This window comes from Falco peregrinus, chromosome 7, assembly GCF_023634155.1.
Source record: "Falco peregrinus isolate bFalPer1 chromosome 7, bFalPer1.pri, whole genome shotgun sequence".
Lineage (NCBI taxonomy): Eukaryota > Metazoa > Chordata > Aves > Falconiformes > Falconidae > Falco > Falco peregrinus.
In genome coordinates, this window is record NC_073727.1 from 40,167,388 (window position 1) to 40,238,973 (window position 71,586).

Consider the following 71,586-nt stretch of genomic DNA (forward strand, 5'->3'; position numbering starts at 1 on the left):
TTGCAAAACAGAAGTCCTGTTCACTTTGTTGACATTGGAAATGCTCCTTCTGTAGCGTAGCATGTCCTGCAGGAGCCGTTTTGGGAATGCCTGTGTCCTGCGCCGGCCGTTGCCAGTGGGGATGAACGGGAGGATGGAGTGCTGAATCCTTGCTTCTGGTTGAGTCTGTTGATGGAACTGTGCCCTCTGGTGCCTGAGAAATACCAGAAGGGCTTCTGCATGGAAGAATGCAATGTTGGTAGCACTAGACAAAAAGGTTTCCCATGTTATGACTGAACACTTTATCTCTGAAACCCCGTTGCAAGGGAGGGAGCCTCAAATCCTTACTTCCTGTGTAAGGTTTTCAGCAGTCCGACTAATCATCTAATCATGCATTTTAGCAAACACTGCTCCATATGCCTACAGCATAATTTTTCAGCCTTTGCATATTACCACAGAGAAGTTCAGGAGGAGTGTAAGTGATTAAGGTGGTCCAGACTTACAAAAGGTAAACCAAATCCTGCCGCGGGGGAAGGAGGGCTGTGGCTCAAGAGAGATGAGGTGTGATTTGGAGATTGGAAGCACTCTAAAGAGCCAGCCATAGCTGTTTGTGTTTAATTTTGCAAGCAGATACTGCGGCTGGTTTGAATAACCTTGAGGATGAAAACCTGTGTGTCAGTTGTGAAAAGCACTCTGGATAGCTGCCTCTTAAAATAGGAAAATCTGTTTATGAGGTGTAAATGTAAATAAGCTACTGTCGGGTAATGGCAAGTGAATGCCGTGATTCCATACCGGTATTTTGCTGAAGGGATCTTAGGTCATGGTTTAAGCCCTAAGCCTGTGTGGAAAAGCTAAAGGAGAAGTAGTATTTCGGGGAGAGCATTCCCCTGGCTTAATTACTGCAGTCTTTAACGCTTTTGGTACTGAGCAGTAAACTGCAGAACTTCAGTATTGATCTGCTGCAGTAATTACTATGCTGCTAAAAGAAACTGAATAGCATCATGAGAATGTGGAAGAAAGAAAAAGTTACTGAAAAAAAGCTTTTCAAGCTGTTACATGATAAAGTATGTAGTTAAAATAGGGGTGGCACAGGCAGATTGGGTTAGGAGCATGCCTGGGCTCATGTTCCTGCTGGAGGCATTTCTAATGGTATCAGAGGGAATGAACTATTCAGGCTGCATATGTGTGTGGGTGTGTGCACCTAAAAATACATGTCCAGGTTTCACACAGCTATATTAATATTTTTGTGACGGTATTCTGTGAAACAACTTCTGTTCATTCTGATGCTAGTAAAACCTGGCCATATAAAACAAAACCTGCTTTCCTGTTGAGGCTGCAGCTGCTGTGCTTTGTCATTGATTTGGTACATTAGTGGTTTTTTGGCCCTAAATATGTGTATTAGTCACTAGGTTTCCTGCACATTCACTTTTCATTCAGTGATGTCCAACCAACATCAATGGGACATGCAGAGAAACTACAGCGGCTGTTATAGCTCCTTAACCCACAGATGGCTGGATGCGATGCTCAACGTGGACAAAGCTTGCAGGGCTGAACCAGCCACGGTGGCATCCAGGAGTATGTCTCATGCCATGTTCCAAGAAAAAATTTGCTCCTTTCTGCCATGAAGAAAAATGTTTCCTTTTTGTAATGCACCTGCCTGGAGTGCTGTATATTCAAGAATTTACATCTGACTCCATTATATAATGTAACCCTGAAGCTACTCCCTTTTGTTAAACATGCACTGCACTTGTTTTCTTGTGAGAAAAACGTGTGCGGATCACATCCATCTTACTGCTTCTGTGTCCCATTTTCCTGGCTACATACTCATTTAACGAGCAGTTGAAAAAAATAAAAAGCTCCGGCAGGATCTTTTCAAAATAAAAATCTCCCTGGTTATCCAGATAAGAGTTACAGAATAACAAGTCAATGCTGCCTTTGTGTGATGCCTGCATGACTCTTACTGATACAAGAGTCATAACTGTGGAATGGAGTCTTTGGAGATAGAAGGTAATCTGGCCATAAAATCAAGGAGACTTAAATAATACAAATTGCCAATTGCCAGATACTTCTGACTTTTTTTTTTTTTTTTTTTTTTTTTTTTTCCCCCTTCTTTTGAGGTTTGGGGTTTTGGGTTTTTTTCAGTGCCTGAGCTTTTAAATGGGTTTGGCTCCAACCTAAATAATACCTTGTGTTTGGAATGTGATTAATAATAGGCTCAGTTTAATTGCTTGGGACTTGTTCTAAGGAACATCCCTGCTAGCGGATTACTTGTATAATGTTCAAAAACCTCCCAAACCCCACATGCCAAACTTTTCTTTTTGTATTTGTATGTTTAGGAAGCATCATTCTATTGCCACAAGACACAAATACTAGTTGAGGATACTCGGCATCTCTGAGCCGTGTTCTTCCTTTTCTGTGTCTTCTCTAAAACCTGGAGGCAGACAGCACCTCTGAGGTCAGAGACTAGAGGAAGGTCAAGAAACTGAATCAGAATCAAGGATCAACATTTTAATAATGAGGGAATATTTTCTTTAAAGCTTTGTTTAAATGATTGCTATGGTTACAAGCTCTGTAACCAGGATACTCCAGTTACACAAATAGTAACTGAGTTTAGCCTGCTTTTTAATCTTAATTTTCTGCCAAGGAATATATTGAACTGCATGGGAGGACATGGGAACTAAATGATTGGTAGCAAAATCCTGTGTAAGCTGTAATTCACTGCTGAAGGTGGTGCAGCAGCCAGGTTGGTTGGTGTACAAGTCAAGTGCAGAGTAAGGGGTGTTTCCTCTCAAAAGTTTTATGGCAGTTTTCCCTGATGTTTTTATAAGCAGTCCTCACTTGGAAATTGGCAGTGCTTGTACCTTGTTGGATTTAACTTCCCCTAGCTCTGGCTGGAAGAGTCCCTGTTCTTCTTCATCTCTTCCTTCCCACTTGTGCTGGGGCTGAAGGGCTGCTCACGCGGGGGGGGGGGGCGGGGGGGCATAATGTGGACCTGGCTTCTTCCAGACCCACCTCCTGGCTGCGCACCTCAGTGCTTGCAGGTACAAGATGCAACACAGAGAGGCTGAAGTCAGCCCTGGAGAGGGCCAGCGTGGGTAGGACTGAGCTGAGTTATCTTGCCTCCGTGTTCTGCCTCCCTCATCTGTAATACGCTTCTGACCTACTTCTGAGGACTATTTATCATAAAGGCTTGCACGGAAAAGGAAGGCAAAAAGGAACGACACTTAACTGCTCCTCCTGCTGCGTGTCAGTGGCACAATACCTGTTGCCCAGGGGAACATCAATCGTGGCAAACTTGCTCATGTTCCCTGCAGCACACAGATGTCTTGTGAGGGTCCTTGTTTCATTACTTGTGTGCTGGAAGAAGATTCATAGGGGCATACTGGTACTTCTGTGATGTGACTGTGTAGTGTGAGGCATCGTGCCTGTGGAGGTGGAGCAGCTACGCAACGGGAGAAGCGGGATCACCCAGCCATCTTTCTGCTCTTTGGGAAGATCCTAATACAAGTAGCTTCCAGGAGGTGGCTGGCTGTGGCTGGAACAAATGAGAAAAGAGTAGCTTACAGCAGAGCTGGGAAGCCAAGCCAGGATTTTGGCAATGTAGCTGTCCTCTGTCTCTTGAAGTCCGTAGAAATGGTGGTGTGCCTGTTTATGCCAGAAGGGGATTTGTCCTAGTGCTTCAGATAATTGCTAGACATCAGAAATTCAGAGTACAGGTATTGCTGTGAACAAGCACTGTATAAATTGGGCTAGTCATGTGTTTGGCAGATCTCTCATTAACAAGGATTTCTTAATAAGTATTATAATATTCTTATTAATGAGGAATTACCTTCTAAATCCCTTTCACAGGAAGAAGTCTGACTCATGCAGTGAGGTGAGGATATAAGGCTGAAGGCATGAAGGAGGTGATGGGAGAATTAACATTTCACTTCCCCTCTGGAGAGCGTGCGGCAGAGCATGGGTGGAGGGAGTCCTGAAACTACAGACTGGGGAAAAGGCAGAATTAGCATTTTGGTGAAGATGGGGGCACCTTCAATCAAGGTGTTTGATGACTAGTTTAGTTTACCTGCAATATAAAATTTGGCTTGGGAGAAATGGTTCTCAAGTACGAATGGCTTCATTTGGTTTCTCTTTCTTGTCATTGCCGTCACTGGAGCTGGTAGGAGTTAATACCTGTAGCAGTGGACACAGCCCAGTGTAAGAAAGCCTTGAGAGGGGAGTCTGTGGGTTGCGCTCGGCTTTTGCTGAGGATTGTGCCTGCAGAGGTGGCAGTGTTGTCCTGGCCTCAGTGGAGGTTTATTTGTGTGGATTTTGGCATGCTCCGTGTCTGATCTTCTCTGATGAAAATGTGCTGGCAGCAGAGGAGCGCTGGAGAGCCCAGCCCTGTTCTGCTTCTGGGCTGAGGGGACGGCTGCCTTGTTGTCCCGTCACTGATCAGCTGCCACCTCTGTCCAAACACACACCTACACCTAACGCAGCTGGATGTCCCAGGCCATATTGTTATTGAATCCTCTCTCCCCGCTGTGCTCAGCTGCTGATTAGTGGAAACACAGTTTTGTGAGCCAAGCCTGACAGAGCGGGCCAAATTTTAAAGTGGGTATGCATAATCTTTAGAAACTGTGTAACTGTGAACTCTCATTTTCTTCTGATTGTTTTGGTGGAGGTGAGGGCATGATAAACGGGCATGTGAGAACTCGCACTGGATTTTAACTGCATGAATTTGAAAATGGACAGACACGAACAAGACCCAGAAACTTCTGTATTGCACTTTTGAAAACCTGTAGTATGGTACTGAGGACCCCAAAATAAGCCTGACTTTCCCTCCATAGTACTGTTGTTCCCTGTGACTGCTGTGTGTGTGCACTGCAGCGGCACAGTGGAAGGTATTTCAGACAGGCTTTTGAGTCCTGGGGTCAATAGTGCAAGGGCACAAACCATATGAACTTCATCAGAGTGTCTTAACCTTGCCCCTGGCTTTTGAGACCAAATAGCAGACACCTCACAAGTCTTGGCAGTTAAGTAGTTAAAAGTAGTTAACTGCTGACAGTGACTCTTAGCTAAGTTGTTTCTGCAGAATTTTTATTTAAAACATATCCAATGGACTTCAAAATGGTTGTCACACATTTATTGTTCAGACTTTGCTGCTTGGAGTACACCTGGGAGATGTCCTGTAGGGTACATTTCTGTTCAATATTTGTCGGTGATCTGAATGCAGGAGTTGAATGCACCATTAGCAGGTTTACTGATGATACCAAACTGGGACATGCTATTGATTCTTCTGAGACAAGGGGCCTTGAAGAGGGACCTAGATAGACTGGAGCACTGGGCAATGATTAATGGGATGAAATTTAACAAGTCCAAACACTGGATCCTGCATGTGGGACAGAATAACACAGGGCACAAGTATAAATTGGGAGAGGAGAGGCTGGAGAGCAGCCCTGCAGAAATAGGGTACTGGTGGGCAGCAGGCTCAGTGTGAGTCACCAGTGTGCCCTGGCAGCCAAGAGGGCAACCCGCATCCTGGGGTGCATCAAACACAGAACAACCAGCCAGTTAAAAGGTTCTTATCTTGCTGTATTCAGCTTTGGTGTGCCTCACGTGGTGAGTGCTGCGTGCAGTTCTGGGCCCCACAATTTAAGAAGGATGTGAAGGTCCTTGAATGCATCCAGAGGGCTAAAAAGCTGGTGAAGGGGCTGCGAGGAATGCCCTGCGAGGAGCGGCTAAGGAGTTGGGGCTTGTCTATCTTGGAGAAAAGGAGGCTGAGGGGTGACCTTATTGCTCTCTACAGCTTCCTGAGGAGGGGACATGGAGAAGGAGGTCCTGAGCTCTTCTACCTGGGATCTGGTGCTAGGACATGTGGGAATGGTTCAAAGCTGCACCAGGGGAAGTTTAGACTGGGCATTAGGAAGCATTTCTTTACTGAGAGGTAAAATGACTTTACTGAGAGTGGTCAGACACTGGAACAGCCTTCCTAGAGAAGTGGTTGATGCCCCAGGCCTGTCAGTGGTTAAGAGGCATTTGGTTAATACCCTTAATAACGGTCTTTAAGATTTGGTCAGCCCTGAAGTGGTCAGGCAATTAGAGCAGATGGCTGTTGTAGGTCCCTTCCAACTGAAATAGTGTAGTCTATTCTATTCTAGAGCGGTGGTGGTAGGTTGGTATGACAAGACAAAATGTCTTTACAAGACTGACTTCAGCTTCTTAACCTTTAAGGATTATAAAAGACGTTTGCTTGTTTTATTTTCTCTGGTTCAATGTAACATGCATGGCTGTGCTTTAACCAAGTTCTTGTGGTACTGCATTTTTCTTCTTACTAATCCTTGTAACATTTTGCCTGCCGAGTAGGAACAGTACATGCAGAAAGTTCATACACCTGTGTAAATGTTACTGTTAACAATTACTACTCTGCTGAGGACTCAGAAAGATTTGCCAAAGGCTCAGAAGAACTTCATCAAGCATAGGAAGCTGAGCTTGTGGGAGGTAGGGCCCCAGTAGCTGGTGCTGTGTCACATAGCCCATTGGAGCTGCAGCTGCAGGGGGGTGAGGATTTTCCATTCCCAGCGGACCTGGATGAACCCACCTGTTTGCCAGCAGTTGCTCCCCTACTCAGCTGGCACAGCTTGCTACATAGTCATTCCCTGAGCAAAGCCAGGTCAAAATGGTTTGTTTGAGCGTTTTCCTAACTAAATCTAAAGCTGCCTGATGCGTTTTCACCAGGCTGAGTTGGGAAATCATCACGCGAGCTGGTAATCTGGCCAAATTGGTGAGGGGTTAAGCTGTGTTGGAGTTCATGGTGAGGTACTGGGAAGGCTGGGGGATGAATGGGGAGTTGGTGACTGCTTTGCTTGGATAGCAGCAGTTTGAACATGCAGGGAACTCATTGCTGCAGTTAAACATGTATATGGGCTCTTTTGTCATGAAATGTGGGTGTCCCATGTCATTTCAGCAGCAGAAGAGTTGCATTTGTTCAGCCTGGAGAAGGCTCGGGGGAAAAGAAATGCTGTCTTCAGCTAATGATGGGAGGCTATGGAAAAGACGGTGGTGCCCAGTGGCAATCTGAGAGATCACAGGCATGCGCTGCATCAAGGAAGATTAGATAGAAGGAAAAAAAATCCACTGTGAAGGTAATCACACATGGGACCAAGTACCCAGACATGTGCAATCTCTATGCCTGGAAAGATCCAAAACTGACAGGACCTCAGCAATCTCATGTGACTTCAAAATTGGTTCTGTTTCCCTTGGGAAGGGGAAGTGGCCTCAAGAGATCCCTCCAACAACAAGTATTCTATGATTATAATTTTTTGTGGCATTTTAAATTAGATGAAAGCAATTAATCTTATTGAGAGTGTGATGAGGTAACCTTGGCTGGACGCTAGCTGCCCACCGAGCTGCTCTATCACTCCCCTCCTCAGCTGAGTGGGGAGGGGAGAAAAGAAGATGAAAAAAACCTTGTGAGTCAAGATAACGGCAGTTTAATGAAAGCAAAAGTTGCACATGTGGAAGTGAAGGAATACAAGAAATGTTATTCTCTACTTCCCATCAGCAGGTGATGTTCGGCCACTTCCTGGGAAATTTGGCTTCAGTGTGTGTAGTTGCTCCGGAAGACAAACGTAAATAATGAATGACCCCCCTTCCTCCTCCTCCCTCTTAGCTTTTATATCTGAGCATATGGTATGGAATATCCCTTTGGTCACTTTGGGTCAGCTGTCCTGGCTATGTCCCCTCCCAAGACCTTGCCCATCCCCAGCCTACTGGAGATGCAGGGGATGTGGTGGGGAATGTTGGAGAGACAGCCCTGATGCGGTGCCAGCGCTGCTCAGCAGAAGCCAAAACACTGGTGTGTTATCCCCACCTTTCTAGCTGCCAATACAAGGACAGCACTATGGGGGCTGCTGGGGGGCTCAGCCTGACCCAATACAGCCGCTCTGTCACTCCCCTCCTCAGCTGGACAGGAGAGAGAAAATATAACAAAAAAGCTCATGGGTCAAGATAAGGGCAGGGAGAGATCACTCAGCAATCACTGTCATGGGCAAAACAGGTTTGACTTGGGGAAATTAGTTTAACTGATTACCATCCAAATCAGAGTAGAATAATGAGAACTAAAACATCAAAACACCTTCCCTCCACCCTGCGCTTCTTCCCAGGCTTAACTTCACTCCCCATTTTCTCTCCCCCCTCCCCACCAGCGTTGCAGGGGGACGGGGAATGGGGCTGCGGTCAGTCCATCACACGCTGTCTCTGGGGCAGGAGGCTCCTCACACTCTGCCCTGCTCCAGCCTGGGGTCCCTCCCACAGGGGACAGTCCCCCACGAACTCCTCCAACGTGAGCCCTTCCCGTGGGCTGCAGTTCTTCATGAACTGCTCCAGCGTGGGGTCCCCCCGATGGGGTGCCGTCCTTCAGGCACAGACTGCTCCAGGGTGGGTCCCCCACGGGGTCACAAGCCCTGCCAGGACCCTGCTCCAGCTGGGCTCCTCTCTCCACGGGTCCAGAGGTCCTGCCAGGACCCTGCTCCAGTGTGGGCTTCCCATGGGTCACAGCCTCCTTTGGGCATCCCCCTGCTCCAGCGTGGGGTCCCCCATGGGCTGCAGGTGGCTATCTGCTCCACCGTTAACCTCCATGGGCTGCAGGGGCACAGCCTGGCCCACCATGGCCTTCACCAGGGGCTGCAGGGGAACCCCTGCTCCAGCGCCTGGAGCACCTCCTGCCCCTCCTGCCCCGGCCTGGCTGGCTGCAGCGCTGTTGCTGTCGCCTGTTCTCACTCCTCTTCTCTGGCTGCAATTGCCATTGCACAGGTTTTGCCCCATCTTAAATATGTTATCGCAGAGGCGCTACCACCATTGCTGATGGGCTCAGCCTTGGCCAGTAGTGGGTCCATCTTGGAGCTGGCCAGTATTGCCTTCATCGGACATAAGGGAAGTTTCTAGCAGCTTCTGACAGAAGCCGCTCCTGTAGCCCTCCCCGCTACCAAAACCTTGCCCTTTGAACCCAATACAGAGAAGTGAATGTTGCTTGTACTCAGAACAACCCACCACCATGTTCACTACCTGAAATTTACATGCAGGAAGATGAGGCAGAACATCATTCCTCTGAGAGTGGTCCCAAGAGCAGGGATTATAATGCAGAATATGCAGAGGTTTTGGGTGCACAGCCTGGTGTTGGTATTGTACATCTCCCCCTGCTACCTACCAGTGCTGATGGGATTCTCCAGGGTGCCGTAAAGACCCCAGCTACTCCCTGGCGGGGAAAGGCACTAAGCAGAGCAGCAACGTTGCAGCCTGTTTCTGCAGCTTGCACCATTAACGTGCTTACTACGACTCTGCAGTTCTATGTGCTTCACAGCTACAGTACAACATGCTACATCATATGATACATTATGTTAATATATAATTAAGATCTTAATATGGTATATGTTAATTCACTGGTAAATGCAGATGAAGCTGTGTTCCATCAAGAATCTCTATTAGTATGTGTATATTAGAGACATAGAAATAGATGATAGCAAATATCGTAAACTAAAGGTGTGGAAAGCCTGGGTGGGTTAATGGCCACTGTTCTGCACACACAAGGTAAATGTGATCTTTTACAGAAGGAAAAGTTTAATCTCCTTTCTGGGCAGCCAGCTGAACATATGGTGCTTTTAATCTATATTTTAGTGGTGTGAGTGTATTTAATGATGAAAAAAGTGATAGATTAAGAGGAGTGGGCTGACCGAGGCAGGTGCAGAGAACTGCTGCTGGGTAAGACATCTCTTGTGGCAGCAGGTCCATCTCCTCCTGTCTCTTATGTCAAGCTGCTGTTTCTGTTGTCAAGATTTTTCTGAACAAACTTGCTAGTTGTACAGAATACCACCAGTCAAAAGTGTGGATTTCTGCAATGGTCTGGCAGTCTAGCAATGGTGTAGAAGCACAAACTTGAACCCACAACTGTCTCCAGTTGATGTAATTCAGATATGACTCTGAATTTCAGGAGGTAGCACTACATTACCAAGCCACAAAAAAAGGCTGCTTCTGATAAAAATGACACTGACCACACTGTCTTTTTTTCTTTCTTTGAAACAAATGCCTCATTTTCTTTACATTACATTCAGCCTCTGGTGTAACAGAAAGATGAGTCTTGTGTTCTGGGATGCCATAGTCTATAGACATTAATTTAATAACATTTTGTAGTACAATAAGCAAAGAAAGAAACTCAGTACGTTCATATTGCTGAGGGAATTTTCCAGTTAGGATCTACCAGAGTGACTGAGAGCAGAGAAATGATCCTTGAAGTTTGAGCAATCACCTTGCTGCTGGCACAGGACCCGTTCTCATGCATGAGAACCAGGGTGTCCATATGGAAGCGTGAGACATTTCATTTTCTTTGTGAGCAGAAGATGTAACTCACAGTTCTAAACACTGGAGCTGGTCATTATCATCGTATGTTGGGTATAGTGGCTTCCCTGTCTTTTGTGTAGAGGGTCAGACTGAGATTTAAAATAGAAATTTTCAAATTCTATTTTCAGTCCAGGAGACATCTGCTAAAATAGTCAATGGAAAGGCTACTGTTAACTCTGAGAACAACATTATGCTCCAGAGTTAACATCCAAATGTGTGGATTCCTTTATGAGCCAAGGATAGATGAAGTTCAATTGGCAGTTATTGTCACCAGAATTCAGGTCACAGTTTCATGAGATACTGTCAAAAAAACCCCAACTGGATCACTGCAATGATCTGAGATAAAATTAGCTCTTCTTGGCGGTGGTAGCGGTGAGAGTATTTTTAACCTGAATTGTTTGAGCAACCTAGTTCAAGTGCAGCCATGCAGCAGCACACTGATGAGGGCAGTGGGTGCAGCATGTGGATGGCAGTGATGCCTTGAATGGGGGGGCAGGGGAAGAAGTTGTAAGTCATGTTACTGCTAGAAGCAGCATTTTATTTTTAATTCTGTGGAAAACTGGTGGAGACATGCGGGAAGAGACAGCTGAGTAACACGATGACTAGCACAACTGGACTTACCCCTTGGGACTTGCTTAAGGTTCTTTCTGTGTACAATTGCTGTGACACTGGAGGTGTTCAACTTGCGACTTTGTTTTTCAGAAACTGAACTAGCTGGCAGTTTGTAAGCTGAAGCTTTTTCTGGTGTTAGCTGTAGGGCACTGGGACCACCTAAACTGACAAAACAGAAAATCCAGAACACCAACAAATCTCAACAAATGCTGATTTTAAAAAAGCTATTGCTTTTTTCTGTTGTTGTGTTAAGTAATACCCTCCAAAGGGATGGGTTGAAAAGTGGACTGAGTGTCACAGTGCCCAACTTTAATGTTGCTGACACCTGGTGAATCATGGAGGGACCTTGAAAGGCTCCCTGTCTGGGTGAGGTCTGGCATGGTCCGTGTACCCGAATTGCACAAGCCAGCTCTCCCAGCCCTGTTGTCTTGGTAAAGTGCCTAGACCTATGTCCAAAGCATGCCTCACTGAGCTGGCACATGGTTCTGGGACCTCAGAGATTTCTCCAATTCCCTGGTGCCTAGACCATAGCCCATTCTTTAAGGAGCCCATGGTGTTGTATAGCACAGCTTTTCCCTCTGGGCTGCCACAACCTGCCATTCGAGGTAGCTTTTTTAGCCTAGAAAACTGCCCAGCTTTGCAAACTGGAAGTGGTGTGAAATAAGAGTGATCTGCCAGAGGAGCTCTTCATGGCCCGAGTGTTACTGGTGTGTGGGGGCATGAGTGCTCAAAAACCCTCGGCTTTTCACAGTTTCCACACTGAGTAAAGCACTAGTACCCCAACCTAATTATAAGCCAGTTTTGGGAGCCACAACAGCAAAAAAAAAATGGTTTTGCTTTTGCAAGAATAATTTTCCACCAGGTTAAACCCCAAACCAGCCACAGCTGGGTCGAGGGGTGCCAGCACCCAAATAAGAGAGGAGCAGAAGCAGGGGAAGGAGAACTCCTTTGGTGGCAGCTAGTCCTTAAGAAATAACAAATACCCAGCTGCTCACAACAGTCACCCGTCTGGTCCTGTATTCTGTGCTGGCTGTAGCAATAGTAAGATCACATTTTGGGTAGCGCTGCAATTGAGTAGTAAGTGAGCAGGATTTTGGTACACCTGAGCTGGCCTAGTAGCTTGCTGCTGCCAGAAGGACTATTCCCACTTCATGCATCAGCACTCTAACATGCTGGAAAAGAATCCTTTGTTCCTTAGTTAGATTACTTTTCTGTTGGGCTCATGAGTTAGATCAGTTCATCAGAGAGCCTGACAAGTGCCTGAGCCAGTGCAGAGGAGGCTCTGCAGAACTGTAAGCCGGTGCGAGGAGCAGGACCTCCCCCGTTGTGGAGACAGAGAGCTGTTGCAGCAGCTCAAATGGTATTGTCAGCCCTGACCTAGATCTCATGTGAAATGAAACCTGAATCTAATCATATTTTGTTCTATTTTTAACAAGGACTATCCAGCAAGCTGCAGCAAGCAGAGTAGGTTTAGATCTGTCATTGGGTGGGAGAAGTGTGAGAAAGAGTGAAGAGCTACAGGAAGTGGGTGAAGTGATTGAAGAAATCATAGGATCATAGAATGGTTTGGGTTGGAAGGGACCTTAAAGATCATCTAGTTCCACCTCCCCCGCCATGGGCAGGGACACCTTCCACTAAACCAGGTCGCTCAAAGCCCCATCCAGCCTGGCCTTGGACACTTCAGGGAGGGGACATCCACAACTTCTCTGGGCAACCTGTTCCAGCACCTTGCCACCCTCACGGTAAAGAATTTCTTCCTTATATCTAATCCAAATCTACCCTCTTTCAGTTGAAAGCCATTCTCCCTTGTTCCATCACTGCATGCCCTTGTGAAAGGTCCCTCCCCAGCTTTCCTGTAGCCCCCCTTTAAGCACTGGCAGGCTGCTATAAGGTCCCCCCAGAGCCTTCTCTTCTCCAGGCTGAACAACCCCAACTCTCTCAGCCTGTCTTCATAGGAGAGGTGGTGCTCTGCCTTTTATCCTTTCTGATGAGAAGATGTGAGCTGGAGCATTGCAGCACTTGGTGTTTGGATGAGTTGCAGAGCAGAGGCCATGGCTACTTGTAGTCAATAAAGATTGCTTTATTGGCACTTTTCCTAAAAGTAGCTTCATTAAATGCAATGTGTTGGCCAAATTCTAATTGAATAAATCCATTCTTTTTATCTCAGGGCCCCTGAAGTAAAATGTCTGGGTAAAATGTTCACTTCACAGGAACAGAGGGCTTGCTAATGGCCCAGTAATTCAGCCCCTTGGATGGGATTCTCATCGGACATTAGTGTGTGGAGCTCAGCTGGCTCCAAAGGAGCTATTCTGGTTTACACCTGAAAAGATCTGGACCTTTTGTTTTCTGCAGATGGCATTGCCAGAACTATCAGGGCAAGGTACAAAAAATTAAGCCATTAGGAAATTGATCATTGAAAAGGTTTCTTTCTCTTACCAGACAGTTAATGCTTGGGTTCTGCTCTGAAGTTTTATACCTAGTGAAAGCCACTGCCCTAAGAGTCTATGTTTCTGCAGTGTATTGCTGTTGTTTACAACCCAGAGCAGGTGGCCCTCAGCCCAAAGTGAAATCATAAGTAATTCCTTAATATTTATAGCTTGAAAAGCATTTTGAGATCCTCTGAAGTCACTCTCTGTGGTGGATTTTGATAACCAATGACTAAAATGATTCATGCAAATAAGAGGGCTTCCTGAACATCCTTTTCCCCCCCTTTTCCTTCTTTTTATTTTCCAGGAAAAAAAAAGAATATTCTACTAATACAGAACTTGTTTTCTTGACCAGTGAAAATGAGGTATTTTCTTCTTCTCTTCATTGTATCATGGGTCATAGCCACAAGGTGCAACATCTTAGCCTAACTTTAGAATCCTTTTTTGTGCTCAGTATTTTGCTAAGGCTGTCTTTCTCTCAGGCTGGACTGTAAGTGTTTTATCTGCGCCTCAAAGCTGAAGCCTACTTTGTCAGAGACAGACTTGCACTTAAGCCTTTCCCTTTTTTTATTTTAAGCATAAAAATATTTTCAATTGGATAAACAGAGGAAGTAACCTTAAATCAGAAATGCATGGCGGGGGGGGGGTGGGGGGGGTAGGGGCGGGGAAGCCAGGATCCAAATACAGGGCAATGTGAAGCTTTTCCCATTCTTCCAGTCAGGGCCTTAAGCAGCTGTGACAGGGAAGGAGGATGATGTGCTTGTTCCCTCCTTATGGGACAGAGACCACATGCCTCATTAAACAGCATGAATGGGTGTGTTTGCATGCCTTTGTCACATCCTCAGGGTAAATCCAGGACTGTCCTAGCCTGGATGCATGACTTCAGTTGCTCTGTCTGGACATGCTTACATTATATGGGTCCCTTGAGTAGGGGCTAGGGGCAGAGAGCAAAGATCATTCCCTTTAGACCCTTGCCCATACACATGTAATGTAGATATTGTAAAGTACGCTATTCTGGGCTTATTTCTGAACCATTGCCTCTTTTGGATCTTCATATGCCCCTTTTTTTCAGACCATCTCCAAATATAAGGAGTGTGGAAGCTACTTTGCTGATGTAGAAAATTGCTTGCAAATGGCATATGCCCTGGTGTCTTTCTTTGCCACCCCCCTCCCAGTGTCAGGACTGAAAGGTGAGAACCTCTGCCACTCCTCACCATGCCTGCGGCGGGGGAGCTGGCCCATGGTTTGTTCAGCCATCTGCAGCCCATGAGCAATTACCACTTGGATTTCTGTGTTGGGTCAAGTGTGATGAGCGGCCAGGGCTGCAGGGTGACCTGAGCTGTGAGCCATGTGATGCTGTGAGCCAGTGGACACTGTGGATGTTCATGTTTCTGGGTTCCCCTGGGGTTTGAACGCTGTCCCAGCACTGTCCTGCCACAGCCACAACCATCATCTCCTCCTGCATCTTTGAAAGGGATGTGATAAGTCTTTTCTAAGTAGAAAAAACAACATTGCACAGTAGTGAAGCATGTTAGTGCAAAAAATTCAAGGGAAGGGGAGCCCGCCAGTGCAGCAAACACTGTTTCTCCCTGTCTGCCCTTCCCTGTCCTCCTGACTCCCTCACCTAGCTGGCATGTGCTGCTTTGCTGGACAGGCTGACTCAAGGGCAGGGTTATGTCCATTCCTTATGCTTGCCCCTTGGTTCAGCAAAAGTCATGGGTAAACATTAGTATGAATGGTATTGCAGGGCTAGTGTGTGCGCCCAGGAGAGGAATGAGTCTTGCTGCCATTTCCTAATAAAGTAAAAAGAAAAGTCTAAATTCAATACTGATGAGTGCGCTGATGTTCATCATGAAGAGAGAGGGGTGGTGTGAATCTGCAGACAACTGCATATGTGGTTGATTGCAATCTGATTGACAAAGTGAATTTAAAGATGACATTGATAGTGAAGCCTAGAATGAAAGTTTCACTGCTATTTACCATACGTCCCTGATCTGGGTCACTTACACGATTGCTCCAGTTCTGTCATCTGGATTATATATTCCATGCCTGCGTCTACTTCTGTTCAGTTTTGTGGGAAAAGTTAAGCTGAAATAGATTAGCTGTTCCTTACTAATGTCTCATCAACAAGATTCATCATTACTGTGGTCTGCCACAGGGATCAGAAATTAGGTGAGAGGGTCATGTTAGCATCATGGATATGATTTTAGCTGTCATCATGAAAATCCCCTCACATTTGGATAAACTCTAGGTTATTGAAAAATGTTGTGTTTTATATGTTCAGCAGGGGAGCTGTTAAATTTTTGAGGTGACAAAGGTCCGGCATGCAGAAAGGGAAAATATTTTTGTTCCTTCCTTGCAACTTTTGCAAATAAAGGCTGTTGCTGGTTCAAAAGCAGTGCAGCAATGGGTGATTTTAGTAAGAAGGATATAGCTACCATCAGCACCTTTCCCCCCCATAAATCTGTGCCTGGTGGTGTGGGACTAACTGTGAAATAAAAGTAAGACTGAAGGAGGCAACCACAGCACACACCAGGATTCATGAGACTGGAAGTATGATAAGGATGAGCAGCAGGGAAGATGCACATCTCACTGCGACTTACCGCCTCCGAATGATCACAGAAGTGTGGTGGGTTTCTGTGTTTTGAGCACAGAGGTACCTGAGGGAAATGCAGTGAGCTTATGTGCAGACTGCAGTCCCAGAGGCTTTTCACAAGGACATTACTACCACACAAAGGCACTTTTGTGTTGGGTACCAGTACAAGAAGAGAGCAAGAGGAAGACAGCAAATAGTTTGATGAAGAGTGAGAGGAAGTAGGTTAACACACAGAACTCTGTGATGGTGATGGTGGTTCAAATTGCCAGTCTGACGCAATGGATGACGAACAGGCGCGTGGTGAATTTTTACAGATTTTCTGCCTCTATTGAGGGTACTCCAGCCTCCCACAGCTCTACAGGCCATGAGATTACACATAAACCATCCCCACAGTTTGACTCTAAATGCTCGTAATTCAGCCTGGGATCAGCCAGAATTTTCCCTACAATTTTTTCTCCCATCTCTTGCAAAGATGTGAGGCCCAATCCTGGAACTAAAATCCGGGAGGGTCACTCTCCTATGCTTCCAGTGTTGTATGTATGCACTGAGAACAAGGATGAAACTGCTGGGGTAAAATGCAGTTGGTACCTGGTATGGAAAAAGAGAAGGAACAGGCACGTGGGTGGAAACTCACAGAGTAATAAGAATTGCAAGTATGTGAGTGCAGTTTTAGATGCAAGAATTAAAAGGGTGAAAATGAGCAAAGTGGAATAGAGTAGGAGTGATTTTCCCAGAAGGCTGTGTAATTATTCATGAGGGATGATGCTGTAGGAATCAATCATGACTATTTAGGAAGTTTTTATCTGTAGGAACCTCGTTTCCCTGCTTGCCGAAGTTGGAACATATGAGGCAACAATTATATAATTAAAGATGCGACCATAATGATTATGTAAAATAGAACTAATTTGATGTTGCAAGGCCATGTTGATAATTATTATTATGTAATTGAATATTTGAATATATAAGAAAACTTCAACAACTAAAAGCATTCTAAGGGCCTACTTGAAGAAAAAATAAGTTGGACTCATGCAGATAATTGCTAAAATGGCAACAGAATTAAATAAGACCAAGAAAGGAAAAAAGACATTAATGGCTATATAAATTGCATTAATTTTAAAAGTCACCATAACAACAAACAAAACTTGTAATGGAAACTATATTTCTACAGACTTAAGTCAATGGAAACAAAAGAAAGTAAATAAGGTGAGTATAACTTTTTATCTTAGGATAAGGATTTGTTAAAGGTTAACATTTTCACAGGCACATAACTGCCTTGGTTTTCAGATATGGCCATTCACTTAGGGCTTTGAATCTGAACATTTTATGGGATTCATCTTGCCTTATTTAGACACCTAATAATAAACTTTTTAAATTTAAGCCAGTTATCTTAGGCTGACTCTAGAATCAGTGAAGAGAAATGGCATCTTCAAAGAGAATGTAATTTCTCCTGTCTTGGATGCCAGGCTTACTGTGAGATGACTTGTCCTTGAATGATGCCTATTATTCTCCACTGCTTATAAAAGGAGCCTAAGGTACCTAAGACCTGAATGATCTACTTTCAGGTGAAGAAAGGCATGTCAGTCTTCATACCTAACATAAGGCATCAATATTTGAAAACTAGCCATAGTAGCTACTCGTAAGGCCATATCAAAACTGTTGCAAGTTACGCTCTGTATACTCCAATGGTTAGCTCTTGAAAAGGCTGAACCAGGCACTGCAGACACAAACATGCTTAACCAGGGTGTGGGCCGTGCTGGCAAGTAAGCAAAGATTCAAGCCCTGCGTTGAAGGGTGGCGTGCTGGAAGGGCTGACCCGTCTGCCAAGGATGGCATCTTCACTCTTGATTCACCTGTATTTCAACTCCGGCTTGAATGAGTCACTTTGTCTTCAGGGTCTTGTTGGGATCTGTCTATAAACATGGGTTGGTTTGGTTGTAACATTTCCCTTTCCAGCCTCTGGACATCTTGTTTAATTGCCCTTTTCAAATTCTTAAGCTATCCCGCTCAGACTCCACAAGGTCTGGTCTGAATTCGGAGGAAGGGGGTGAGAAACAAGAAATGTGCCAACAGGACTTTTTTATCCTTCTTCCAAAAAGCCTTCTTACTCTCCTCACTTGAAAGCATACAGCTCTCTGGGTAGGTACCCTCTCTTGCCCCCTTCCCTCTTCATCTTTGTTCTTGGCAGAGAATCAACCAGTTTCTGACAAGGTAGGTACATTATTAAGCAATGGTGTGTTGGCAGGCAGACGGGCAGAGCCGGTTAGACAAGAGGGGGGATGAGAATGCAGCTGGTTCCCAAAGGTGTCTGTGAGAGGGATTCCTGCTTTCCTGGTACCTACTTGCTCCTGGGCTATTTACTTGTGCTCTACTCCAATGAATGAGGTGACAGGTGAGTGTGCTCACCCTTCTGGGATCATCAGCACATGCAGCAGGGCCAGGAGGATGCTATGGTGGAGAGGTTCCTGTGGCCATGACTGGGGGAAGAGGGCACCATCCAGAAGCATGATCTCAGGGGTATCTTCTGGAATACATCCTGGTACCTTCTAGTGTAGCTCCACTCTGCTTTCTGCTCCTGGCCTAGAAGCTGGGATCTGCAACAAGCCTCCGAACTTCTGACCTCATTTGTGAGCTGGAAACAGCCGTGAGCCCCACTGTTAGGCTCATGACCCCAAACAGTATGACAAACTAGCAGGTTTCTGTTGGATGCAGAAAAAGGGTTGTGACCCCTACCTTGGGAATTGCCATCAGTGTGGAAATTGCTGTTGTTTTCAGTCATTTTATGAGGAATCTGGAAAAGTTCCACCCTCCCCTGTAGTTAACGTTAAAAACAAAAGGTCTTTTACAATGCTAAGCAGAAAAGACCAATTGAAGGTAAAGCTAAGAGCTTGTGGGTGCTCCGGCCACAGTGCGGAGCAGTAGTTTACTCATACAAAAATTAACCTTCAGTTACTGCACCTCTCCTTGGGTATGGCTGACCACATTGATGGTTTCACTATGTTACTTTGTAATTACAGATTCCTTTCACCCCATTAAAATCACTATGTGTCCAAGTAGGCCATCTTTCACACAACGTCATAACCAATAGATACAATTAATTATGAATCTTTAAATATATGTATGTGAATTGCAATGACTTTTGAAACACAAAACTTCAACAGTTTAAAATTATTTTGCTGAATGAGATGACTCATTATGCCTGGGAAAAAAGATCCTGTAATTTCGATGTATTTTCCTGTCATTAAGAAAATATTATACTTCAAGCGGATGAAGGCAGCAAAATTCCCAGACCCATTATTACTGGACAGTGGTAGCAAAGAGAAGTGGATTACATTTGCCTACAGATATGCGCGTGTGTTTTAGCACCCACTTTTTGTTTATTTTTTTTTTTAAAAAAAAAAAAGGTATCAATTTAGAGGACCAAGTAGAGCTGTGGTTTGTAGAAGACAAGCCTGGACACACCAGTGTCTTCAATCCACTGCTTCCATGTCTGTGTCCCCTGTTTGCTCTGCAGACTGACCTTGGGCAGACTGCTCTGCTGGGTCATCCACAGGTTCTGCAGCTTTCGGTGGACTTTTTGTGGGTCCTGGCATATTCCCAAGGGGAGAAGGCATGTTTTGTGTGGGTGTTGGCATATTTTCGGGGGTTGCTGGCATGCTTTCAGTGGGTTTTGGCATGTTCCCAGCGGGTACTGGCACACTCTTGGGAGGTATTGGCACACTTTCTGTGGGTTTTGGCACCCTTTCTGGGAGCGTGGGCATGCTTTTGGTGGGCTTTGGCATGTTCTCAGTGGGCGTCGTCATATTTTCAGTGGGTGCTGGCGTGCTCCCAGTGGGTGCTGGCATGTGTTCAGTGGGTGTTGGTGTGCTCGTGCTGGGCTGCTCACAGTAATTCCCAGCCTCTGACTGTGTGGTGAGAGGAGAGGGGAGCTCTGACACTGGGACAGCATTACATGTTTGAGCATCACAGGTCTCTGGATTGCTGCTGTTGCTTGAGAGGGACTCCTCTGCCTTGTGTGACACACTGAAAGCTTCAGCCAGCTCCTTCAGCATGCTTTCATCAGCAGTGCACAGCTCAATGCTTGCCTGCTCAGAGGAGGAAGGGCTCGTATCAGTGTCGTCATCTTCTTCTAAGACACCATTTCCATTCACCTCCTCAGGGAACTGTGCTTGCTTTATTTTTTTGTACAATTCATTCCTCTCTTCCTGCAAAGCCCGGCAAAGGTTCTCTAGCCTCTGGATTTTCAGCACGAAGCACTCGTATTCCTTGGACCTCATGGCTTTCTGTGGTCAAAGACATCAGACAAAGTTGTGGACTGAGTTTGAGTGCATGCAGTTAATTGGTGGAACTGGCAATTAGGAAGCAATCTGAGATGTAGGCAGCCCTCACAGGACTGTGCCAGGTAGCTGGCTTTCACCAGCTGTTCTACAATAACTATGGTCTTTTGTACTGAAGCTTCAAGAGGACATTCGCTCCTGTTACTGCAGTGTATTAGCATTCCCCATACAGACTCACATCAGTTTCTCTCAAAAATATTTGCAGAAATACCTGTTGATGATCTGTAGAGATGGAAAAACATAGTGGATGTCCATACAGATGAGCATCCAAAAGCCTACCTGGACTTGTGATGGGTGTTAGTGTGAATTTGGGAGAAAACCAACTGTATTATATTTTTTGTTTATTTTGCTTCTAGGTTCTGTGAGAGCAGCCTGAGTTAGAACATTTTCTTGCTTCTACACCCAGTGATGAAACAAGAGATACAGAAACCCACAGAAATAGCAATAGCACAGAGCTACAAAGCTAACCAGAAGGACCCGGTCCAAGTTCAGTGTAAGTTTGGGGTGAAACTTCAGGCAAGCGTCTTATCTTGTTTGAACAAGTTCCAACATGCTTATGAATTTCCTCTGCAATGCCCCTGTGACAGCATTTTTAAAACTATGGTGAGCCACAGTACTTGCTTTTGGCTCTTAGAGTTTGCCTACACAGGAAGTTAATGAAAGGCGTGAATTTAAAGTTCATTAGCTAGAGCACATTAATTCCCTGGGTGGATGCTCTTGTGCAGAAAGAAAGTAGCATGAAGTGAGCTAATGCCAATTTGCTTCTATGTGAGAGCATTAACAATCACACATTTTTAGAGCACTTAAAATTCACAGTTGCATAATTCAGTTTCTCATGGACATAATGAAGGTCTCTGCACAATATAAAAGCCCCAGCAGTTGGGACTGTCTTTGTTTAAAAGACATCTAATTATTAAGTTAGCTTGAAAAAAAGACACTTAGATTCAAGAACAAATTTTTCATTGACTTCTGACAGTTTCAAGTTCTCGCATCTCCTAGTTAAAGCTTTACATGGGGAAAGAGGTACATCCTGAGAAGAAAGAGACTGCTCACCTCTTCAATCATGTCCAGTAATGCTCTGTTACAGTTCTCAAACCTGGATTTCCATGTAGCAGTATCCTTTTCCAACTTCTTCATTTTCTTTGTCATCTATAGAATCGGGAGGAAAAGCTGAATCACAACAGGAATTCCACACTTCAGATTAAATTAGGGCATCCCTTTTATTCAGGTCTTTGGCTATACTCATAACTCTGCTACCAGCAGCTGTAGTGGCTGTGCTAAGTAATAATTTTCATTAAGGGATGAATTTTAAGTAGCTGCCCTATAACTTTCAGCCTTCAGTCTGTAGTCCTAAAGTAGGGCCAGTTGATTATGCAGTTAAAAGTATAGCCAACTCCCAGAGTACAAACTATCATGAAAACAAAAGGCAAAGAAAAGGTGGCATTATTGGGTTTGTCTCGTTACCAGACCACAGTGTTAGGTTGCTGGGAAGTTAAAGAAGGGCTTGTATCTCCTGAGCCAGCAGTGCCAAGGAAGTACCCTCTGGATTAGTCACCTCTATACTACCTCCAAAACACACCGCTAGCTAAACAGCATCATCTTTCCCTTTGGTTTTCTGCAGAGTGAACTCTCTGTGAAGATCATTAGAGGTTGCATGGATCAGGGCACCAGGGTTTCGGGCCCTGGTGGCAGAGCAGAACATGGTTTATTATGACAGTGGGAACAACATGTGGGTGTGTTTGTTTTTTGACTCCCATTCATTACAGGAAATAAGTACCCCAGCTGCAAGGAAGCAGTAACTTGGGCTTAATGGTGGGAAGGTGTCGGTGGGCTTCAGCTGACGCCTGTAGACTGACATATAGCCTGCATCAACCTTTCTTATCAATGCCAGTCACCCAGGAGGCTCTGGGCACTCCTGAAGACATGGGCTGACAAATTCAGCTCTAGACTCCCCCTTTGGTATCTGAGGGTTCTATACCCAACCACCATATTAGGTTTTAGGTAAAATGTTTATTCTTCCAGGCAACTTCGGTTTTAGCTGATAGGGAGAGTGAAAAGTTCAGTTTGCAGTGCTGAAGTCTAAGCTGCTATCAGTTGTGGCTGAGGGTGCCCCAGACGTTATTTGGATGTTGATGAGATTGTTCGCCAAAATGTGCAGAAATGGCTGGACCCCAGATAAAATTATTGCAGTGAGAAACAACAAAATCTAAAAGGAAAGTGTCAAGCACAGAGTTCAGGCGTGAGCTGCTACTCACTTTCTCCATCTCTTGTTTGAATGTGGCAAACACTTCATTGCTTTTGGTCAATGTCTTCTGAAATTCTTCAAACCTTTCCGAGTAGAGAGTGATCTGCATTAACAGAGAAAAACAAAACAAAAAAAAAAAAACCCAAAAAACAAACACCACAATAATTTCAGAGACTCCAGGATGGTGAACTTCTACTTTGGTAGAAGTTAGTAAGTATTGTGTTCAGACATGGAAATTCACTTATGTTTGGAGACCACAAAGCACAAATATCAGGGAACTGAAACTCTCTGCATCTTTTTAAGATTGCAAACTATTATGATTCCTCTGTTGCAGAAAGATAAACTGAGGAAGAACAGAAAGATGCAGGCCAGAGATTTAAAAAAGATCTGAGAATTATGAGTGCCCTATTGTGAAAGTTCCAGCTATGGTGTCTCTACACAGCGTGTCCAGAAGCAAAAGAAGTGGAGGCTTCCAAAAATATTTCCCTTGGTAACTCTGTAGAGACTTCAAGACGACAGCAGCAAAGTCAGCAAAGATTTCCAGCCCCTGCCTTTCTGCACAAGCCCTGTACACTTCTTTTCTGTGTACAGTTGTGGCTGACATCTACAGGAAAGGACTTCTAGGATGACCTACGGAATGGAAGAGAAAGATGTGATCCCTGTGCCATCTCCATGGGAAGAGACTAATCTGAGCTGGTCCAACCACTGGTGTTGTGCAGAACCAGGCAGTGGGATTAACTCAAGGTGAGAGCCGGCATGGTCAGAGCCGTGCCTGTGCTCTGAGCCTTGCTTCACCACGCAGACAGCGCCAAACTCTAACCTCAGGGTATCAGCTCTGGCAGGCTTCAGCAGAGGAACTCAGTGCAGCCTGGCTGCCTAGCTGTTTACCTGCCTTCTTGATTCCCCAACAAGCCAGACTGGGAGCTGGATGCTACCCTGGCTGCACTGCTTCTGATGTCCAAGTGAGCAGGGGGGGAGGCAACCCCACATCACACTGCAGCCACAGTTTACCCTCTTCATCTTTCCGTTCCCCACTCGGTGGCCCAGGCTATGGCCAGGAGCTGCACTTGATGTGCCTCAATGCGACTCCACCATTGAAGGGGAGCATCGCTGCTCCCTTCCTATGTTATCTGTCATGCAGGGTAGCCCCACCAGTAAGCGAAGCCCAGCCTTTGCCTCACATCACCGTGATTCTGCACTGGATTCCTTCAAGCTGCATCCATGCACTGTGGCTTGAGTGAGCTGGGAGGGCACCTTGTCAGCTCTGTTTTGTAGCTGTGTGTGGACTGCAGCTACGGGCAAGGCCAGCAAAGGCAGAGAAAATAATCCCCTGCCAGCCTCTTCTGCCAGTTTCACTTCACTTCATGAAGCAGAAGCAGAAGAAAGATCTGTTGCAATGTGACAGCACTTAAGACTATTAAGGCTCCATATTTTGCTATCAATTTATACCTGGTAGCCATGTGAAAGTTAATCTGTGGCTGTATTTTGTCAGTAATACATATTTTTATATGTAAAATCTGTGCATGTTTAAAAAAAAAGATGTTCTAAAGATCTGAGGCTAGTTTTTTCTGCAAGGTTTTCCTGTTTTCTGCTTCCTTTGTTTTTGGGTTGGTTTTTTTTTCTGGGTGGAAAAAGCACTTTCAAAGCTCCAAAATAATGCAGGATGCTATATAGCTAAAACATGGTTATCTGCTCTTTGGAAAAGAAGACCAGCTCCAACTCACTGACTTCCCTCCGGTGCCAGAGCACCCCCAGCAGCGTTTAGGTGATCAGACACTTCATCTGCCCAGCCTGACAGCTCTCGTTAGAAAAAGAGTGATTGGTGTAACACACAGGGGCTGAGGTGAGGTGGGCACAGAGCAATGGGAGGTTCAAGAGCAGCCTGCAGTGCTCAGGTGTCTGGGTGTGAATACAGCACTAGCTGCAGCCCTTCCCCGCTGAGCTGGGTGAAGGCATGGGAGGATGGGAGGATGGGAGGATGGGAGGTTAATCCGTGCAGAGCTCTGTCGTGCCGGTATCGGAGCTAGCTGACATGAAGCTTGCATGTATGTGTTTATATCAGGCTGTAGCCAGATCTGTGACCTATGCACAAACAGAAACTCAGTGGGATTTGTTTTAGCAACCTGAGTGCCACAGTGGGACACTGATACCAAATGAGATGTTTGGAATAGATGTCATGGATCCAAGGAGAAATGCCTAAGCATCCCAAAGCCAAGCAAGGGAGCAGGGGTGGGGAGCCAGCAAAGTGGGGCTCCTAGCCCAGAGCTGTCATCTTAAAAAAACCTCATCTCAATTTTCTGTCTCTGCTTTTCCTTTCCAACTTCTGCCTATTGTTTAATTAGATTAAAAACCTTTCAGGTTTGAACAGGGCAAGCTCTGATCTCAGCTGGGGCCCTAGGCAGTACCACAGCACCAAGAATAGCTTCTGTAACTTAAATTTGAATAGTAGATGAATGTTTTCATAGTGGCTGGAAACAGGCTGAGAGCTGTCTCTCACTAGGAGCAGGCACTCTTGCTCCTCAGTTAAGGAGATGAGGACCCCTTGCTGCTGCCCAGCACCCTAACAGTGTGGGCAGGGAGAGAGGAGGCAGCACTGCTGCCAGGTGGGAACATGGAAGTGGAGGCAGCTCAGCATCACCATGCCATGAGGGTGCTACAGCAAGGGTGCTGCTTACATTCTTGGTTGCCATAGCCCACTGGTTGCACTACTACAGCTACCAAAAATTAAAACCCTCAGCTGACTTTTATCTTCTTGCTTTATTGTAAAGCACAGAGCTAAAAATGTCCGCCTAAGCAACATGCCTGGGGAGGGTGTGCAACATCCTGGGAAGCACCACCATGGTTTGGGTGTATTCCCTCAGGTGGTGCCAGATCCCTGTCACCATTTGAAGAGCCCGATTTGGCTGTCTCAGGCACACTGCTGCCCAGAGACAGACTGGCATGAAGGTGAGTCCCCCAATTCCTTCCAGCTCAAGGAAGCAGCGGGTGTTCATTACCTCCTGTAAAATGGAGTGGTACCTCACTCACTATAGCAGCCTGTGAGGGCTACATTATGGCTTCTCCTTATCCCACTGACCAACGTCTTCTCATAATTTCCACGTAGCTGTTCCTCTGTTAATATCCATTTCTTGTTTTGTGCTGTTTGCATCAAGGAGCTCTTTATGCTCTTTCTGTTCTGCACTTGCACAGTGACCTGTGTGATGACATCTGGTCCATGAGGGAGGCCCTTCAGTGCTACCATACTGGAAATACTAATACTACTACTACTGCTACCTGTTGTTATTCCCAGTAACTCCAAATGGAGGCTGCTGTGTGACCGGGCCCTCACACTTCAGCAGAACACCTTACTGCATATTCCACTTCAGCAAGCGAATCACTTAATTTTCATCTACACAAGCCCGCAAGGGGCACATGTATTATCAATGCCTTTGCAGACTTGTTTGACTGGATTTTTCTAAAACAATTTTAGCATTTCAAATGTGTGCTTAATATATTCTAGCTTTTATCAATACCTTCAGTTTCATTAAACTGGCTACAGAGGTCTGCCTGCATACAAAACTCTTTCTGGTTGAACATAGAAGTTTAATTAAAACCACTATGAGAAAATTTGAAGCAGGTTTGCAGTTGGGCCAGACTCAGCTGGAGGCCTTTGAGGTTTGATTGCAGGACCTGTCAAACTGGTGTCAGCAGCAGTTTATGTGATGTTCTTTGGTGCATTACCGGCTTATCTTAGCCTTTGAAAAAACATGTGAAGGACCAAACCCTTCTTAGCCTGTTCCCAGTTTATCAGTTTAGTGCTAGCCTTTCCTGAGTGCTCAACAGGTAGGAAATAGACCATCTCCAAGAGCAGACCTGGAAAAACTTACCAGTATGATTAACTGTGAGCAAAGGCTGGAAGGGGACTTCCTGATGGGTGAGGAGATGGGCAGCTGCAGAGGGGCTTAAGGGCTGACAGCCACCCCCACCCCCCTGCCAAAGCTCTGCTGGGCGAGACCTTTCTCACAGGCAGGTCAAAGAAGATAAATCTACATGACCATTTCTGTAAGTCTAAGAAAAAAAATCTACCGATGCTGTCACTTTTTGATGTGAAAGTCCAGCATGTCATCTAATGATCCCACTCGTGTTCAAGGCTGATTATTGCATTGCTCTCAAAGTGTAGTATATACTGGCTGTTTCTTGCTTTTACTGCCTTTCACTCCAGCCTGACTCTTAGTGTAATTTTGGCAAGTAATTTTATTTTATTGAATGTTTCAAATTCCAGCTAAAACCTGAAATCCTAGAGGCCCCTTTGTATAAGCCCTTAGAGGCAGAATTCCTGACGAAGTTGATTAAAACACTGCCTTAACACCCCAGTCCAGAAAAACGTGTGAGTACCTCAGCTCCAGTTTGGTAAACATGTTTCGTGATATGTTCAGTGCTTTGCTGAGTTAGAAACCTGCTTGAAGGGTAGTTATGGTGAATAGTCAAGCCAAAGCACACACATTGGTATGTGGTTGAGTACTATAAACACTCATAAATCATAGCACCATAGAAGAATGGTTTGGGTTGGAAGGGAACTTTAAAGATCATTTAGTCTGGACCCCCTGCCTTGAGTGAGACATCTTTCACTAGATCATGTTGCTCAAAGCCCCATCCAACCTGACCTTGAACATTTCCAGAGATGGGGCATCCACAGCTTCTCCGGGCAACCTGTTCCAGAGTGCCACCACACTCATAGTAAAGAATTTCTTCCTTATATCTAATCTAAAGCTACCTTCTTTTAGCTTAAAGCCATTACCCTTTGTGCTATCACTGCAGGCCCTGGTAGAAAGTCTCTCTCCATCTTTATTATAAGCCCCCTTTAAATACTGAAAGGCTGCAGTACGGTCTTCTCAGAGCCTTCCCTTCTCCAGACTAAACAACCCACATGCCACAGTATGGGCATTACCTTACAGTTGGCTTGAAAATAATCTCTTTCCTTTACAATAGTCTAGGGGATGTAGAATGAGGCTAGAAGGAATACATAGAAAGTAGTTTGGATACTTTACCTGGAATGTACCTCATTGGTTAAAAACTGGGAAACAAAGGCACACCATGCAATCACCTCTCCTACATCACCTGTGCCTGTAGGACAGTCTCTTGCTCCTTTAACATTTTGGCCTGGAGCTTCCATTCTGCAGCTTGGTTCAGGAGCTGTTTTAGACAACAAAAGGAAAACTGTTAGGTCTCTGGTTTATCAGTTGGAAATCCTCATCCTGCAGCTACCTATGCTTTTGACACTGATACCTTGATAACGAGTGATCTAACTTTCAGGTGAGTGTAGTTAGAGGCGTTGGGCAAGACAAAGTATTTAGTGCTATCCTGAGTCATGGGACAGGGCATTTGGTTTCCAAAGGTTTGTTTGAATAGAAGTTCAAAACCTACTTGTAATAAGTGTGCAGCATAGTGGACTCTAAAAAGTGTAGTATTTAACTGTATCTTCACCAGACTTCTAGAGAATGGTTATGGTACTTTCTGGCACTTTCATTTCAGCACAACTTTAGCCAAAGTCTTGCTCTCCAGTGAACAGCAAACTCCCTTTTGCATTAACGATCAGGACTTAGTATACAGGTATGGTCACAGCCAGACGTGCCTCAAAAAATCTGCAAGCTTTCAGAAAGGGAATTCATACTAATTGTCGCAGGTTTACTGTTGTCTTTGGGCTCCATTGGCATCAACGTGCCATCAGTGGGGAAGCCCAGCTCAGGGTGATAAATGCCTCACATCAAGGAGGCAGCCCAGGAAGAGCCTGACTGCAGTTTCATCTCTGGCTGCTCCTGGGAAGATGTGATTCTCTACTTCAAGGTATTCAGCAAAATGACATTCTGATGTGCAGGCTGCAGATGGAAGGGTCGGTCGAGGCTGAATGAATTATAGGAATGAGGTGTACAGAGACTTTTCCAGGCTGCAGTTCTGAGTCAGCACTTCCAAAGTACGTAGTCATTTTGTAGTAATTGGTTTAATCTGAAAGCAGGAAACATTTACTGAAGTGTTAAAGAGATGTGCCTTTCACCTACTAAACATTTATAAAGCATTTTTACTGGTTAGGCCAAATGTATTTTAGAAAAAGAATGCTAATGATAGCTTGAGAAATGAGATATAAACAATTTAGTTTACCACAGGACTTTCCTCTGTTGGATTAAGTTGTACTGTTTGAAATAGCACAGTTGTGCTCTGAAAATATATTGAAAATAAAAGTGCCATGTAAGTCAGTAGATCCTACTCTTGCATTGGAAGTGAAAGGTGAGTAGAACCATATGCAGAAAACGTATTTGATCCCTAGTAAAAACTTTTATTCTAACCATTTTGTTGGAAATAACATATGTAAACTACTTGAATACCACCTGGCAAAAGAGCTGAGGATGTACCCTGCAGATGCTAACTGAACCCCATAATGAAATCCCTCCCTACCTCCAGCTGTTTGTGGCACAGAGACTGTCTGAATTAGACTTGTTGCCCATGTAGGGGTGTGTGTATATATATATATATATTAGTTGTAGAAAAATATTTTTCCATTGATTTGGCCTTTTGAGTTGGACACACTGAATTTTTATCATCTACAGTTTCCTAGATAAGAATGTTTTACAGCTCAAGTATGCAATGCATGAAGAAATACAATGTTCTATTTGTTTTATACCTGCTTCTCAATCTTTGAGAATTTAATTTAATGTTTGGTTCAAGGGAGGTAAGTCAAATTATTCAGTTTAGATCTTGGCTAAAGTTTCAAGTAAGCTGTGTCACAGCCAGTAAAAAGAGATGGTATGAGTAGCCTGGGTTAAATGAGCCTCAGTTCATGCATTTGTTTTCCTGGGAGAGGGTATTTTCTACATATACAAAAAGATTTTTTTTTTAAGTTTGGGTGAAATCTGGATTTTTAAGTTTCAAGTTTCTTCAATAGCTACTTGTTTTGAGGTTTTTTTAAATTTAGTTATTTATTTTATTATTATATTTTAGGAAATAGAGGATGTCTGGTTTGAATGCTTTAATGAAAAGTGCTTTGAAAACCTTCCGAGATACCCAATCTCTAGTACAGTCATTACTCTGAAGAACTGGGCTTTTAACTGTATTGCTTAAATCTCAGCTAGGGTTACCTTCGTGCCCAGCGTGCCTGGGATAATGAAAAGGCCCCACTTCCCGCGTGATGCTTCTGCCGCAGCACACGAGGTGGGCAGCGAAGGCAAAGAAAAGTTGCTTCTTTTGCCTGTTAATGAAATCCTTCTCTCTTATTGACCCACATAGCTTCTGCAGCCACTAAAAATCCAGGAGTTAATAAACTCTTCTGTAATGGAAGCAAGCCACAGAGAGGCTTGCTCAAATTAGCACGCACTCTTATGCAGCCTGAGGTCATCTAAAAACACCAAGTTGGGAGAAAATGAATCGGGAGAACTGATACATTTATTAATAGGCTATGAAGAGGTAACAAGGAGGCTGAAGTGTAAAGAAATGAATAAATATTGCATGTGGTGTTTACAAAGCAGCACTTCAGTGGTGTGTGGTGATGTCACACGGTATTATTGGAACTATGATAGCTGCTGGAGGGCCAGACAGTCACATCGTGCTCAGGACTAAAAGAACCAGTGCCCAAAAACATACATTCCCATTTAATGACATGGATCTAGGGACTGGCTTAGTGAAAATTAAGCTTCCCTTTTTGCTGCCAGACTCTGCAAATTCCAATTATGTAGAAATCTGATCAATACCTTCCAGTCATATATTGAAAGCCACGGAGGCTTAAACTGTGATTAATTGCACATCAAAGTTTGCATTACAAGTGCTAAAAATATATGGTATGGTAAGCAATCCAAGTAGAGCTGACCAGTTGTAGGATAATCTTAAAATTGGATCCTTAGGTCAAGTTGACCCTTTGGGAAGGCCACACAGTATGAACCATTGCTGCTTATAGAGGGGATTGCATTCTTTGTTGCACCTGTAGAACAAATTGTGCAAGTAATGAGATGACCTGCCTGTTGAGATGTGATGTACCGAGGCTGCAGGAGGGGACATCTTCCTTGTGTGAGGTAAAGAAGTTTTGTACAGGGGCAAAGATTCCTACATGGAAGAACTGCCTAGGAAGACATCAAAGTGAGCCTTCAAGGAGTAATCAAATAGATAACAGAATACAAAAATTTTCATTTAAAGACATTTGTAAATCCTGCAGCAAAAGCCATGCACAGGGATGTAAAAAATGGCATGGAGGGAAAGGTTCGGAAAGCTGTTCCCTCAAGGAGCAGGATGCTGAAATGCAGTAAGGCTCTGGCTTTGATCGTTACCGAGCTGGAGAGAGATACAGCTAAATGAGAGGACTCCGTCAAAAACACTGTGATTTCATACATACATATATATACACTACTCCCACAGAAACTAGCACAATAGCTGGGTGGGTGGGACTGAAAGCTCAGCAATAGGATTGAGGTGGGAGACAAGTGTAGGCCAGCTCTCTGGGTGCTGGGCTACCTGCGATGAATCTTGACAGGCTAATTGTGCCTTGACTCATTGAATGGCTTCTGGCCAGTCACCTAAGTTCTTCAACGACATCTACCTCGCTCTGAGGCGGTGTTAGCCATACAGCAGCAGCCTACCTCAGAGGAAGGGTTTTAAAGCGTTTCTTTGGACAGTGTGAAAAACATTCCTTGTACATGGTGCATGTCATTACACACCCACTGCTTAAAGGCTTTGTAGCCTGTTTTCAAACCTGCTATTTCATAGGTGCTAGTCACACATACAGCAAAGCCACAAAGAAAATCTCCCACTCCCAAATGGAGATGGTGATGACTTTCACTGCTTTAAAATAAGTGAAAACTATGCATATCTGTTCTGGATAAAACACACAAAGAAGGTTTGGCTAGAAACAGGGCCAGTCACAGGCAACAGGCAGCCCCAAAACTCTTATTCTGTGAGGCACAGCAAGAAAGGTCATTGATACGAGGCCGTATGTGTCAGTTTTCCACAGTGTCAGTGCCCTGTCTTTTACATCATCTGGGTTTTTTTCCCCAGTATTTGAAATCTGGTGCTCAGTAGCAAAACCCCCAGTGACAGCAGTAAAGCAAGCCCAGATTTGCTTTGCTGTTGTAAGGGATTTCTTGGAAATGTTTCCTAGGGTTTGAATCTGCCAAGAATTAATGAAATTTTGGGGTTTGGCTTTACACAGGCCTCACAGCGAAAGACAGTAACTCAGCTGGACCACAAAGTGTCATGCAGTGACATGCAGATGTGCACATGGAGAAGCCCTAGCTCCTCTTTCCCCCCTCAGTCTTCATCTGGGAGTAAAGCTGAGCGGGGATAGGTGTTCCAGCCACAAGGTCAGTACAGAGAAAGAGGATAAATGCTCTTATGTGCAATTTTTGATAAGAGGTGTTTGTTGTGTTTCCCTTGGAGCCCCACATTTTCATCCATATTTTATGATACTTTGGCCATGCTTGGGCTAATGTATCTGTTTCCAGATATGGGGAGGGGATAAATATACTATCTTTAGAGCTCTCTCATGCTACTCCTGAGTTAGCTGGGTGACTGGTGAAGAATAAAGCTTTCTTCCAGCAGATGAGAGCCTGTCACTCCCCCTGAGCAGCTTCAGCTGCTGTCTCCACTGAGAAGAGGAACTATGTGACAGTGTTGAACTCCAATCCTTTGTAGATGTGAGGATTGCTGTGAAAATACCAGGCAGCCTGAGAAAATTAATTTTAGTCTGATTGAGTCACAAAATGTGTGAGACCACGGAGGAGTGCCCCCTTCCCATCCCAGCTGTGCCTGCGGAAGACATCCCGCTTGGCTTGGAGCTGCTCTTCTCTGTCCCTCTGTCAGAGATGTCCCCTCTGCCAGGTGGGGAGGAACAGCAGATGGGGCTGCTAAATGGACCCAGACCCTTCCTCCATGAGAGAGACGCTGGCAGACCCATGTGGGGAGGAGAACCTCTGCAAAAGAGAAGGGGAAGCTCTGTCACAGCAAGCAGCTCCTGTGGCCTCCTCCACTGGCCAAAACGGACCTGCAGAAGGACCTCTGGGGAGGTTCAGAGCCTGGGGGGATAGCAGCCTTCACCAACCTCACGTTAATCCCACGTTCTTATTCTCCTTTCTGTTTGAATGTGCTCATTTATCATGGGGGGAGATGGAGTATCAAATATCAGAGCCGTTTGAAAGCTAATGGCATCACCTGACCCAACGCCATGATAAATCACCTGTGTAGTAATGGTGAGTTAGCTACAGCGGTCTGTGCTCTAACCCACTGCTCTGCACTTGGCTTCAAAAAGTGTAAATGCCAATGAAAGCAGCCTTTCAGGGGCTGTTCCTTTACATTAAGCATTGACAGTAACAATAAAAATGTCTCTGCTACCATATCCCAGCTTGTGCCTGAAGAACCAGTATATTGGTGAAATAGCATGCAGGGCTCATTTTGGACTTAAGTTAGATAAAAGACAGATTAGAAGGATAGGTACATATTCCTTTTCTTTTTGATGTCGCTCCTCGGCTTCCTTCATCATTTCCTGAGACTGCTCCAACTTGGCATCCACCAGTTTCTGTTGAAGTTCTCTGTGCTTAAATATTTTATCAAGGTGCTGTAAGAAAATAAATTCCGCTGAATGTGCAGGTTTAATTATGTACACAGACCTTCATGCTCATGCATGTACAGCTATCTACTGGAACACTCGTAAAACAAAAATATTGTGAAACAGGAAGACTCCTAGCCTATTGCAATTACTAAAAAACTACAGCACTGATAAGAACAAACTGTGCCAGAATTTAAATGGGAAGGGAAACCTGTTTACATTATCTAGTTAAGGTTTTTTGGGGTTTGTTTTTGTTTTTTTCTGCAATAAATCAAAAAGCCTTAGCATCTTTGCCAGTTCTATGGTCTACATATGAAGTCATCAGTATAATCCAATATAACTGAAGATTAAATAATTGCTCATCAATAATAAATACGCAGGGGACACACTTTTCTTCATACTTCTCTCGATCTTTTAAGTGGTCAATGGATCTAAGGCACTGTGTGGATAAATGTGTAAAGACACACTGCACCTGCAGTACTTGGGAGCATGCGGACAGCTCATGTCATCCTCTCTGTAAATACAAGCCCCACACATCCCCTTTGCTCCAGCCACACATGCACAATGTGGGCTTGGAGGGCCCCGGTGAAAGTACATGAGTGGGGATGTGGAGAAGATGAGACCAGATGAACAGAGGCCTCCTCTGTTCTGTAGACTATCTGGCTCCATGGTGACCTTCAGGAGGTAAATGTTGCTAATACGCTCTTCACTCCTGATTCATTTAGATAAAATTCACAGGAGCAAATATTCTGAGTGCATCCCTCTGCTTTACATTCTCTTCTCATAGAAACCACAAGGCAGGAACATACATTTCCTTCACTCAGATTTCACACATGATGCAACAGATCTGGAAATGCATGTATTGTATCAGGCATTCCAGGTTGTAAGGACAGATTACTTATGTTTTATTCAGTATGATAATGTTGTCTGATTGCACTGAGGCTCACAGCAAACGTATTTAGAAACAATAAAAAGACCCATTGTGATGTTTCTTAGCATTCATCATAAAATAAATTTTAAAACATGGTTGTCTGGGATTTTACTGGAGGATTTTTTTTCACGTCAAAATTTTCTGACCAACTCTTAATGCTTACAGAAATAATAATTTCCCATCTATCTATTATCTGCTAGATCTTATGGCAAGCATTGTGCCTGCAAAGAGGAATCTATTCCAATGCAAAGGGCCTCCTTTATCTGCCATCTTAATTTTCTGCTTCTGGGGAAGGGTCAAGGCATTTACATTAGAGCCCTTCTCAGCAGCCTGTGTCTGGAGGGAGCAAAAGTGTATCTGGTGTCACCGGCTGAGCAGGCTGTCCAAAATGATGGGACCTGGTAGCTGCTCCGTGGGGACTTGGGGGGAAGCAGGAAAGGGGAGCTGGGGGAGGTCCACAGGGGTTTGGGGGAGCTGTGAGGGGCAGCTCAGCAGGCAGCTGGCACACCTCGCTGCTTGGGTGCCTCGGTCCCTCTCCCCACAGCAGCAAGGCAGTGGTGGGTGCTGCAGGCAGGGTGCTGGCAGAGATTGCCCTGTGGAGTCTGGTGGGCTTGCTGCGTGCATAGTCCTGCTCAGACAGCAAGGTGTGTGTCGGGGCTATCTTCGTTACCTCCATGAGACACCCGAATGACAGCCAGCGGGGAGGACAGGCTGGCAATGCTTTCTGCTTTCCCCTGGGAAGCCGGGTTTGCTGCCTATCCCCATGGGCAGCCAGGGCATTGCTCTCACCTCTTCCCGCAGCTCGTACTGGTCGATGATGCTTTTCAGCTTCTCTGCCAGCTCTGTGTTCTCCTGGCAGAGCTTCATGTTCCTCTCGCTTTGCTGCTCGATCTGAGCCTGGATTTCACTCAGTGTGCCCTGGAAATGATTAGTTATTTCTTTCCTCTTCTCATCTTCCTCCCGTGCCCGCTGAATTGTTTCCTCCTGTTGTTAAATGGGAGAGAATGCAGTCATGTAAGAAAGACACATAATAAGCTGTTCCAGAAAGATACTCTTTCAGAGCAGCATAAGGCTTCCCTTTGAAGGATTATACGTGTTTGTGTTCCTCTTTGGAGATCTTCTTGCTTTCCTCTGCTCCAGCATTAGGCATGATTCTAAATTTACAGAGCAAATTATGCAGTGGCCTTGAAAAAATTAGGAGACTAAGAATTCACATTTATAAAGATGGATGTGGAGCAGTCTCAGATCAAAGCAAGCCTGGAAAAGGGGACATACATACATGTCTTCGTTCACGATACTGCAGCACAGCTTTTGCTTTGGGAGAAGATATTTAGTAGAAGTAGTCAAAAGCTCTTTTATTGAAATTCTTTTTGAAAGAATTTAAAAAATCACCCTTTAGAATGCCACCTTTTAACTAGGAATGCTCATATTAAATTTATGGTCTTTGGGATTTTCATTTTTAAGAGAAATCCATCACTTTCTGTAAAATCCCTCCCAGTTCCTTATTTTCGCTTCCCTAACTTTTTAAATGACACCAACCTTTGCACTAATTTATTAGGTAGTGCAATCAAGGAAAGATTGTAGACAGTTTCTTACAGAATCAAAGCAGAAAATCAGAATTTTGCCTGGAGAAAGATAGGTGGATTTTTTTCCCCTGATTATTGAAATTCAGTTTTGGATTTATTTATATAAAAGTCAGTGCAGAAAGAATTTGGATTCATTGCTTTGGATCCAGAAATATGGACTGTTTTTATTCCCTACTCATTTGTTTCCAGGGCAGTCTGCTCTTTTAGGGAATATAATCCTGACATACAGTGGCTAGGACCATATCTGCTCTAGTTACAAATCATGCCAGAACCACATTAAGAACCCACTCCACAGCATGCAAATGGTATACTCTATTAAGGCTTCAACTAGCATAGTCATTTACATAAAAATCTCTGATAACACTGCATATGGATATTTTCTATAAATATACTTGAATAAAGCCTTAGCTGACTCTAATGAGGTATAATTTGTATCATAAATGTGACATAAAAGGAGTTGATTCAGGCCCTACTCTTAAAGTAAGATGAATATCAAATGACCCAATTTCTACTTAGCATGCACAACACAAGCCTGATCTTGGACAACTGCTCTTCAAAGCAGGGGATGTGTGTCCTTCTGCTGACGGGTGAGTGATAGAGATGACACCTTGGATGACAAGAGGAAAGTATTGAAACCATTAGTGCTAATAATACTATGGTGCACAGAAATCACCATGAAGCCCTGCTGTGCTCTCTGCAGTTTACACAAGAACACGTGTGTGTACTGACAAACAGAGTAAAACAAAGCGTGAGCCCTGAAGGGCTCTCACTCTTAGGAAGAAGGAATTTCAGATGGAGCTGGGCAAATGACTTGCGGGCTCCTTGTTCAGTACTGGGGTTGGAAATTGGACCCACAAAAAATATGCAGCAAGATGAAAGAGAAGCTTTCCAATTATTTTTTTTAATTGGTGAGGATGATTTTGATTTAGCTTGAAACATTTTACTTGACCAGAAATTGAGCTGTGTTCTGTTTGTAGTTATTTTTGCTTATCCCGTTTAGTGCAATATCGAAACAGAAATGCTGTTCCAAAGTAAAAAATTCTACTCAGAAGGTGTTTTAAATCAACCACTTTAGCATTCCCAAAACTAAACATTTATTTTTCCTTTGCAGGGGGATGTTTACAAATAATGTCCTCCTTTTCATTTTTGTTCAAAACTTTGCCAAATTTAACTTGAACTCCTAGATAGTTTTGGTCAAGTCAGAACTCCATTTTACCTCTAATACACTGTTTTAAAAAAATTCTCATGCCTTTTAGTTCTCCACTGTATAGGTGCAGCCTTGAGCAGGGAGGAGCATGAGCAGGTGCTCTCACTCCAAGAAGTCAGAGTGAGAAATTGAACTCGCATGCCTAGAGTCCTATTTCTATGACTTCAAAACATCCTTCCTCAAAAATACTTTATTGTTTCAGTGGACCAAATGGTGTTATAACATGTCACTGCTGTGAGTTAAAGCTTTCTGGAGTAATAAATTCGGCTGAATATAAAACAAAAATTTGGTGGATTGTGTGCATTTCACACTGAACAGTTCTATTACAAGGTGAAATGAGACATCCTGAGAGTAGCAATTATGCAAATGTAAAAAACCCCCACCTCTATGCATGTGTTACTCAGAGGATCTTATTTCCTGCTCATCCTCTCTTTTGACGTAGAATAATTATACAGAGTGCAGAGACGATACAAAGATTCATGGTTAAAGACACTAAGCCAGGAAGCATTTAGTTGCAGGGCACAGTATTTCTCTTGACCTCTTCTGTTTCAGAGAAAAAGATACTTGAGGAGGATATTTGCCTGAGGGGGGGCCGGGATGTGTCCCAGAGCGCTCCTCAGGGTGCCTCATAAAATGGCAGTGATTTGTTACACCTGTGCCAGGGGACAAACCCCTCGGTGCCTCAGTGCTCTGCTGTGCCACGGAGCTGGCTGCGACACTGGCAGTGCTCAGCTGATGGTAGGCTCATGCCCAGTCCCTAAGGTAACACGGTTTCAATCTCAGAGGCTTCTAGGTGCTACTGAGAACACCATGGGAATCGTGATGGGTCTTTGGAGGTGCCTGCTTTAAATCTGAGCCTTTACTAGCGGTAAAAGCCTACAGCTGAGGCACTGGCGTCAGGGAAGGGCTGGAAGCCCACGGTGCCACCAGCAGAGCCCTGCGTCCCTGCCAGCTCTGCTGCAGGGCTGTGGGGCTGGCTCCCCTTCACCACCTCACCTGGGCAGGCACAGTCTGGCAAACCCCAGATCATTGGCATCACCCAGCTTTTATTATCGCGAGGCTACAGCCCTAATTCTTTGCTTATACTTGTCCCTGTGACCGAAGAAAATGCACTTTCTTCCAATAGGTTCCTTAGTCCTTCCCGTTTCAAAGTTTCCCATAGTGTAAAGTAAGATCTTTAAGTTTTTCCCCAGACTGGAGGCTTGACTTCTGTATTGTGTTACTGCTATAGCAGCTGAAGTAGCTGTGGGGAGGCAAGAGCTCCTGTCTTGCTTGGTTGCAGGGGGCGGAGGGTGTTTGGGGTGGTGACTTCTCAGCGTCATGATGAATCCATAACATGTAAACCACAACTGGCCTTGTCATCTGCTTCACTATGGGCTTATTCTTTTGATACTTTTTAAATTAAGTGTTCGGTTTTAGTGAGAAAAATAAAGCGTTGTAAATTCTTTTTAGATTTCCAGTTGTGGAAGGCTGAAGTCCATCCATAAACTATTGTTCCCTTTCCTCTGCACTTTCTTAGCTTTGTGCTCCCTATCTACCTTGTCAAAGATATATTCTTGTGTCCTGCTGCAATACTGCTATCATTCTTGTGTTTTACTGCTAAAAATGTAAGAATGCATTTAATAAAACCTTGTAAAATTAAGACAAGGATATTTTGCCATTTGGGATTTATCACTGGAATGTGAGACAATTTGCAAATAGAAGGGCAGGATTGTCTCTGGTCTTCATGCCTCTCTGAGGCAACGCAAGAAGACTGTTGGTTTGCTGAAGTCATATCAGCTGAGGCAATACGAGCATGGACTCCTCGTTTTCAATGAACCGTTCTCTTCATTCCCAGGCACCACAGCCTGAGCCAGTTTGGAGCTGAGCCCATACTTGAAGCTGCTGACTTCTGTGACATTTGTATGAAAGTCACTGCTTAATGGCCAGTAGCAGGAAGGACAAGGGATCTGAGATGTTCATCACTACAAGATGCTAAGTGGCCACCAAACTGTCAGATAATTGGCAGAACACAAACACCATGCAGAGAAATGAGTTGCTATTGGTCTTAGCAGAGCTACTCTCTATTGCAGTGGGAACACAACCTGCTATTTCACGAACATTTATTCTGCTTTTTTTGGATGGAGAATTAAACATCTGTTTTCTGCTGTGAAGTGTAACTGCAAGGAAATAATCTGAATAGCTGGACTGTAAGTAAGTCAGATTTTGAGGCCAGTGTCCAATACTAACCAGAAATTTTTCTTCTCTGATCTGCCCTGTCGATTTTCAGCGCTGCTCCACATTGCATATTCATCACCACTTGGCTGCACTGATCTCCAGTTAATGGGAATTCCACACACCAGATGAGTGAAGATGACATTTACATGACGTGATGTGCATATAACATACCACACGGTAAGTCAGAGGAGATTCATGATCTGGACAGGCCAGGTTTCTCCTTTGCTATTGAAATGACACAATCTCCTACAGTTTCTATTTTCCACGCTTTGGAACATAATCAGAAGTGCTAATCCCAAGTGCTAAAAAATTATGAATCAGCTTCTCTGTCCTGCCAAAACCAAAATAAAAATTACTTAAGCAGGAGATTTTAAAAATAACATTTGGTGGATTCTCCTGTTTTGGGCCCTCTCAGTACAGTCATAAGCGAAATAAAATTGCACTCATTTAAATAAACAGAAGATGAGATTCCGGAGAATCACAGATCTCCAGGAGCTAAAGCTTAAATGCAAATATTCCAAGAACTGTGTTAAAGTTCCTAGAGAGACAAAACCAGATAAAGATATGGAATGCCTTTGTTTAATTCTCATTCATTCTGCAAGTGTATTTTGTCTTACTGTCTTATTTAACTTCGAGGGTTTTATGCTGAAAGCACACTTAACAGAGGAAAACTAGTATTCTGGGTTTCTTAAAAGGTCTCTGATTCTTGAAAGAAGTGGGCAAAATTTGAAAACTTCTTCCTACTACCAGATCAGCTTGGGTACCTTTCCTGGCTCACCTTGCATAGGTGCACGATAAAAACTGATAGGTTTATTTAGAAGACATAGTCCCAAAGTAAAACAGTCAAACATGTGGACTTTCCTAAATGTAAAGATGAAGTATTCATATGCAAAGAGAAAAGAGAAATCATGCTGTTTACTAGTGAGATTAGTAAGCATATGGTAGCTGGGAAATCATGTGAGGAATTCAACAAAACCTTTTCCAAATATAATTACTTTTTCTCTATACCCCAGTTTCCACTGATAACAATTTCTTTAGAAAACTCAGTTAAGTCTATGCAAAGCACTGTACACTGTACTCTTAAATCACCTTAAAGGCTTGTATTTCTGTTGAAAGATTTTGCCCAAAGACTGTCTGGTAAATCAGTGTGGATCAATGTCAAGGTACAGCTCCGGTCCAGTACAACTGACAGGCACAACTGTAATCGGCACAATCAGTATTGTGCTACTATAACTGAGCACAGAGTTTTGCTTCTAGTTTTCCTATCTGTTAAACTGCTTTCGTCCTTCTACTAGCGCACTAGTTTGAGTGTATATGTGGCTGTTCCCCCTCCCAGCTGTATTCTTACCAATGTACAATGAAAGTCAGAGCTAGACCCTGAAGGCCCACTCCTGAGCTGGTGGAAATGAGTGAAAATCCATTACAACTGTAATAGAGATTATATCAGGTGAAATTCATGCTGCTGACAATTGATACGTGTAATTCTATACATAGCTATATCCCCATAAAGAAGGATTTTTAATAGATCAAAGCAGAGGCTTTTTGTATAATACCACCAAGCATCACTAACATGTACTTGCAAAAAGGAAGATCACAACAGAAATATACTTCTTGAAGCTAACATTTTTCAAGAAACATAATCATATTATAAATTTCACATTTAAATGGTGTGATGTACCAAGCAATAGGCAGACATGGCATATGGATCCCAAACTTTTGACACTCCTGAAAATTTCCTTTTAGAACTGATTCTAGTAATCCAAATTACTTCCACAAACAGGTTGGCATTCTTCCTGTTTGGAGGTTTGATGTCCTGAAGCAGATGTCCTGACTGACTACCCCTCACAGATCACTTGAAAATGCCCAAGTGCTCAAATTACATGAAAACGCCTGCCAGCCTTCTGTGAGTCCCCTGGAGCAAAGCTGGTGTTCCTACTACTCTGTCCACACACACACATTTGCATCTGCAGACTCAGAGACCTGGTCTGTTAGCATCACTGGTTTTCTCTGTGCTGAGCTCCCTGATTATGCAAGGAGGGCTTATGGGTAGTGTGGGCAAACTAAATGTCCAAAACTGCTTGGATATTTCCAAACGAGGAATAAAGGCGTGACAGTCCTCAAGACTAGAGTGTACATGTGACTATATATTGCACGTGCAGTTGCAAATGCCTCTTTGATCTGGTTACTAGAGCAAGGTGGGAAACCATCAGCATCTTCTTCCCCCCCACTGCCGGGTAACTTGATAAAGCCACCGCTTTACTCACCTTGAGGTTTTTGTTGTGCCTCTGGAGCTCCCGGCACAGACTCTCGAGCTTGCTGCGGGCGAGGATGGCTCGGCTGTGCTCGCTCTGCAGCTGGTCCTTCTCCTTGGTGATCTGGGCCTGCCTCTTCTGCAGGTACTTGAGCTTTTTCTGCTCGGCACGATGTTCTTCGAGCTGGGTGGGAAATAAAGTGATACAGGAAAGAAAAGAAAATGAACTCTTTTGGTTTTGGGAAAGTCTTCGTACTTCCTCAGCCTCCTAGGAAATGTTTTGTATTTATCAGGACTAATGAGAGAGGAGTGAGTGACCTGGAGGGAGTCCCACGCCTGCTCACTGCAACAGTCCCACGTGTGAGTGGGTGAACATAATTTTTAATACTCTTGCCACACCATTTCAGCCTTTCCTTCTTTGGTTTGAATTTCTTTGAAGGATGGCTGTGAGGTTTTCATTTTTATTTCAGTGTTAGGAACTGCAGCAGCTGGTAGTGCTTTATGCGGTGAGATTTCTCCAGATCATGAGATAATGCAGTAGTTGTTCATTCTACTTTGCAGCTTCCTAGATACCCGAGAGCCAGCTGGAAAAAACAGCAGCAAAAGAGGTGCTGGAGACCAGAGATACCGTCTGTGTGGGGGCTTTGCTGCTGATGAAGGAGAATGCTCTTCAGGGAAGAGTTCCCCAAAATGATGTGTGGGCACTTCCTTTAGCCACGCTCCTCTTGGTCGTGGGTGGACGAGGGAGCATCCGTCCGTTGTGTTTCTGGAGGTCCTGTCATCAACAGGAGTGGGTTGCGGTGAATCAAACCTCTTTTGGGCTCTTTGGCTCCGCGTAATTGCTGAAGAAAACACGGACAGTCCCTGATGCTTACTTGGGAACATGCTGTTCCTGTGGGTGCATGGCTCCTGCCTTCCCTAGCGGGCTGGTGGGGAGGAGGGTATATTTGGAGGGGGGATGAGGGGCAGCAACAGAATTGCTAACAGCAGTCCCTGCACAGGCTGTTCATTTCTTCTGACACGTGCCTATTACTGCTTGCTTTGAAAAAATTTCCTGAACTGCAAATTAACACTGTAACGGTCATGTCAAAGAAGCATTTCACCTCTGAAGCTTTCAAATATTTCATCTCCTGTTCCAACACACAGCAGCCCTCCTCGCTGTACTACAGGCGTGCATACATTGCGAGGTATTTCAGAAGTCCAGATGTTTTCTGGTTGAAAAACAGCAGCACATGAGCTGCAATGTGCAAACCTTAATAATAGCAGTTGCTATTAAGATTACGTTATCTAATAATCTGGTACCGCTAGTATTAATTATTAAGCCCAGTATGACAGGGAAAGTCTGTGAGTGCAGGGGAATGATGTGCAGCTCAAACAAAACAGTCAACAGGCATCATATTTTACACTTTCTCTGCCCGAGGATCTGTTTTCTGCAGATGTTCTGTAATTTATGCTTACAGTACAGAGTTCTGTGTATTATCAACCAAATCGCAGCTAGGCATACCACGAAACAATGCAATCACCAGCTTGGAGTATATTTATAGTTTATGCCCAACTTTCAGCATGTGTATTGTGTTTTTACCCCTGTCAATCAGAATAGGGGCTTTTGCATCTAATCAAGCTGCACTAGTTGAAATAATTTTTTTAGTATTTAAGGAAAAAATAGCCTCTCTGTAATTAAGGCTGAGATTTGTTTTCCTTTATAAGCTTGATTTTGGCCCCTTCCGTTTTAATACACAAAAAAAGGTTAAAAGAACCTTCATGTTTTGCATGTGCAGCCTGTGCTAAGCAGATAATGATTTATCCAAATTTTAGATGATTCACTCAAGCTGTGCTCAAGATAGGGGGCTTAGAATAAAATAGGTCTTAATCGTGACATGAGAAGTCTTCCAAGCATTTTTTTCTCTTTTTTTTTCCCCCATAAAAATAACTTGAACTAGAAACTTGCATTTCAAAGTTCTCAGGAATGTCTAAGACATGGTGTTACTTTTGCACTGAAGAAGGGAATTCACTGGTAAATGGGAATGACAAAAAGGCTGCCAATGATAAATGTTTAAGAATAATTAATGAAATGTTAGCTAAAATTAACTGGAAATAAAAGGAATTCTGATTTTGGAATGCTGACTTACAGAGATAAACTCTTGATTAAGGAAAAAAGTTTTATCTTGACCCCACTGCAGACAATGACAACACTCATGTTTATTTATTAATGTGTAGTTCTTGCACCCAGCACTTGCGAGACCCTGAGGACCTCTGAAAACAAGATGGTCACAATCAATTCTGCAACAGCTGGTTGTAGGCAGATAAAGCACAGTCTGCTTTACTAACTCCGGCCACTCTGCCTACAGCAGTATTAGTGGATAAAACGCTCTCTGATGGCAAGTAGCACGGCACAACTTGTGCCCAAATGGCTGCACTCCCTTGCTTCCCTGTCCCTGTAGGCATGGCTTCCTTCGCACCAGCCCGTGCTCTTCCTGATGCCTTCCATTTTCTGGGGTACCTGTCGCTTTAGGCTGTGCCAGGGCATGTACTAACAGTCAAATAGCATGTAGCTGGGTGGCTGTGGGGAAGCGCTGGTGCTGCATAGGGTTCCCCAGTATGGGCAGCCTTTTAAGCCACAGCCAGCAGCACACCACCTAATGCAGCTGAAGCCACTGCCAGCACCCAGCTCAGCCTGGTGCATGGCTGCACCTTCCCCTGAGCTGTGCTGCAGCAAGTATTTTGTCACCACATGGTTCACCAGACCAGGGGATGGATCTGGCTGGAAAACAACTCAACAAAAGCAAGAAGTGGCCTAAAGTGTGTGATGGGGATGGGCAAGAGGGAGCAGACAGAGTGGTAACCATTACAGCTGAGTGCTGAGAAGTGATTAATCACACTACAGCCCACAGCCGTGCTGAGTGAGCAGTGGAAGACTTTCTCCAGTAAACTTTTAGCTGTGTTTATTAAGCAATTTATTTTAGTGACATTGCACAAGATGTCAAAAACCAATGCTCAGTATTTTTGCTTTTAGCACCTTTCTCCTGCATGGGTTACTGGCAATACGGCCCCTGTTCCGTACAGTGCTCCAGTGATGTTTGAATGCAGTGGAGAGTACAGTATAGAGGAAAAAGAAGACCTACTTCAGTTAATCCGTGGGCATGAAGTCCCTTTAAGCATGAGCTAAACCATAAACAGCCTGAGTCCAATTTATGAAATCAGAGGATTTTACATGAAAAAAGGGAAAACTGAACTTCACATTATGATGAGACATGGACACATCTGTGCGTAAAACCAATTACAAAGTCAATGTTCTGCTTGGCACATTTTTCAGCACTCCACAAGCTGTAAAATGCTGCAGCCTTTTCATTTGTAAGATTTCCACAGCTTATGGCCATACAGCCCTTTAACTACTTAGAAGAAAAAACTTGATCTGAAAATAACCCATCTGAAGTGTGGAAAGAACAGAGTCAGACTGGTGACACTGTTACAGGGGTGACATTATGGTGGCAGGGGCTTTGACTTTACATATCACTGTGTTGTGGTTTCTTTCACAATTAGCCTCAGTTCTCTATTTTATGATTTTCTGCTTCCTAACATTTTATACTAAGCCCTGTATTATTTTCATTTTGATCAAATGTATTTGGTTTTTTGTGTCAAAGTTTTAGTAGTGGGGGCGCTACAGGGGTGGCTTCTGTCAGAAGCTGCTAGAAGCTTGCTCTATGTCCGATGGAGCCCATGCTGGCTGGCTCCAAGAGGGACCCCGCTGTTGGCCAAGGCTGAGCCCATCAGCGATGGTGGTAGCGCCTCTGCGATAACATATTTAAGATGGGGCAAAACCTGTGCAATGGCAATTGCAGCCAGAGAAGAGAGGAGTGAGAACAGGCGACAGCAACAGCGCTGCAGCCAGCCAGGCCGGGGCAGGAGGGGCAGGAGGTGCTCCAGGCGCCGGAGCAGGGGTTCCCCTGCAGCCCCTGGTGAAGGCCATGGTGGGCCAGGCTGTGCCCCTGCAGCCCATGGAGGTTAACGGTGGAGCAGATAGCCACCTGCAGCCCACGGGGGGACCCCACGCTGGAGCAGGGGGATGCCCAAAGGAGGCTGTGACCCATGGGAAGCCCATGCTGGAGCAGGGTCCCGGCAGGACCTGTGGACCCGTGGAGAGAGGAGCCCAGCTGGAGCAGGGTCCTGGCAGGGCTTGTGGACCCATGGAGAGAGGAGCCCAGCTGGAGCAGGGTCCTGGCAGGACCTGTGGACCCGTGGAGAGAGGAGCCCAGCTGGAGCAGGGTCCTGGCAGGGCTTGTGACCCCGTGGGGGACCCACCCTGGAGCAGTCTGTGCCTGAAGGACGGCACCCCATCGGGGGGACCCCACGCTGGAGCAGTTCATGAAGAACTGCAGCCCACGGGAAGGGCTCACGTTGGAGGAGTTCGTGGGGGACTGTCCCCTGTGGGAGGGACCCCAGGCTGGAGCAGGGCAGAGTGTGAGGAGCCTCCTGCCCCAGAGACAGCGTGTGATGGACTGACCGCAGCCCCATTCCCCGTCCCCTGTCCCCTGTGCCGCTGGTGGGGAGGGGGGAGAGAAAATGGGGAGTGAAGTTAAGCTGGGAAGAAGGAAGGGGTGGGGGAAGGTGTTTTGACGTTTTGGTTTTATTTCTCATCATCCTACTCTGATTTGATTGGTATTAAATTAAATTTTTGAGCTTGTTTTGCCCATGATGGTAATCACTGAGTGATCTCTCCCTGCACTTCTCTTGACTCACGAGCCTTTGGTTATATTTTTTGGAGTGACAGAGTGGCTTTTGGTGGGCATTTTGTGTCCAGACAAGCTTAACCCACCACATTAAATCACTGATATGTACTTTAAAGAAATACCCACATACAGAAGTATGCAAAACTGTTTGCAGAAGGTGAAGGCAGGAGCCTAGGCACTGGCCTCCAGTGTGGGTCAGTTTGGTAGATTCACCTTTAAGTACAAATATTCTGCCTCATCAGCAACTCAAAGCCCAGTTTGTTTTCCTTGCTCTTTACTGTTTTTCTCCTTTTCACCCATAATTGATTATTTGACCCTAACAGTTGTTTTGGGATTCACTTAACAGAACAGACACTACTGCTATATGAGGCTTGACCATGCTGCACGGCATATGTTTTTTATACCTTCCCGTGTGGACAGTTTGCACAGAAAAGAACCAGTGCTGTACTAACCAGCTCAGCATACTTCTTAAATAACAGGTCCAGCTTCTCCTCTGGAGTATTCATCTTGTTCAAGCTTTGCATCAGTAGAGTGGCTTCCTTCCCTTAAAAAAGAAGAAGCAGAGATTTGGTGGTAGAGGTAGTTTGTAGCTGATGTACTGTTATGAAATTGGCTGGTTGATGCATGCATCTGTAAAAACTCAGGGAGAAATGAGGCGTTTTGGAAGGAAAGGAATAACTTTTGCTATGAATTTCTGAGTTTTTCTTCTCCCCATAAGAACAAACATGCTTGAATTTCCCTCCATTTCAGACCTCAGTAACGTGCTGTCTTCTAGCAAAATACTTTTGTCCTGTATAATGTGATTTTCATTTAATGCTTTTGTAACGTGACTGGGTCACGTATACAGCACATTTGACTGAAACAGGTTGGAAAGGGCCTGGAGCCTGAAGGCTCAGAAACCAGATCTCTTCGCAGGTGAAAACTGGTCAAAGCTGGTGCACACAGCTCCTGTGCTGCTCAACCCATACTAGACATAAGGAAGATTAAGTTAGGTACGGTGGCTGTGGTGTGAATGGAAACAGAGAGCAGCAACTGCCAGCCAGGTCTGGGCTATATGATAGTGGTGTAAATCACTTCCCTGACTTGGTGAAGAGAGTCAGGATACCAGGGACAGTCTAATAACTATCTGAGCATGCATTGCTAAATCACTGCATAGCCATTTATGTATTGCTTCTCTTCTGTTACTTCTTGGTATTCATTTCAGCCCTGAGTATGAGCTGAAGCTTGAACACTGCTTGTTCATCAAATATAATATGGCCCTGGAGATAAGGATGGGTGTGGTGCCAGGAGGTTGGCCATGCTTTTCCAAATGCTCCTCTTTCCAGCAAATTTGCTGGACCTTTTCTACTTCAAGTCTAATGCAGTCCAGGAGTACTGCTTGTGGAGAAAATACACTATCTCACGCTAAGTTATCTCTACAGCACCAGCGTAAATAAGTTGAAGAGAGCTAAAATCAAATCCTGGAATGAAAACTGTTGCAAGTGCAGCTTGAGAACTGTGCTTTGGTAGTGTTTTCACTGGTCTTGGAGAAGTACCAATAACCACACCAAAGCCAAGGCCATAGAAACTGAGGAACTTTCTTCCGGACATACAAAGAACTTATGGAAAAAATCCGTGCTCTGTCCTATGCTTAGTCCATTGCCTGGTAAGAACGTCCTGCAGTGATTTTTCTATACAGTCTGCGGCTGGGTTCGGGTTCTCACGCAAAGGAGAGGCTTCCAAGGCTGGCGGCGGTTAAATGTGGGAAGGGAAATAAATTACAGGGTTGCTGGGCTGGGATGTGACTACATTGCTCTCTAGTGGCTGCCCAGCAGAAAGGACACACTTTAAAAAACTCGCTGAGACTTCTTTCTAGCTCGGCTCGCAGAGCCCTGCCATAGCCGAGGTGCTCTGTAAGCCCTGTGCTTAGAGCAAATAAGCGTGTTGGCTTATTTCATAGAGTTTGTGATGAGTCCAGAGGTCTGCTAGAAGAAAGATAACCTGGGCGTCAGAGTGAATTTGTTCTGCAGATTCCCGTGCCACACGGTAGCACCATTAAGACCGTTACGACCAGTGAGAAGTCATACCTGAGGAAGCAAGGGAAGAAAAAAATTACTGAGGCACAAATGAGCAGCCAGGTTTTCCTTTGTTTAGGAAGCAGCTTTGTGCAGTGTGTTGTCAGACTCACAACTTTGGCTAACTAGTCTGGGCAGCCCAATAGTACGTCAGAACTGTGTGATACAATCCTAAGCTTTTGTATTTTTAAAAGGACTAATAACTGATACAGCCTGTGTGTATCTGTTGGGTAATTGCTGAAAATAAAGATCCATTAGAGAGAAGTTGTAACAGTCACGTAATTTTCAGTGGTAACTAGAGATCCCACAGCAGAGGCTTAACATGGGAAAGGGCACAGACCAGGGATTTTTTACTTCTGTTCATGGAAAGCGTGTGTAAGTATGCAAATACTTGCCTAGTCCTTTCAGGATTTTCTTCTCCAGCTTTTGTTCCTTGCTGCTGCTGAGCTCCTTTGCTCTGGAAGAATCCCCAGGAGCCAGCTTCTCTTTCTCACTCTCCTCATTCGCATCTTCATACTCCACATCCTCCACGCTGCCTGGCTCTCCCTTCTCAGGGCTGTCGGTTCCAGTAGTGGTGCTTTCCTTCTCCATCAGGCTCACAGCAGACCCGTAGGTTTTAATAATGTCCTCCAGCTGCCGGCTCAGCTCCTCTGAGATGTCACACATGGCTGCTTCGGGCCAGGCGCTGGGCTGCTCCGTGGGGGCTGGAGCAGGGGGCTGTGAGCCAGGGGCAGGTTTGTCCCCGCTCTGCCCCTGGATGTCCTGCCCAGGCAAGGTGGGAGACTGCTCGTTCTCCATGCCTGGTGCCGTGCCTGACAGCAAACAAATGGAGGGTTAATTTAAAAGCACATGGAATTAGTCATCTAACTGTTCCCAAAGCTCGGCCAGCACATGAGTGATTTTGTGTGGAATTTGGGAGGCAGCTCATCCGTCAGCTCTGGCTTGATAAATATGTCACACTTAAATAAACAACCAAGGTGATTTGCCTGCAGGGAGAAAAGCAAATTATATACTTTCCAAGAGCAAAAGCCTGCCCAAATCTAATACTTAAAAATCAAACCCTCTTATTCCCATTCCAGCGATAACACACGAAATGACACCCGAGTCATTTATAGCATTTCCGTACCTGAACATGCTGTTTGCCACATGTTTACTTTTCTTGATCGGTTTACCTGCAATGCTGACTACTGACATGGGTGGCTTCACTTCAGAGCTGCATCAGTTTATTTTCTATTTATCCCCTGTCGGCACATCTCAAGTCAATAGTCATCAAAAGGGAATATTTTAAATGAAGCCTGTGCACTGAAAATTGTGCTGTGCTCTTGCAGAGCCCAGTGTGGTGCTTTATCTACAAGAGGCCTGGCTTGGTGCTGTCACAGTAACAGCAAAGAATAAGATAAACAGCTCTAACCCACTCTTCTCTTGTACCTGTTGCATGCTGCTGACAGCTTGTTTGACACAGTACAAAACACGGAATAAATAAATCACAGTGAAGTAAAACCGACCAGGCGTAACATAGGTTGATAGTCCATAGCATTTACTGTGGTGAATTTCAGCTAATTTGCTCTCTGTTTGCAAAGGGAAGCTTTTGTTTCTGCATGTCTTTGAGCGGCTGTACTCAGCCAGGCAAATACAGAGCCCCTGACGCGTCTGTGTTCCTCCAGAGGCTGCTCTGGCTTACCCAGGACCTGGTGATGATGATCATCAAGAGCATCCCGGGCACCTGCTCCCAGATCCTGCAAGGTGTGGGCCAGCAAAAACCGCATCTATGACTGCATGCGGCTGGAAAACTCAGTGTAGAGAGGGCTCCTTCCTTCTCCGAGTGCCAGCAGAGCTGCTGTCACCTCTGCCTTGCCCTCATGAGGTGGTGCAGAGGTGCGGGGTGTGCAGCTGGGTCTTGCCCTGCAACTAGCTCCTGCTTCTGCATGACTACAGACTCTGTACTCTTTATAGCCATGAGTCCTTTTTGTCTCTTTTTCAGGCTGATTTTTGTTCCTCCTTTTAATGATATGATTAATAATGGTGTAAATGGGGAATGAAGAGAGGAAGATGACTGCTTTCTTGGTTCTGTTCCAGCATCTGAGATAGTTGCTTTCTTACGTTTTAAAAGACAACTTGCTTTGAAAACATGGAGCTAACCGGGAAGCATTTTGTTCCCTGTTCAGTTGGCCATAACATATACCTTCTATGGTGTCTAAGTCCCTACAGCTTTCAAAATCATAAACTAAGTTGGCCAAAGGCAGTATATGATAAGAGAGATGTAATTTACTGTAATATGTGACTCAGTGTTTGCTATTAAACTCTCCCCAGTCAAAGTGATGTTTGGAAGTGCAGTGATGGCCATCACTAAGGCAATGTTTTTCAAGATTTGATTGTCAGCCTATTTGACTGGGCTTACAGATAAGACAGTCAAATATTATTGTTTATCATCTCTCAAGCAAATAATGGGAAGCTTTGAGTGGGGCTCAGGATGTGCTTGAGGACTACTAGCTATAAATCCGTGCTGCTGCAATCCTCCCACAGGTACAACTTGCCAGCAGGAACGGCTTGGGAAGGCAGCTGGACCTGGTCTCTCTGACCCTGTCAGAGGGATGCATCCCATTCTTTCCTTCCTGCTTGTGGCATGGCCATTATATCACTGCAAAGTGAATGCAGAATTATATCCATTTGATTTGATGTCATATTGAGTTTAATTTACGTTGAAACATTAGACCCTATGCACTATTTAGGTAAATAATTCCAGATAGCATGACTGTTAGGTTACAGTTTGTGATCTTGTTTTAACTAAAGTTAATTGACTGCCAATTAAATCAAGGTCATTAAGATTATTGTAAATGCTAAGCTAGAATCTCCACAAAATAAGTGTTTATCTCTGACATGTTCAGACTAGTGTTTACAGTTGTATTCATTAATTAGAGCTAATTGGTAATTGGTGATCAATCAGCTAGAAAACCCAGGATCACCAGCTCTTGCCTAGACAGAACAAAAGTCTCACAAAGTATATCCCCAGTTTAAACCAGCTACTTTTGTCATGTGTTTATCGTGGAAAGAGGACAGGATCGCTAAATGCTCCATCTCCAAATATGAATTTCTCTTCTCTCTGTCTCCTCCTCCTTGCAAGAAGGCACAAGCTGATGCATTTCTCTCTATACCCTGACTCTCTCCCTCAGCTGCCTCCCAACTGCATTGCTCATGGAGCAGCACCATCTGTCTCAGGATTTCCTCCTACGTGAATCACAAAGCATACCTGCAAACACAGTAGGCTTTACATCAACAGAGGCGATCAACTTATGCATGGTGTTTCTCAGTAATAAGGGAATACCATGGGTGAATTGAAGAGAAACTGGACGTTTAGAATCAAGGACACAAGCTGGCCTCGCAGGAAATCTTCCCTAATATACATTCCTGGCTAGAAGGGGATTAGTTATAATCGGTCTCTGAAACCATGGCGATTCACATCTGCTGAGATTCAGGCCACCAGGCTGGAACGGTGAACAAGCAGGAACCACAGAAATGCCCAGAGATGAACCTTTAACCCAACAGCACCCACCTGCCAGGTCATACCGAGGACTGTATTTACACACACAAATAAATATTTTAATGTTTTATTCCACTCTTCTTCAGGCTAAACCAGAGGTCTGACAGCTACTTTCAAGCACAAACACAACGCCTGTTAAGAATTCTCTGCCTTGTTTTGCGTAACACCTTCCACAGCATCACGGAGTTTATATTTAGGGAGACAGGGCAGCTCTCATCTGCTGAGAGCAGCTCACTTACAGCCTTTGAGGTTTTGCTGCAGTTGGCCCCGGTCCTCCTCCCACTCCAGCCTGTTTAACCTTGATTTACATCAGGAATTCTTCCTTATCAGGCCATAAAAAACTTTTGGTGCCGATCTCAGCAAGACCCAAAGAGTTTATAATATATACTATCTCAGACACAGTGATGCCTAAAAATTAGGTGACTGAGCTCAGAGGAGGAATTCCTTGGTTTCTCAAGGAATTTTAGGCTTCCTCAATTTTAGACTATCCACCTCTTGAGTTTTATGACTCCTACTACTATTACTGTTGCCTCCAGGCACATGAACTTCCAACATGGCCTTATCCTGTTTGATGCAAGGGGAAGGACTGACCAGTTATCTGACTGAGTCTCAGCATTGCATCTTGTTCACTCTTTTCCTCCTGCACTCCCAAATCCTGGACCTATTTCACAGCCCTGAGATCAGTATCTTTCATGGCCCTGGTGTTTTGCATGGAAGCTTGATCCTAGACACTTGTGGTTGCTGCCTACAGATAGCCGTCCTGGTCCTCCTCTCCTCCAGTGGGAAACAGCCCCAAGAGCCAGAGGGTGCTACTGCCTCCCCACTGTGAGAGAGGCTCTTCTCCATTCTCCTCCCTCTGTTAAAAACTTGGGATAACCCAGGACAGCAGTGGAGCTCCTCAGAACATGGGTGACCTCCCACCTCAGGTGGGAGGTGACAGACACTCGTCCCAGGCTGACGCCTTTCCGTAGGAGGACTCGTGACCATACCTGCTGTCCCACAAGGAGACCGGTGCTTGTGGCAGCAGCAGTCTGTGGCTGGCTCCAAAGGCACAAAACTGGGCTGAGCACACAGCACAGCCACAGCTGCACTCAGAGGCAACAGAAAAAGGTGTGCTGCTAACGTGCTCAGTTTGTTTGCCTCTGACTGTATCCCTTAACATTTCACATTTACAGCACAATTTACCCTCACTGTGCTTTGATATCAGCCAGTACTTCCAAAGTAAAAGGTCAGTTAGCAAGAGCCAGTGCCTAATGTAGCACAGCTGCAATAGCCATCCCTCTGCTGCTGGGGAAACTGTCCCCCACATTGGCTGTGCCAGCCCACCTCTTACACTGCCGGGGCAGACACTGCTGCTCAGGCACCATCCTGGCATGAACAAAGCACAAAACAAACGTCTTCTTAGCTTCTCTTGCAGACCCTCTTGCATACTGTTGCAGGGTTTTGTTTACCTTTTCTAAACAGTGTGCTTCCCCTTCCTTCTCATGGGATTTGCTTCCTCCTTCCCTTCTTGCAGTTTGAACTTACAGAGGGCTTACAACTTGGTCTATATTTAGCTCTTGCCTCCCCATGTATCCAGCAGAAGGACACATGGCACCTGCTCTGCAGCCAGGAGTTATTTTAAGCACTTCTAAAATGGGTAATGGTATTTAGCGCTTTACGCTCAAAATTCACATACACATACACAATTCTCTAAAACAAAGAATTCCATACACTTACACCAGCCAGCATATGCTGATAAAATCTGTATTTTATAACACCAGACTGAACTACAGTAACACCTCAAAGCAGCAGACGTTAAACTCTGGAATGGCCTGTGCTACCGTAGCTCCAATCACCCTCCAGAAAAACAGAAGTGCCTTCTCATAGCCTAGACACTGTCTTATGTATTACTTCACAAAGCGGTGGTAAAATCAGCTTTATCGACTACATGCTATATTTGAATAACTTAATGATTTATGCACAATTTTCTACTACAAAACTGAACAAAAATTTGGAGGTTTCATGGCAGGTTTCCATATAGGCATGGAAAGAACCAGACTCGGAGACTTTCCGAAGTCCCCTGCCTCACCTCTCATGCGGCACCCGAGTCCTGATCGCTTACTGTTGCAGCAAACCAGCCATGGCCCCTGGCCTCACGGAAAGGCAAGGTCCACCAAAGTCAGCTCAAATTTTTTTGATCACTCTTTAGAGAAGCATTTCTTACTTTCACCAACAGCCTTAGATACTCACCTGTTTTCCTCACGTCACATGGTGCCCAGGCTTTTGAGGCTTTTCCTAGAAAATGTGGGCTGACAGTTCCGAAGGGAAGTACTTAGATTAAAGCCCTTGCGCCATGCCACCAAGCAGTGACAGGAAGGAAGCTATTCATGAGACTTACCAGAGTAAAGAGAAGAGCTGAGCAGAGAAATAAAGTCAGGCAGAAAGCTTAGGCAAGGGCATGCCAGCAACAGGACACTGGTACTGTAATCCTGCCACTGAGGGAAGAGGGATGGGAAGACCAAGTGAGGGGGGAAGGACAGAATGACACAGCAGGAGCAGACACCGGGAGACCGAATGCGTGCCTTGCAGGGGACCGGCTGTGATAGGCGAGCAGGGAGGCTGCCTGCGAGCTGGCAGCCTGAGCAGCTATGTTGGCTATTCCCTGCTCTGACGGAGAGAGCACAAGGGATTAGAGACTTGGGCCCTCAGAAAGACAAAATAAAGGAAGGATTCATACACAGCTGCTACCCTTCAGAACTAAGTCTTAATCCTTCAATGATTGGACACATTGTGCTGGGTGAAATTGGTCTGTATTGACTATGGATTGCTCAATCTTGGTCTAATTTTTGTCTGTACCAGAAAGGCTGGGATGGCTTTCCATCATGTGAACTCCCAGGTGCGACTGCCCTTTGCAGCCTGGGATTTGGGCAGGATTTGTTAAAAAACAGACTGATTCTTAACCATAGACTCACTGGCTTGAAGGGACCACAGGAAGTCTTCAGTTCTACCTCTTGCTCGAAGCAAGCTCAGCTGTGATTTCAGACCAGGTCTCTCAAGGCTTTATATTAGTCTTAAAAACCTCCAAGGATGCAGACTGCATGAACTCTCTGGGAGGTCTATTCTCCTGCCTGACTGTCCTTGTGGCAAAAAAATTTCTTCTCATACCTAGCCTGAATTTCTCTTGTTTCAGCTTGTGGCCATTGCCTCTTGGCCTCCCACCTTACACCCCTATGAAGAGCCTGTCTCTGTCTCCTCAATAACCTCCTTGTAGGTACTCTGGAGCTGTATTAGGGGCCCCCATAGCTGTCTCTTCTCCAGGCCGAACATCCCACTTCCCCCAGGCTCTCCTGAAGGAACAAATACTCCAGCCCCAGCCAGCCTGGTGCCCCTCCGGTGAACTGACCAGCTCCTCCCAGTGGGGCAGCGATGCGAATGGAGATGGCTGGTTTAGCTGTCCCCCTGATCTCAGTAGCTCCCAAACATATGTCCCCATTGCCAAGGTAACCTAACCTACTTTCTGCATGTTACTGTGCCGACTCACATTGGCCCAAAGTTTTTTATAAAAGCAAGCAGCGCGCTCCCCAGGGAGCTCAGCTGCACGCTGTTTATCCATCAGCCAGCATCTCCCACTTCTGTGACCCACAAGCCACTCAGGCAGCATCTTGAGGTGCCAGATGGCCTGAGGACCATCTGCTGCCCACTCCCTAGAGAGAGATGTAGGTCAGTTTAATGCACAAATATGCAAACAACTGAGAAGCGATAGGCTGGTACTGGAAGTGGCAGCCAGGGCTATGGAAGAGAAGAGAAATGGAACATTGGCTCCAGTGAAAAATAATAAGGCTCAGAACAACAACAGGAGGAAAAACACACGCATGCTACAATTATTTGGAGTAATCTTTCAAACCGAACTGTTGTTGCATGGCATTAGAGGAACCAGAAATGTTTTGCACCAGATTTACAAGGGATATAAAAGAAAACAGTACTGGGCAGCTTAGTATCAAGAAGTACTGGCTCAGAAATAGTCCACCTGTTAGCAGCACCTCAGACTTTCACTGGAGAGTTCTAAAGGTCCTGCTATATTTGTAGAGACAGTGTCTGTGAGGTGGAAAGAACATACTTGGGCTGGTTTTTCATTAGTCTTATTTATCTGCTTGGAAGAGGCAGCTCATGTCATCTGGGGACATGTGGGTATTGTGGCTTGAGGAAAAATCAGTTCTTCAAATCTTCTTCAGACACTGGTGGTGGCTCAGTAGCATTCCTAAGGAAGTCACAGATTTAAGGATAATGAAAGGAAGCTTGCAAGGTCAGGGGCTTCTGCTGCAAATCCTTTGGAGGGGGTTGGAAACCGGCTGGATGTGTTTTGAGAGAAGATAAAGCTTTAGGTTTGTTTATGACAGGGCAGTGTAAGTGAGTGGAATACCAGTAAAGATAAAAGTGTGTGTGTGCGGGCTCCTTGTGCTTCTCCTGTTTTGACTGGAGAATTCTCCTGTTCCATCCCCTGTTCATCTTTCTTTTGAAATAAAATCACCTTCAGGGTTTCTGAGATCAAAACGCTCAACTGAGCTACCAAGGAGCTAAGCAACAGCCGAGCTGCAGGGAGTTACTCCGGCATATCCTCAATCCTTGGCAGACACAAGGCAGGACGTGTTCAGCTTCGGTGTCTTTCACTGGGGTTAAAGCTATTACATGTTAGCTCATTTTTGCAACAGCCTGACAGCATGCACACAGACTCTCATCACAGTTCAAATGGCATGCAGAGATTCACTGGGCAGTGGGAACCTGGTCATGACCTTGAGACATCAGAGCTTATCGGTAATAGTTGGGGTCATCATTATAAAAACTAGCTACAAGAAATCCAAAGCGACATGTTCTGAGTTGTTCCTAAATATGCAAGTAAAGAAAACAGTCTTTCACAGGGTCAGGGAGCAGAAAAGGGCAGATAAAATCACTGATCCTGAGCATGTGTGGAGTATGTGTGTGTAGCTCCAGAAGATTAAAAGGGATCTACTGGATTTTCGCCTGTGAATTGAAACAACCACCTCAAGAATGGAAAGGGAAATTCAGACTGAGAGGTTTAGAGGAATGCGTTGAAACTGCCGTGCAGGTAATTTACATGCTGAGGACAGCTCATGAGGACTGGCTTTTGGATTCTGCATGCTGGGATGGTTGCATCTGGTGAGCTGAGGAGAGAGCTGGCTAAAAATGCTCTCTGTGAAACCTGCACTGCTTCTGAGGTTTCTGCTTTTGCAATGCTTTGGGTATTTCATGTCCCTGTTCGGGGGAAGAGAAAGAAAAGCTTTCTCTAATCCATAAGAAAGAGGATAAATGTACCTTACTCATATTAAAGCTAGACCATTCCTTGAGAATTTGCTGTAGCATGTCTGAATTTATTTTTCAGTTGTGTCCAGCTGTGAGCAGGATTGCATACCTCTACACTCTCTTTGCTGTGCAGTGGTGTTTCCACTGAGGTCATTGGTAAAGTCACACAGAAATTGCCTGTTGCTGTATTAAACAGCAGCAGCAGCAGCAGCATAGATCTACTGAAGACATGGGCTTCCCGGGGCAGGAGTGGGAAAGTAAATTAAGTAAATTTCTACCTGTATTTATCATTTGCTCTATATGATATTCAATGCATTCAGCCTTACCAAGTGGAAGGACAAGATCATTCATTAAGTCAATGTTACTGAAGGATTTGGGGTTTCTTCCTATGTTTTTCTGATGTGTTTTTTCCTTTCTTTCCCCAGCCATTTTCCTGTATTCCATGCAACATTCAGCTCTCACCTGTTGATGCTTTCTCCCCTCTCAGGTGCTACTGTCACTGGCATTGAAACTGTTACTTTTGGGGATTTTGTGTGGGGTGGGAAGGTTTTAGGTGAGAGAGTGACAGTTCAAATTTAGAGTCTCTCTCAAATGCTCAAGGGCATTAAAAAACGCAGACTGTCTGAAGGTAATACTGTGCTGGTTAAAAGCACTTTAAAAAGTTCTGAGGGTTTCTTTTTCACCACAAGCAATGGCAAGCCTTAATTCTTATTCCACCTAAATGGAAGCTTAACTTCTGCAGAAGCGCTAATATCCCCTGGAAGCCATATAGCCTGATGTGGCCTGCAGGCCAGTCTCTTGACTGGTAAAGAGGCTGAGGAGGGTCTCCTGCCCTTTGCACTGACCAGAAAAGGGCCATCAGCACCCCTGTGCAAATTGTAGCTGCTCTACTCCGTGAGACCCTGCCTGCAGAAGAAAATCTAGAGACAAGCATTCCTAGTCCCACAGTACATGGGGACGCAGACTGTGGTGGATGCCATGGCCTGCCACTTCAGTGCCAGATCCGTATCAGTGAGAGCATAACTTTTGGATTCTAGCACAGAGCCCCCACTAAGAACTTGGAGGAGTTCTTCACAGCTTTCCTGCTGAACAGTTTTTCGTGTCTTTTTGGAAAGATACAAGTCTTTCAAATTATATTCTACCTGGGCAGAACCAGTTCCTGTAATACTACTATTTCAGTCAATTATATTGGAAATAAAATTGATCCATTCTGTTTACATATGTACTGTAATATAGTTATGCCATTACATAATTATATGATATACTTATAACATGATCATATAAAGTAACAAGCAGGCATGTAAGCTATATAATGAAAGTATACTGTGCATGAAGAATTTAGAAATGCCGATAATGTAAAATGTGATAATTACAATTTAGAAAGAGCCTTCGTAAAGGTCACAAGACACAGAGGCATGGTGATGTGTGAGCAGTGGTCTAGAAGTCAGAAGCTTGCTGAGTCTGGCACCGTTTCCCTGCTGTGGGCAGCTACAACTGGACCCGTGTTGGGAGAGTCCTACGAGCTCCCAATGCAATGTGACCTGTTGGGAATCATTTCTCTCTTGCTTAGTACTGTGTCAGTTAAAAAAACAAAGAGGGAAATAATAACATATTTGCATTTATTTGCATATACAAAGCAGGTGCTCCACACTGCATCAATTTTCTACAGAGTTCCTAGCTCCAAATCAATCTCAAAAGGGCTGGGAGGTTATGATTTGCCTTCTAATAAGATTTTATGGCCTGAAGGGTTTGTCATATACCTAAGGTTTGCCAGTGTTCTTTCTTCTACAGCTCAAAGAGTCTGGCTACCAACGGCAGTTAATAATGCAGCCAAATTAACTGACATAGAAAATCCCATTAGGCAACAGACTTAACTATTTTAAGCAAATAATTTAATTCTTGATCTACATCAGTAAGAATATAATTTCTGAATTTCAGCAAGGAAACTAAGAATCTGGAGGAATTCCCCACGGTTCACTACTGAACAGTTTTTGATTTATTCTTGGAAAGATTCAAGTCTTTTGAAACTTTAAGAGCAAGCAAAATCAATTATCAGGGTTTCAATTTTCTCCAGGCAATTTCCACCGCTTCAGCTTGCCCGAGAGATAGACTCTCCATAAATACATTATGCTATGTGCTATTTGAAGAATTTGGCAAAGTGGAGAATAGCTTCACTTGAAAAATCACACATAAGGTAAAGGAATCCCTCAGGTAAGGCATGCAGTCTCACCTGAATGCATCTCTGCAGTTTGGAAGCAACTCTTCTCTAATAAATACAGGTAATTTATTGGGAAGAAAAAGAGCAGTATTAGCTGTTTCCACTTGTTCTGGTACTGCAGTGAAGTCACTGGTGATTTACACCCTTATAAGTTAACATAAAACCTAGCATGAAACTTCAAAAAGGTACTGAATCCTGAAATGGTCTATTTTTAATATAATTTAATTTTAAAATGATGCTCCTCTAGCTAGAAATGATCTTCTGTCAACAGACTGTGGAAACAGAGTTGGGCCAAGTCAGCCGTCAGCCCTGGACATTTTGTGAACCCGCCAGGGGAAATCTCTGGGCCCAGTTCAGACGTGATCATGCTGTAAATCACACATCAAGTGTAATCTGGAAGTCTTTTAAACGGCAATGGTACATTGGCCAAGGGTGAGTTTCAGAGAAAAAATTATCTATTCCTGTAAGATAATGTAAACTGATTTGCTTTGTATAAGGTAGCTTTTTGCCTTTCCCTCCCTTTTCTATCCCCTTCCATTTGCCAGTAATGTTCATTTGCATCCGTTTCATTACCAATATGCAACATTTTTTTTTTTTTTCAGATGGCTGCTAGAACTGGCTTGTAAAAATTAGAAATGGAAAAGACTCATTAGAGGCTGGGTCCTGCAGCTGCTCTGTGTGTGGAACTGCCATTGATTTCCCCAGCAGCACCTGCTGGTGAGCAGCACGGAGAATAAAGCCAATTAGAAATTGAAGGCTAGCTCTCTCAGCTGTACGGGCTGTACATGGGCGGTAAAGCATCTCGTAATTGGAGGCAAAGATCTTTCTCTGGAAAGGACAAGGTCCAAATTCTGCTGACAATTATAAGTAAGCTGAGGGGCACAGGGAGCTGAGCAACACTGAGGTTATGACTAACCTGTCTTAAGACTACAGGAGGGAAGAATAGGGACTGACACAATGGGAATGACACAGATTGAGATAACGCTTAAACAGTGCTTGGAAATGAGGGGAACGTTTGTGGTGAAAGATAAAAACCTGCAGAAAGAAGGGGGGAAATAACAGAGACAGTGGTGGTGAAATAAATCCTGATGAGCATCTTGTTTTATAGGATAATGACAGGGTGGCTGATGAACTGTTCGTTCAGAAGGAACCATGCAGTGATCTGCAGAGCTGGCAGCACTACTAAATGTAGTAGTGCTACATGTCTGAAACTGCTGCTGATGTAAACACCACTGACCTATTTTAAAACATGCATGGAAGGAGAATCACTACATGGGAAAGGCACAAGGATGCAAAAGGTATATTGGCATTAACAGATAGAAACTGTGAAACAGTGTTAATTGAATCTTTTTATAAAGGTTTTCTAGCTGTCTAGATAGAGTCACCTTATTAAACATAACAACATTTGGGGGATCAAATGAGTAAAACAGAAAATAAAAAACAAAGGGATAAAAGGATGAATAAAGAAAAGATCAGATGAGAGTGACTTTCATATTTTACCAAGCTGAAAGACAAATATGAGAGGTGGCACCAATGTCACCAGTTTGTTAGAATATAGCAAATCTTCATTTTGCATACATAAAATACCTATGCAAGTCATATTTATTGTGAAAGGCAAACTGGTCTCTGGTTTACATCCTGGACTTGAATAGGAGTATACAGACAGATATATGTATAATGTTTAGTTTTAGATATCTTGAGATGTGTCTCCAAAAGTCTACTACTACTACTACAACAACAAATTTAAAGAGTGTTTTTCCTCTGTTTTCAAGACCCTCAGAGTGATTATGTAATTTAGAGACTCCCCAAACTAGTTGGAGTATGGGGAATTGCTAAACCAGGGGAAAATCAACCATTTAGCACCACCCTTGGAATCACAGAGAACAATTCTAGTTCACTCGAATACTCTGAAATCATCATCAGCCAATCTGTAATACTGTCTGTGTTTCTATAGCATTGCAAGCATTGTAACAACACATCAGTTGTTACTCTTTACCTTATTAATTTGTACTTTTTTTGGCTCTTAGCTCTTTTCTGAGCCCAGAATGTATTTTACTACAAATCATGGTTATCTGGGGTTAAAATATTTAAATCAAAGTTTTAGAATTAAAGATGTAGGAACAAAGTTCTGTGCAGTGATTTGCAGTTGTATGGTAGCTTGCATGCAAGGAGCTAATATAATCTATTAAGCAAGTTCAACATCAAGCAGCAATGAACTGCAACAAGCACATTGTACTCATTATTTGAAAGGGTAAACTGAGACACAAAGCATTACATGTTAATACACAATAAATAATGACTTGCCCAAGGTCATGCAGATGGGAACAAGATGTGCTCAGTTCTTTCCTACTTTAATTGCGCTGTGCTTGCTTTATATATGAGGGCCAGAGCTGCATGCTTAGAGTGAAGGGGAGGTCCACCTCACAAAAATGTTCAGTGTCTTTATGTGCTTTATGTGCCTTTGCTTTCTGCAAAGTGTTTGCATTCATTGTGAAATTCATAGGACCTGTCTAGTCACCTTGAATAAAGATGGTCTAAAAACCACACTGCTTTGCACAAAGGAGGGCTAAGTTAGGTAATCATAGGACTGGAGTGCCAAAATTTTAGCCAATATAATCTTCCCTATACAATGGAATTGTACTTCACATGACCATGGAAAATCAAAATTCTGAATTTCATTACATTCATGAGACATCTGTGAGATCACTGAGCCTTTTTAGGAGTTGTGAGTAGCACAGCCCACACAGAACAATGTAAATACAATCCCAGGGCTGTCATATTGTTGTTCTAATGACTAATAAATATTACTTTTTCTCAGTTTGTTTTTTTCCTCATCACCTGGTCTCCCACCTGCCTTTCCTGTCTTATAAGACAGCCAGTGGGTAAGTCCCCCAGAGACACCTTTCTGTTGCATGCGTGTACTCTCCTGGCACAGCAGGCTCCTGCTCTCTGGTTGTACCTCCAGACTTTAGTGTTAGATTCTGTGCCGTAGTCCTTTCTCACTAGGAGGTCAGCCAGCAGAGCAGGCAGGAAGGATAGTCACTATTCGTAAGATTGTGGACTGTTTCAGCAGCCAGAAAATGGCGGGGGGGGGGGGCGCGGGGGAAGATCTGCCTTTAGTCCTATTCTTTCTCACTTGATAGTCACAGAAAGGAAAAGCTACTGGAGGGCAGTAAGTCCCCCCGAAACCTCCTATGTGCCAGACAAGAGCAAACAAAGAGAAGTTACGGTTCCTTAAGTCTGGCTTGCTCTGGCTTCTCTTTTATGTCACCAACTAATGTTGACTAGCTGAGTCCTTGTAAAGCCTTATCAATTTCAAAGTCCTGTTCTGTCATCCTGTTCCTTCCTTGACTGTCAGGTGTCAAGGATACCCACAGGTCATCAATTTTTCCATGTATCCTTCATCAAATGTGGAAGAAGAGAGAAATGCAGCATTTCAGCAGGATCATCCATCTCAGGTAACAAACACTGTGGAATCATGAACCTGGTAACTGCTGGCACAAGCAGGTGTAAGCTGGCAGCTTCCCTTTCTAAAGGAAAGTATGAAAGTCCCCTGATAACAATGGATGCTTTACTGGCAACCTCAATTGGTTGGGATATTAAGCACTATATATGTCTATTTTGTCACTGTTTTAGCAGAACAACCAGAATAGAAGTGCCTATACCCCTAAGACATGACATACACGACAGCGAAACTCGCGTATACTTAAGCTTCCTTAAAAAGTAACATGCAATTTCCTCACAATGAAAGAGGATGGCAAAAGCCACTGACCAAAAGCAGTTTGGAAGAAGGAAAATGTTAGTCAATCAGATTTGCATCTACCTTCCTTTCCTTTTCCATAGTTAGAGGCCACCTACTACCAGGGTGATAAAAAAAAACCCCAAAACTAAGAAAGAAGACATTTCCAAGTTGTATCACCTTATGCTGCGGAAAAAAGGAAATAGAAGGTCCCACTAAATCATTATTAGAGTGATTTTAACAGTAATAAAAACCAATAAGGTAATATCAGAGGAAAATACAGATCAGAAAATACTCTAATCCGTTCCAGACCCAAATGTCACTTCAGGAACATACTCAAATATGTGATATTATTTTTGAATTAATAAGGACTTCAGATGGGCTCTTGGTCATCACAGTGATTGTGAATCCTGACTTAATCCAATCTGAAATTATCATCGTAAAACAAGGTCTTGGAGTTACAGAGAACAGTTCATGTCTGTACCTACATGCTGTGCTCATGCAATGTTTGAACTTGGCGAAGCAGGGACTCGAGCAACACCACTCCAGACTCTCAAGAAGGATTTGCAAGACCTGAAACTGATCTACTCCATTATGGTGCACCCTGGCCAAGAAATATGTAGTCCTCCAAAAATGAAGAATCTGTTCAGAGCACTTTTAGACCCACTGACACTGGTGGAGTGACTTAGGGGAAACTGAAATAACTGCATTAGACTTAGAATATGCAATACAGTTTTGGTATAAAGTACTGCCTGTATTCCAAAAGGGATCCCAAGGGTATGACTATACTGGGTAAGCTATCAGTCAGGCCTTGATTTTTGACTTGGACACTACTGGCCAAGCAGTTACCTAGGTCAGAACTAGACCTAGAGTATCACTGATCTAGATTTTCATGGTGAAGCTTATCTGGGAAAATCACAGGTGAATAATAATCTTAATTCCTGTTAATCTTCACAATTCATAAATCAAGATCACTGCCTTCTGAAAGCTAACCATAAAAAAACCCAAAAAACCAAACCACCAACCAACCAAAACATAACAAAATGGAGAAAGGACCTCCTGAACTTGGCTTTCATACCAGTCTTTTCTTGTTTTGCCTTAACTTCAAAGTTATGAAGATACCATTCAGATCAAAGCTGTTATGTACAGAAGCTCTGTATGTATGTAGAGAGCTCTGAAGGTGAGGCAAAGCAGCAAAGTATTCTCCCTCTCTTCCTTAGGTCAAAAGATTAACAGAGAGTTCAGCTTTGGAATTTAGAAGTGCTCTGCTTCACTGGTTTCTGTGGAGCCAACCTCCTCTTTTAAAAACAGCCCTTAAAACAGAGCCTGGGGGAAAAAAACACAGTCCTTTAATAGAGGACTTCATTGCTTGCAATATTTACGTGGAAAATGAACCGTGTCAAAAAGTATCCCAGACTAGAACGTCTGGACTAGCAGAACCAGAGTCGAGTCCCTGTGCCTACTAACCTGATGCTTGTGATGGCACTGTGGAATTGCCGAGATGTAATTCTTGCATTAGGTAAAGGCTCTACTCCATAAGCATCCATCACTGTTCACTCTGACTACATTCATTCAGTTAAAACGTATACGATAAATCAAATCAAAGGGCTGTTCTTTTGAAGAATGCAGTCGATAAGAAAGGCAGGGCTTCAGCTACACCTAGTGGACGAGCCCCGAGTGCTGCAGCTTTTCTGCAGCCACGCCGCCAGCCTGGGTTTAGCTGTCACGTCAAATTACTCCTGCTCTGCTCCAATACATAAACTGTGAATTGAAACTAAGCACCTCCAATTAAGCATCAACAATTTAACCAACTCCTTTCGAAAAGCTGTGTGATTATCTGTGCGTTGCTGTCTTTCATGTAAAGCGTTTGATTAAAAGGTGAGGCAGGAGGAGCTCATCTCTCCTGGCACAGATGAGGAGCGAGAGCTAACGGAGAGAAAAAGCAGCCCCAGGACGGGACAGAAAGCTGCCCGGCAGCAGGGCCCTCTCTGTGAAGCCAGGGATGGGGTGAGACACCCGTCAGAGGTTGCTCTTGTCCTTATAGGGCAAAGTCACACACAAGGTGACTTGTGACAGACCAGCTGTCGCCCTCCCCTACCATCCTAGGGCACGGCTGCAGTAACCCACCGCAACGGCTGACCACGCATCCCGACACAAACACACTGCCGCCTCGAATGCTTTCGGTAACTTCTCCTTGCCCTGATTCAGCTGAAGTGAGGACACCAGAAAGCATGGGGTCGGTCGTGTTTCCTGGCCCTTGAAAGGGAATCCCACCGGACGAGGCTGAGATACGGGATCACAGGGGATTTAAAAAGAGAGAAGGTGGGTTTTAGAAGCAGCAGTGAGCACAGGCTTGAAGTGCATGTTTTGGCTGCAACAGTTTCCAGTGTGGTGGCTGATTGGGAATGGGACTGCTCCCTACTCATCTTCCAGGAGCAAGGACATGGATCCTGTGTCTGTTCCCAAGAGCAGAGCAGCTGGCACACGGGATTGCAGGCTTCATCGGCTCTGTCCGACGGCAGCTTTGCTTACTAACATCCACCAGAGCAAATTCAGATTTATGTTGTAAATAATGGTCTGTGAAGAAAGTTAACAACCTCACGCTTTCTCAGATTCTCTACTTCTGTGTACAACATGGTGCCCTGTCAAACATGACAAGCAAAACCAAGCTGTCCCCATCACTCCACCGACAGGCACCTGTTTTAGCTTGTGGGTTAGGGCTGACTGGTTTTCAGACCTATCCCCTAAAACTTTTTCTATGATGATCATAACCGATTTTTTTCTGTCTGCTACTTAGAAGGGCTTTATATTTATCTCCATGCTTATTTTGAACCTTGCCCTTCATCTCCTTGTCAGATCACACACTAGCCTTAGTGCAGCCTGCTGATAAGCAACCCAAAACATAACTACACAACCCTTAAAATCCTATGAGCAACCTAAAATGTAACTATTTAGCTTCCATACAAAGCAGATGTGCACAGGGGCTTGGTGTCATTTCCTGTCACTGGAAAATCCCAGGAATCCACTCCTGCCTTCAAATACATACTTCATACAAAGTTGATGGAGAACATATGACTGCACCAGGTTTGTAGGCAGATACAATATCAATTATTTGTCCTACTTATTATATTGCATATTAATTATTATATTACAATATAATTGTAAATACCAAATTCTTTGGAAGAAAACAGGAAAGATTTTTAGTAACAAGCCTTTAAATACTTATCCCAGCAGAGAAAGAGAGAGTGATACCTGACATTCTCTGTTACTTCTTTTTGAATAGCAGAGGAGATGGAATTTCATACACTTTCAGAAACTTCATCCTCTCCTGCGCAGTGCACTGGTGTTGGCAAAGCAGGCTGCAACTCTCTGCTCACAGTGCAATTGTTAGGAGGCTCTTGATCAAAACTGAACATACGTAGATGCACCTTCAGCATCTTACTGAGATGAGCATCTGCTAAATATTTTCTTTTGAACTTAAGAAATGCTGTGTACTCACACTATTAACTTCAGCCATGGTTTTAGGAGCTTGAGAATTCAAAAAACTTCTTCTGTTTTACTTTATTGATGATAAAATAGAGAATACATTGCCAAATGAACACGCCAATAGACAGACATAACAAAATGGCCTGGGGAAAAAAAAAGGTGAGCAATGTGGTCAGCATTTTACAGAGCCTGATAAGCTGGAAAATCTTCTGCTTATTTTTAATATGGCAAATATGTCTTTCAAAATCTGTTTCAGGCCTGTGGTCAAATTGCCCCTCTGTAATTTTTTAAGAGGAGGAAGGGCACAGCAGATGGAGAGGGACTGCAATACCTGATCCATCTCTATTAAAAACCTGGTGTTGCAAATTTCTTTCTAAAGTCAGGCAAAGAGAATAACAGAGAACCTACCATAACAGCAGTTCATCTTTTCAGTCATTTGATGTATCTTATTATTCTTGCAGTTATTGAGACTCAGCTTTATCTTGTGAGTGAGCACAATAGTGGCACCATATTGAAATGTGTAAATATATTTTCAGAAACTATGTAAAACACCTCCTCTGTACTGACAAAATGATGCACTTAGAATACATGAAACCCTGAGAAAATGCTGCTGCCTTAGGTTCCGAATTCCTTTGATTCCTCATCTTAGTTTTATTGCACATGCAATGTTATCTGACAAATATGTTTGCCTGGGTATTTAAAAAATACTTTGCCTTATCATTTAAACGGCTCACGTCAATGTTACTTAGTCCTTGTTCACGCTACTACCCCTATGAGTGATGATATAGAAATAGAGCAGGTTAAGGTCGGTGTGTGCAGCCCAGATCCCTAACATTGGCATTTCTTATTCCTGTCTGCGATAGCCCTACAGCGAGTACTTTGGAGGAAATGAAGCCCTCAGAAAGGATGGGTGTACGGTCAGGGACAAGGACTGCTTTTTCTGACTTCATTTCTCTCCCCTCCAGGCCCAAACCCACACCAATTTTGCTGAGGTTTCTGACACGAGAGGGTGTCAGTCCCTTGGGTGCCAGCTCACGAATTAAGCCTTTCTGTGGCACACAGCTGGGAGGGAGCAGGGGCAGGAGGGGCAGGATGGCTCCTATAAGCAAGACGTTGATTGCAGAAGTTCCCTGTGCCCTAAAGACGTATCGCTGTGTGGCTCCACAGACACTCGCCATAGCCCTCGGCCAAACACCAGCCATCGGCGCTTCGCATCCAGCCGAGTGTGGAAAACACCTCCGCGGGGGGGGGGGGGGGGGGGGGGGGGGGGGGAGGGGGCGGAGAGAGAGAAAGTAAAAAAAGAAACAAACAAAACAAATGAAAGGAACTCTGCAAATCCAGATGTTGGAATTTTCCAATCCCCCTAGCAAGACAAGATAAGCAGGGGATAATCCTCGTTTATGTAACTTTTTTTTTTTTTTTTTTTTAATAAAACCTGAGAGCAACAGGCATGTTTTCACAAGGTTTGTTTGCTTGTGCTCCAAGCCCAGGCCGAGACACTCGGGGAGGCCTCGCACGCCCTCGGGCCGCCGTGCCGCGCCGTGCCGCCTGCGGGCACCGCTGCCCCCCGCGCCGCGGGCAGGGCTCTGACGGGCACCGGCACCGGCGCCGCACCGGCTGCCCTCGCTGCAGGCCGTGCCCTTCCTCTCCCTCCCGCACGCCTCGGTGCGGGTCCCTCGCCCCGCACAGCCCAGCGCCGCAGCGCGGACGAAGCTCCCCGGCCCGGGGGAGCGGCTGCCGGCCCCCCCGCGTTCCCCGCACCCGGCGGCGGCTGCGCGGAGCCAGCGGCGGCGCCCGCGGGAGGGCGGTGGCAGAGAGGGCGGCCGCCCACATGGGGGCGCCGTGGCGCCGCCGGCCGCCCCGCGCAGGTGGCTGCGGCAGCCGCGCCGGGCCGGGTCCCCCGCAGCGCCCCGGCCCCGGCCTGCAGCGGCGGAGCCCGGGCGGCGGGGGAGAGCCGCCCCGCTGCGGCCGCCCGCCCCAGCGCCCACCCGTGAATTCCTTATTCCCGGGAAATAAGGCAGCGGATCGCGTTAATCGGCACCTAATTTTCCGCCGAGTGTGCCATGCGTGGCGGGGCGGCTTGGCGCTGATCTGTTCCTGGCCGTGGCTGGCGGGAGCGGGGCCCTGTCCCTGTGGGACGCCCTTGAACCAGCCCCAGTGCAGAGGTCAGGTCTCCTGTACTGAACGCAACCAAACGGGAGCAAGACGGCAACGTCCTCTGTGAGGCTCTGGCAGTAGCTGGAAAACTGGGTCACTGTGCATTTTTCACTGATCGCTGGGTTCAAATAATGAATTACTTCGGCATATTTCTAAGCGGTGCGGAGCTGGAGAGGGCTCACTTGAAGGCCTGTGACTGCTCCAGCCACGGGAGCTGGTGGGAACGGTGTCACGGGGCTCACGTCGGGAAGATGGGCGTCAGGCCCCGGTATTGCTTGGTGGATGATGCCATGAATAAGAAACTAGGTGGTTGTGCCATCCTCCGGGACCTGACTCTTCATTAGGAATTAAGGGAGAAGGTAGGCAGTGTGATTGTTTTGCAGATTTCCCTGGGGCCTGCTTTTAAGAAATGGTAAAACTCCTTGGTGCTGCCTTGCCCAAAGCCAGCGCTTTCAGTAGCTGCTGCTGTTCAGAGGCAGCAGCTCTCAGGAGTTTTACAAGGAGTTGTATGCAAATAGGCTCTACCAGCATGCCCGTGAAACTGCCTATTCTTGGAAAAGCTTATATAGGATTTAATGTTGACACACTCAAGCAGTGATGTCTCAACTGTGAAGAATCTGTTGTTTAACCAACTTTATGAAGCAAAAGTGCTTATCGTTAAAGTGAGAGCAGTCCCTTTTAGGAGAGCGTGGAGGCTTTAAACATCTATGTGATTTGGTATACATATAATTTGATAGTCTGTTTTATAAGAAGTTGATTAGAATCAGAAAAAACCACCCTCCCAAACTCCAGCAGAAGAGGCCAATGCAATGTGTGGAGATCAAACAGCCTTGAAATGGAAAAGGGATTTATATGGTGGCAAGTTGGGCAATGGCTTTTAAAACTACAGCTGTATTCTTCAAAACACTCTTTCATGTTATTGGTGAGTTGATAAGTTATGATTCATTGCCATTTGATGTTAAATTTACTGTCAGAAAACATTAGCGATCACTGGCTGAAACCAGAAGGTTGGTTTTTTTGAATTCTTGGGTGCTGAGAGTTGTCCAAGAATGGGCTGTTACCGCCTGCAGAGTGTTTTGTTGTCAAGTTTTCCCCAAAGTGTACACTTCCTTCTTTCTACTTTTGCCAATACTTTAATACAATCTTTTTTAATCTTTTTTTTTTACATTCATAAAACATATCAGCTGCTTCATGTTGTAAGGCAAAGAAGGCCAAGTATCACTTTTCTCACCAGCTGGGACAATTTTAGCAATAGTAATCAGTTTAATTTGCCAGCTTGATTCAAAACACCGCTATTTACACTCCCATTGTGTGGTGATATCCTTCCCTGTTTATGTGCCTAGGATTAAAATTTAACTACATCCACTATGCTGTTTTTCAGAAGACGTGGCTGAAAAAGTAAGCAAAAAGCAAGCACGGTGGTATTGCTCCTGTATCGAACTTGGGAAGCATGGCTAAACAGGATTACATGTATTATTAGGCTCCTGATCCCACAGTCGTCACTGAAGTAGTAACTCGTGCGGGAGCTTTGCCAAAGGCCAAGTGGGGCAGAAGGCTGCAACAGTTGGCACTAAAGGAGCAAGCTGTTGACTACCTGGTAATAATGGGCATTTTTCTCCCCAATATTTAAAGCAGACCTGTATGAATTTGTCTCGGTGGCTTTAGTTGGTGGCAGTTTCTGGGAGAGGGGTCAGACATGTCCCACGGTGGAATATTTTAAGGCTATATGCCCCTTCTCCCAAGTCACTGGATATAAACCACAATCGGTTCTGGTGTGATGAAAGATCTGGGCTGATGCAGCAGTCTCCTGTGTTAACCCTGCGAGGCGAGATGGACAGAGAGACCCACCACCCTCCCTTCCCAAGTTATAAATACTTGGGTGTTAAGCGCTTGGCCATCTTACATAGCTCTTCCAGGTGAGATAATAAACATACAAAAGAACAAAGTCTACTATATAAATGAAAGCAGATTTATAAAATTACAAGTTTAATAGATAAATATAATAAATACTTTATGCATCATAACTCTGGACAACTACATTTAAAGCAAGTATGTTGGCAAGTCACAAAAAAGTTGCGCCTTGGCAACTTTATTTTTCATAAAACCACACTGACAGGCATATTACAATGTTACGTATGAGGCTTTATGCTGTAAGTATGTTCAAATCCCGCTCACCTACCAAGTTCACCATGACATATATATGGGCGTAGTGTACTTTCTATTTTGGAATGTCTTTTTGCACACCAACACGGTTGTACAGATAAGATGTTCTACTTACCAGGGGCAGTGGGGAAGAGTTTTGAAAAAAATACTGGTAAATGACTTCTAGAAAAACTAAAGCATTTCTTAACTTTTTATTGACATTGGCAAATTAAAATAGAATAAATTAACAATATTTTCTCAAAAAAATGTTTTGTACAAAAATACTGTCAAAATTTCCTGAAAAGCTTTCAACACAGTAGTATCTTTTCATGTACTGAATAAACTATATTAGCACAGTGTCAAAACGCTGAAGACAGAAACAAAATTAAAAAAAAAAAACAAATAAAAACCTGTGAAATGTTTGCCACTAGTCAACATTCCATCCACACCATATTATTGTCTGTACATATGGGGGAGGGGGAATGGGTAGCAGACTTTTTTTAAGTAACAGTATTACTTTTCCTGATCTGGAAAGGTTTGGCCCACATCTGTTAAGCTTCCAGTTTAGCATATTGGAAAAAAAAAAAAATCATTAGTCTGCACTGCAATGCATAGTTAAAAATTAAGCAAGATGGCAGCTTTTGTGCAGTAGTATCTGCCCTTCAAAGTTCATGCAACCAACTAATGCAAATTTTTTTCCCTCTTCACTCAGAATTTGAATGCAGTTCCAAGTCATTGGAAATCATCGTTTACAGAATCCACAAGATCAAGCAGTTTGCCAAGATTAATATCTAAATTCAGCACTGTGGGAATTATGGGCACGTTACTGCGAGGAAATTAAACGAGCGAGGAGGGGAGGGGGGCGACCAAAATAAAAAGGCAGAGTTCGCTAGAAATTATTACTATGG

General features: G+C 44.5%; 2 protein-coding genes across 2 annotated transcripts in view; both read right to left on the reverse strand.

Moving 5' to 3' along the window:
- Positions 1 to 19,378: 19,378 nt before the first annotated feature.
- Positions 19,379 to 48,895, reverse strand: TXLNB (taxilin beta). Its single transcript, XM_005230166.3, has 9 exons — positions 48,493 to 48,895; positions 46,496 to 46,587; positions 41,330 to 41,500; positions 34,845 to 35,039; positions 33,014 to 33,133; positions 27,664 to 27,738; positions 22,577 to 22,669; positions 21,375 to 21,470; positions 19,379 to 20,267 (listed from the first exon to the last, which is right to left on the reverse strand). Exons 1-9 carry the CDS (start codon positions 48,893 to 48,895, stop codon positions 19,455 to 19,457), a joined length of 2,058 nt encoding a protein of 685 aa, XP_005230223.2. The 3' UTR covers positions 19,379 to 19,454.
- Positions 48,896 to 70,500: 21,605 nt separating this feature from the next.
- The window catches only part of CITED2 (Cbp/p300 interacting transactivator with Glu/Asp rich carboxy-terminal domain 2), a 2,895-nt gene continuing 1,809 nt past the window's right edge, over positions 70,501 to 71,586 (reverse strand). The window contains 1 exon segment of the mRNA XM_005230167.4: positions 70,501 to 71,586. This exon segment is cut by the window's right edge and continues 615 nt beyond it. The gene's annotated coding sequence lies outside the window, so the exon portion shown is untranslated.

What these genes read in the sequence shown, in the direction of transcription:
- TXLNB (XM_005230166.3), bottom strand. Translation starts at nt 48,895, where the DNA reads ATGGAGAACGAGCAGTCTCCCACCTTGCCTGGGCAGGACATCCAGGGG. An exon ending in AGACTGTCCTACAGGCACAG is followed by an intron (nt 22,670 to 27,663) that starts GTGATGTAGGAG and finishes CTGTTAATGCAG; the next exon opens with ATCACTCTCTACTCGGAAAG. An exon ending in TCAAACAAGAGATGGAGAAA is followed by an intron (nt 21,471 to 22,576) that starts GTGAGTAGCAGC and finishes CCGATTCTATAG; the next exon opens with ATGACAAAGAAAATGAAGAA.